The 60,948-nt window shown below is 38.2% G+C and overlaps 2 protein-coding genes across 2 annotated transcripts in view; both read left to right on the forward strand.

Annotated features, from left to right (window-relative positions):
• The window catches only part of LOC138171574 (vomeronasal type-2 receptor 26-like), a 48,662-nt gene extending 37,581 nt beyond the window's left edge, over positions 1–11,081 (forward strand). Inside the window, exons 3-5 of the mRNA XM_069101101.1 lie at positions 6,322–6,549; positions 7,552–7,675; positions 10,153–11,081. Of these exons, the coding sequence (XP_068957202.1) occupies positions 6,322–6,549; positions 7,552–7,675; positions 10,153–11,081 (1,281 nt within the window). The remainder of the gene's footprint in view (positions 1–6,321; positions 6,550–7,551; positions 7,676–10,152) is intronic.
• A 14,889-nt stretch (positions 11,082–25,970) lies between these two features.
• On the forward strand, positions 25,971–53,170 carry LOC138171568 (vomeronasal type-2 receptor 26-like). Its single transcript, XM_069101098.1, has 6 exons — positions 25,971–26,071; positions 29,604–29,895; positions 32,392–33,195; positions 47,223–47,450; positions 48,436–48,559; positions 52,206–53,170. Exons 1-6 carry the CDS (start codon positions 25,971–25,973, stop codon positions 53,168–53,170), a joined length of 2,514 nt encoding a protein of 837 aa, XP_068957199.1.
• The last annotated feature ends 7,778 nt before the right edge of the window (positions 53,171–60,948 follow it).

Here is a 60,948-nt window from a genome sequence, read left to right on the forward strand (position 1 = left end):
AACATGGAACTTAATTTTATTTAATAGTTAAATTTTAATAATATCTCTCCTTTATTTTTGTGATTTCTAATATGCTGTTAAATTTGGGATTTAGAATTTGTCCTCTTTCTAGTTTTTTTCTTCATTTAGATGCACATTTCCATGACATGCTTCCTCCTCTTTTATAGATGAAAGCCTTTAGAGAGGCAAAATTTTCCCTAAGTATTATTTTGCTGCATTCCATGTATTTTTTCTTGTTGTCATATTATTCTCATTATCTTTAATTTTTTCCTTGCTTCTGTGAATTCTCATTCTTTACAATTAAATTATTTTATTTTTTAGAACATTTTAATGAGACACTGACTTTTTGGTGTATCCAACTCAATTTGATCTGAGTCATTTCTTAAAATTTGTTTCGAGTATTGGATTGGGAGAGCTCAGCAGAAATATCAAATTCCTTCTATCATCTTGACTGTTTCTCTTCATCCTTTTAATTGTTCAATATATGCTTTTTCTTTTTCAAAATTGCATGATGGCAGTAAAGGTTTTTTTATGTTCACATTATGAAAAGTAAAATTTTTCCTTCCCTCTCAATTTTATTTTGTGTTTGTCTTTGTTTTTTAATGTGTTACTTATGACTAAACAGTTTGAGGGCTTGGATTTTTATACAACATACAAGTCTTTTAATTTTTATTGGACTGATTAATTCATTGACATTTAAATTTAGAATCTAGATTTATATTTTCCTTCATCTCTCTCTAATTTTTTCAAATGAATATTTTTCTTTTTTTTCCTCCTGTAAAGACAGTATAATTTTCATTCAGTTTTGTTGTTTTTTGTTGAGTTGCTTCAAGACATGTTTGACTCTTCGTAACCAAAATAAGTTTTCTTGGTAAAGATAATGGAGTGGCTTGCCATTTCCTTCTTCTGTTCATTAGACAGATGAGGAAAATGAGGGAAACAAGGTTAAGTGATTTGCCCAGGGACTCACAGCTAGTGAGTGTCCAAGACCAGATTTTAACTTTAGCAAATTAGGATATAAAGTGAATTCGTATAAATCAGCATTCCTACATATTAAAAAAAACAACTCTGCAAGAAGAGATAGTAAAAAGATACTCCATTCAAAATGACTCTAGACAGTATAAAATTCCTGGGATTACACCTACCTAACAAACCCAGGAACTATGTAAACAAAGTTAGAAAAAAATACTTTCTATAGAAATAAAATCAGATTTAAATAATCAGAGAAATAATAATTGCTCCTGGGTAGGCAGTAGCCTAAAAATGACAATTTTAGGAACCGGTTCCAAGATGGAGGTTGGGGTGGCTGAGTGGGGGCTGGAGTCGGAGGAGTTTGAGGATGTGCCTGACGTGAAGCCCCTGGAGCCTACACTCAGTTCAAGGATCTGGAACAGACAACCTTCACTTGTGTCTGCATTACTGAGTTTCTGTCCCTGTATGAGACTGAAAGTCTCATCCAAGGGCTAGCCAAATGCAAGACAGATACCCACAACATAATCTTCAACTAGCTGGTGTTCCCCCAGCCTGAGGAGCCCTGTAAGATGTGTGAGGCTTGGCACAATTTACAATCCAAATACCTCAACCAGAGGGAGGAACTCTCCAAAGACTTGCACCTTGTGGAGATGCTGCCCTATGAAGTTCGAGGGGCTGATGAGGTCGCCACCTTCTCCAGCCTCTTGTTGGAGCCCTACAAATCACCCTGCACTCAATAGGCCAGAAGGGCCACCTGACTCCCCTTGGCCCAGACTCCCCCTGCCATGCATTTCTTGGAACTCTCCTCTGCCCCTAGTGTGCTTTGCACAGGTGTTCCTGATACCCCACAAGGGAAGCCACTGGTTTGGGCAAGTGAAGAAAGGTAGGGGCAGGGAAAGGAAGGAATTTATTTCTTCATACCAGGGGAAGGGAACTGAGCTGAGTAGCATGAGGTGAGGGTGGGGGTGGGTGGAAGAAATACAAATTGAGTAAGACTGTGCACTGTGTGAATCTGTCTCAGGGGTTCCAGGCTGCTATCTGTCCCCTCATGTCCCTGCTGCCTGGCACCCTATCACTGACTGTGGTTGGTCATGTTTCCTCTGTCCCCCAACTGCAGTCCAATAACTTCTCTCCCTGATCATTGGTAAAAATGCTCTCTAATTTTAAAAAATTACAATTTTACATAATCTAATTTATGTATTTAATGACATCTCAGTTAAATTAGCCAAAAAAATTATTGAACTAGAAGAATCATAACAAAAATCATTTGAAATAACAAAAAGTCAAAAATATCAAAGTAAATAAGGGAAGTATTGTAAAGGAAGGAGGGTTAGTAATTCTATATCTTAAAATACATAGTAAGAAAATAATTATAAAAATTATACTAGATAGCCAAGTGGCTAAGAAATAGAAAAGTAGATCAATGGAACAGGGTAAACATACAATAAACAGCAGCAAATTTATGTAAGAATATTGTATTTGATAACAGTAAAAACTTAAGATTTTGTGATAAGAATACACCAGTTGGTAAAAATGGTTGAAAAAACTGGAAAGCAGTATGGAAAAAACTAGGCATATACCAGTATCTTGAACCATTTAACAAGACAAGGTCAGACTGGGTACATGACTTAGAAACAAAGAGAGAGAGTACAAGAAAATTAGAAGAACATGGAGCATATAGCTTATCAGAATTATGGGGAGGTGAACAATTTGTGAATAAACAAGATGTAAAATGGATAATTTTATTACATTGAATTTAATATCTTTAAAAAATAAAATAAATGTAGCCAAAACCAGAAGAAAAGTACAAGATCTGGGGAAAAATTTTATTTTCAGTTTATCAGATAAAGGTCTCATGTCAAAAACATTTAAAGAATTTTGTCAAATCTCAACAAATATAAATTATTTTATGACCCTTTGGAAAAAAAAAAGATTTCGTATTCAACTTCCTTCTCTATCTACTCTAGACCCTCCTACTCTGATTTATGATGCCAATAAATCTTTTGTTCTGGATTCTTCTGCTGTCAAACAGAGAGCAGTGGTACTAGGCACTGCCCTCTAGGTACTTTCTGCCACTGCCTCATAGGACTTTCCCTCATGTATTTTTCCATTTCCCTGTACCTCACCCATACAATAATGCCAGTTTTTGAAGGTGTCGCACTGCTCCATGGTAGGGTGTCTTCACCACCACTAATCTATGCCTTTTCTTTTTCAACGTCTATGTACTCTTGCCTAGAAATTTCCTCTATGTGTCTATGTTCATTCATGGTAAGATAGGTAGGAGGAAAACCAGGAGGAATTAATATCATAAAGACCTAGAGAGAAGAGAGTATCAAGGCAAAGATGTTGCCTGACAGTGTCAAATGCTAAGGCCATCATGCACTACTAAAGTCAGTAAGTACGGGGACAGGAATCTCTTCTTCCAGGACATCAACAAGATTTCCTTTTAGCATTCCTGGTAGCCCTCTAAGAGATCTGGGGCAGGGACCACAACTTCTCAAGGCCATTTCTTTATGAAGACTTCCAGTTGCAAGGAGTCTGTTCCTTACATTGGATCTAGTCTCTCTTTACCTTCCATTCATTGTCCGGAACTATATCCCCTGGAGTCTCTAATGGAAATCAGAGAAGTACTTACAACTTTGTTCCAGCTATTTAATTATTTAGCATCTTGTTTCAGTGAAAGTTTCTTTTAAACTTTGCCCATGATTATATCAGGTCTTTGTTAAGAAAGAGAACTTGCAAAGCCCAAAACTTGTGGACCCCAGAACATGTGCACCCCTGTTACCAATGCAACAGGAAGCAGAGTAGCTAATGACCACATATAAGAAGCCCAAGCTGGGAGAGAGAAGAACTGAGAAGAGATCACATGTGGTGGCAGAACTGAGAAGTGGAACTTCATGGTGACCAGCACTCTGTTAGTCTGTTCTATTTGGGTTGATTTTGTTTGTGATACTTTGTACAGAAGTCCTGAGACCTTATTGGAAACCTGAAAGGAGATTTTCTTGTTATCTGTTTACAGAAGTCCTGGAAGATGGTTTCAGAGGTCCTGGGAATGTATGACAATTTGTGTTGAGTTCTGTCACTTTGTATGTGGGTCTGTGTTGACTTCACAGGCAGATAGTGAATTGATGATGGTGCTGGCAATGTGTATGTATGTTATTGTGGCTCTGTTAAACTTAGTCTTCCCAGAAACAGAAACTAGGAAGGATTGAGGTGGATTGGACTCTGTGAGCTTCAATGTGGAATAGCATGAGGAGCTGGACCAGGAGCTGCATGAGGAGCTGAGAGATGCCTACATTTGAATCTATGTGACAGTTGGGTAGATTCAGTCAGAAACTGGGACCATGGAAGAGGAACCATGGGATCTGGGAGCCAGCCTCAAGTCAAGATGAAAAGATCCCTTCTTGGGTACTTAATGCTGGCTGAGAAGATCATGATTTCCTGTGGCCAAGCGGTGGGAGAACTTTGTACTCCATAGATTAAGACAATGTGACCTAGGGTTGGAGAACATTGAACTGTGTGCTTTGTGTCCCTTAAGGAGGATTGAGGTAAGGACTTACTGAATGGTATCTTTTGTTTAAAACTATGTGGCCACTTTGGTGAAAACTGTGTGGCCACTTTAGTAATAACTTGTTGTATTACAACATTATGAATGTTGTACTTTGGATTCCGTTAATGTTTTGCTTTAATTTACTGCTGAATAAATAGAGATTTTACTGTACTATGTAATCGAACCTTAAAGCTGTTCACAGAATCAGTCCTCTGGAAAGCTGCTCATATATGGATTTACAGAGTCAGACAGCAATCCAATTCTTCTTCCTCTAGAAAGTGCCTAAAATACTTGAAAAAACAGTCATCATGGCTCCTCTAACCCTTTTTTACCTAGAATTAAAAAAAGCAGTTGTATCAAAATCACTCTTGTATTTCAAGGTTTAAATACATCTCACAAGCATAGACATCTCTAACTTGCTTATTCCCGTACTAAATTTTATGACTCAAAAAATTATAATAAAAGAAGGACATCAATGAATACAAAGCACTTAAAATGCATGATAAAATCTCATCCACACAAGAAACAGGAGAATTACTTGCCATCATTTCTCTGATGATCTATGGGAGGTGACTGAGGCTCAGAAAGTTTGAAAAGGTTGCATAGGGTGACAGCGCCAGTTTGTGTCTGAGACAGGGGACAACGACTCAAGGTTTCCTGATTTTATATTTGGAACTTTCTCCCCTACATCACACTGCATCAGACCAAAGACCAAGGAAGGCAGAATGAAATGTTAGTAAATTTCCTTTCCAAAAGTAAACTGATGTTAACAAGTTAAATGAAATGGAACATTATTCAATGGTGGCTACCTTTGGGGAGGGCACAATAAAATAGGAGGCTTAAATTGATGGCGGGGGAGAGACGTAACAACAGTGCAATATTCACAGTGCCCACAATGCCTATGAATATGCTGTTGTAATTGTGAATTACAAAATGTAACAGGCTCTGCAAATGGAGGACCGGACCAAAACATTTATTCAAATAACAGAAAGCTGAATCCCCAAACCAGAAAGTCAAATTCATCATAGTAACCACGAAATTGGTACACATAACCAATGCAGCAAACACCAAGATTCCCAAGTTATATTCACCAAGCCTAACCAAAACTTCCCTCTGTCAGGCCTTCAAAACAAAATCAGCTCCCTCAAGCAAAAATGCCTCTCTCACTCACTCGAAGTGCTCAGCCTCCACACAGCTTGCTCCAAGCAGTTCTGGCTCTCACTTTGTTCTCAGCTTTTATTCTGGTCATTAGCTCTTCCCTGTTCTGCCCCTTCCTGTTGCATCAGCAAGTTCCTTCCACTGTGGGTTTCACAAGTTCTATTTCTTAACAAAGACTTCATATAATCAAGGGCAAGCCTCAACTGAAATAAGACACTAAGTACTTGTTTGCTTGCCATTACAAGGGGCAGGGAAGATCTTTAAATCCACATTATCATTAGAAGACAGAAACCATTAGGCCCTAAGACACCTGCCTGAAATCTTGAACAAAGAACTAAACCTTCTTCAGTAACTTGACACAAATGTAAGTATGGGAGTTTGGAAAAAGCTCATAGAGACTACATTTGCTTTTATTTATATGCACATTACCCCTCCAATTAGAAAATAATGCTATTAAGAGAAGAGACTGGTTTTATATGACTTTGTTTCTCAATTTCTACACATAATGAACAAAATACAAAAGGTACTTAATTAAATCTTGTTGACTATGGATTGAGTTCCTGAACAGCTCACTGATCTTCATTTTTGGAGATTACTGACCTACACACCAGGCAATGATTAAGATTTCCCTTCTCTTATAGCTCCACTCATTTCTAAAGAAAATCCAGTTCAACAACAGTGCAGGAGATCAGGTGTTTATGGAAGAGAATGGAAACCCAGAGGCTCAGTATAAAATCCTCAACTATGTAACCTTCAATATGGATGATGAACTTCTGGTGAAAGTTGGACAATTTAACCCCCAGGCTGAGCATGGTGAAGATTTTACCATTGATGAGGAGGCCATAGTGTGGGGCTGGACATATACTGAGGTCAGAAACAATTTTAATATGAGCTTTATTGTCTGTGTATTTATGGGAGCACATTTTACCCTGCTTAGCTCATTGCATATTCCCTCTTTTTGGACAGATAATCCTCCCGCACACTGATTTCTTTTCCATTTGTAGGAAACTTCAGGATGAAAGAAAAAGTCAAGCAGCCAATCCATTAGATGATTTTAAACTTGGGGCCTTTAACACTTTGGAGATAGAGCTAGAATGGACATTAAAGTTCATTTGGGTCAGCCATGTCATTTCACATAAATAAGAAACTTAGACATATAAATGTAGTGATTGGCCAAAGATCTCTTAGCCTAATGCCAGTGTTTTTGTCAGATATATAGTATTTTGTGAATAATGATCCCCAATATTCATCTTAATTTAATAAAAGCAAAGCTATATTTAATCATCCAAGGACTATTCAATTTTGTAGCCAAGCAATGAGTTTGATATCTAATACCTAAAATTCATTGAATTTCTCAACCCAACAAAGGTTTTCTATACAGGATGTTTAATTTACCCTTTCAATACAATGAATAGTCAAATCATTCACATCTTTGAGGTATCTATGTCATGCAGACAGTTTAATTCTCTTTTAGATGAGTCTCTTCTATTTCCTTCAATAATACGGATCATAACTATGAAAAAGACATAGCTGATATTGACAATTACAAATCACTGTATAAACAAGGACAATGAGATAGCACTGCATTTAAATTCCTCTGCTTAGCAATGACTAACATCCACAAAGTGTAAAATGATTAGGCAGTTTTCCACAGCTAGTGGCAGAAATGGGACTGGCATCTAGGTCTCTGTTCTCCACTCACTGCTCCTTCTAGCTGGTATTCCACTGATGTATGAACAGTTCTCATTTTTCTCCTACAGAATCAGATCTCTTTGCCCTGAATCAAGATCATTCACATTCTGGTAATGATATACTATTCTCTTTCCAGTTTATTTACAGAAGCATCATGCATTTTACTCCCCTGTCACTAGGTTCCCTGTGCCACATGCAGTGAGAGCTGTGGTCCTGGATTTAGGCAAACCCCTCTAGAGGGAAAACCCATCTGCTGTTTCAACTGTTCTCTGTGCCCAGATGGGGAGATCTCTCATCAGATGAGTAAGTGTTTACAGGTAGTTTTCCTCCTATACCCACTGGACAGAATAAAGTGGAATTTTGCTCTAGGGTCACAACCAAACTCATCACTCTCTGAGCAACAGGATATCCAGAATCAAGGTGAGTAAGCAAAAAGGTCTGTCCAAGGACAAATGATTTGAACTTATGATATGTGGTTAAATAGTGGTATTCAAATTTATTTATTGTTCATGAAACCCACAAAATTAAAAAAAAACATGTATCTCTCTTGCCCTTTGTAGAGCATATTTTCACGATCTTTTTAGGGTTTTTGTTGCAATGGGATAGGGTTAGCTAGAGTGAAGAAGAATATGTACTCCAAAACATATTTGTGATAGGTAAAGTTGAGTTTATGTGTATCTTGGAATTGACAATCATTAGAATCTTTATACTTGTGTAAATTTGGGAGAATTATTCCCAGTCAAAATGGGGACCCATAGTATATGCTGACTGTGCTGTCTTCTTTACTCCATGCAAAATTTTAGTTATACTTTGATAAATAATCTAGAGAGGGAAATCTATCATGAAATATGTGGAAGAGCATCTGTTTTCCCTCTATGACCTCTGTCACAGGAGACCTTGCTCTTCTTGTCAGTCAGTGTGGACTGGGTAACTTTGTCATTGATTATACAATTGTAAAGCCAAGCATGAGCGGCTCTCCTCAGGACTGCTGCTATGCATAACTTTACTGTTGTGATCACACAGTATAGTGAATTCACTTTTTATTCAGCAATAAATTAAATAAAAAAAACATTTACAACAACATAACATAACTTATTACTAAGTTGGCCACATAGTCTTAAAGAAAAGATATAATTCTATAAGTCACAATATCTTCAATCTGTACAAAGTACCCATCTAAATTGTTCTTTCATCTTGATTTGAGACTAACTTCCTGTAGCAGCAAGCACCCCAAGCATCCTCAGGGTTTGCTGCCAGCACAGGTTCTTGGATCTGCTTTGATAAAGGAAAGCAACTCAAAATGGGTTAACAGGCTTACTTTAATCAGTCAAATATGTATTGTTTACCTAGTTCAGGGGAAAAAGGTCAGCACCCCGAACTTCAAAGTATACAGGCAGAATTATCAAGACAGAAACAGATCAAGTAGACAGCTTTCCAAACTGTCCAGCCATTACATCCATACCCAGTCAACATCTGGGTTTCCACATCTGGGTTTTTCAAAGCCGGGGGGGCCCTGGACAACGGCTTCCCAGAATATGGATCAAATCACAGAACACTTCTCAAAGTGAGCCCCCAAAACAAAGCTACACATCAGGGCTTATATAGCTTTCTCCTGGCTCAGAGAATGTAACAACCTTATTGACTCATTGGCCAATCAAGAAGTATCTACTGAAAAACAAGCCTCCCACCCCAAGCTTCAGGTGCACTTTAGCCTAGGGGCAGGGAAGATCTTTAAAATTTACATTCTCATTACACCCTTAGGGATGGTGTTTGTATTTTCTGATTACTCCTTAGGTATGATTGACAGTCAAACTTGAGTCAATATGAAAAAAGACTTTAGATGGGTACTTTATATTGATAGAGGAGATTGTGATTTTCTGAATGATATGTTTTGTTTATGACTATGTGGCTCCATTTGTAATAAGTTATTATGTTATATTCTTGTGAATATTGTACTTTACTTTCTTGAATATTTTGTTTTAGTTTGTTACTGAATAAATAGATCAGTATACTGTGTGATTACTTACTTAAAGTTATTCACAGTAGCCAGTTCTTAGGAGAGCTACTCACCATTGGTTTTATACCTAGACATCACCATAAAGACCATAAAACAAGATGAGATATTTCATTATTACCTGTATCCTCTCATAATATAAGACCCTTATATGTAGATATTTCTCATTTCTTTAGGTTTCCAACTCAAGTACCAAGCCAACAGCAGATAATTAATTGTTGATTTATACCTTAGTATCTAGCAAACATATCAGACTATCTCAACCTACAATTCTTGCTACAACATAATGGATTCAGAAAGCTTTGAGAGAATTGAGGAAAGGGCTCCAGTTTCTGTCATTATTTACTATAACAATAGAGCCATAGGAAAAATTTGTGTTCAATCAGAAGATCTGAGTACTGGAAAAATAAAATTAAAATTAAAAAATTATTTTTATAGGAGTGGCTTGGTGGTGCAGTGAATAGAACACTGGCCGTGGAGTCAGGAGGACCTGAGTTTGAATTTGGCATCAGACATTTAACATTTACTAGCCATGTGACCTAGGGCAAGTCACTTAACCCCAATTGCCCTTCTAAAAAAATGATTATAATAGATAGAATGAGCCAGGATTGCCACTAGGTTACTTTTCAATGACTGTCTCTCAAGACTAAAAGTTATTATGTCTTGTGAAGTAAGAAAAAACTACAACCAATTTTCTTATTTTCTTTCAATGTGATGGGGATAAATGTTGAATCTAAAAGCCTAAGAATTTGTTTATCTCTTGCAGATATGAAACATTGTATGAAGTGCCCAGAAGATGAGTATCCCAATAAGGAAAGAAATCAATGCCTCCCCAAACTTATGATTTTCCTGAAGGTTTCAGAACCTTTGGGGATAACTCTGATCTGTGTGGCTCTTTCTTTTTCTCTATTGACATCTCTAATTCTTTGCATATTTTTGAAATATCAAGACACCCCTTTAGTGAAAGCCAACAACCGGGCTCTCAGCTTTACTCTCCTCATCTCCCTCATCTTCTGTTTCCTCTGTTCCTTGCTTTTCATTGGTCGTCCTACTTCAGCCACCTGCCTCCTTAGACAAACAACATTTGGGATTGTGTTTACTGTAGCTGTCTCCTCCATTTTGGCCAAAACCATCACTGTGGTGCTGGCCTTTAGGGCTACAATACCAGGGAGCAGGAGCAGGATATGGGTACAATACAGAGTGTCCAACTCTATTGTCATTATCTGTTCTGGGATTCAGGTGATTCTCTGCAGCATCTGGCTGGGAACGTCTCCTCCTTTTCCTGACATGGACCCACATTCTGAACCTAGTCACATCATCATTAAGTGCAATGAGGGTTCTGACTTTGCCTTCTACTCTGTCCTGGGCTACATGGGATTCCTATCACTGTGCAGTTTTATAGTAGCTTTCCTGGCCAGGAGCCTGCCTGATACCTTTAATGAAGCCAAATTTATCACATTCAGCATGTTGGTGTTTTGCAGTGTCTGGGTCTCTTTCCTCCCAACATACCAGAGCACGAGGGGGAAGGCCATGGTTACTGTGGAAATCTTCTCTATCCTGGCATCCAGTGCTGGGTTACTGAGCTGCATCTTTTTTCCCAAGTTTTACATGATCCTGCTGAAGCCTGACGAAAACACCCAGGAAAGCATAAAAAATAAAGTAAAGTCCAGGGGCAAATTCTTCCCAGAGGTATGATCAGTTTTAATGAAAAGTATACACTTATTGCAGGGCTCCTGAGGCATTGTCCCCCTTTTCCCTGCTTTCTATGATCTCATAATTTCCCACCATAATTTCTTCTATTTGTACCTTCCCACAGATCTGTTTACTGACCCTTCCCAAGACATGGAAAATAAAATTTACCATGAAATCAGCATTGAATGATAACATTGATATTTCTAATCACCTGTGTCCTTTAGAAATATCTTGCCTTTCACTGATGGCCTTCCTAGACTATTAATGAAAGTTTTGGACACCATCCTCCTTTTTCTTTGAACAATTCCTGTGATACTGAACTTCCAGCATCCAAATAGTACCCCCTCATCAATGTTAGATGTCTCCTTCCTCATTCCCATCCATCTCAATACTTCCACCAGTGCCCTACTCAATATTGGATACCTCCTTCCACTGTCTTCTTGGAAATGCCAGTTTTAAGAATGACACACTTTCTTTCATCTTAAACTTTTCAACTTCTCACTTCTCTCATGCTCTAGCACTCACTGAGACCTACTTCTCTACAGATGAAACTCATGCCTTCATCATATTTTCTAAGACTGGTTACACTTTTTGCCATGTCTCCCATCCTTATTATTTAATTCATTTGTTGGAGGGAGGGTTTCATAATATTTTTTGCTCCACATTGTTGATCTATGGTTTTATTTCAAAATCCATCATTAAGCAACCCCTCTGTCTTCCATGTACATATTATCCCAAATCAGTCAGCCTATCTCAGTTTCCTTGGCTATTGTATGACATCATCCCCACCTTGAGCATTTTTCCTTCTTCATCACTGTATCCAGTGCTTTACTCCCAGTGTTTTTTTTCCTGCACCTAAATTCCTGATATTATTCTTCTTGATTCCAAAAGGCTTATTGATATCTCCTCTAATGCCAGAACTTAGCATTTCTGCAATTTACAGAATCAATTGCTCAACTCCATCTCACCAATAAAGGAGAAAATATTTATCCCAGACTTGGTGACACTCACAAGTTTTGCACTCATATTTGTGAATTCTTTCATGCGAATGTAATCTTTTTTCTGTACCAGCAAGTTTAATATTTTACATTTTAATCTTATTTTATTTTCAGTTCAAAATTCACTTTTTCCCTCTATCCCTTATATTATTAATCCCAAAAATATTATACACATTATATCTATGGAGTCATGAAAATAGTTTTTTTTCACTTTATGTTTCAAAAAAAAAGCAAAAAATAGAGAAAAAACATGCTTCAGTGTATATTCTGAGTCCATCTTTTCTCTATTTGCAGGTAGATAACCTTTTTGTTTATAAGTCCTTTTGAATTGTGATGAATTATGGCACTGATCAGAGTTTTCATTTATCTTTATCATTTTTCTCCTGGTTCTTCTTATTTAATATCACATCAGTTAATGTAAGTCTTCCCATGTTTTTCTGAAACCATCCCCTTTATAATTTCTTAGAGTACAAAAGCATTCCTTCAGAGACTTCTGTAGTCAATATGGAGGAATAAGGAAGTAACCTTTTGAAGCTTTCAATGTTCCCTTCACACAACTAGACAACCTGCTCAGAATTGATCTAGGAGCCAGGGGGCAGCCGACCAGTCCACCAGGAAAGATCTGTCTCCTGGAGTTGGAGGGGAGTGAGGTCCAAGAGCAGCATCAGCAGCCAGCTTCATTGCAGGGGACCTGCAGCAGGTATCTAAGCCTAGGGAAATCCATCACTAAGGCCAAGCCCTGATGCAAACCAGCAACCCCTTAGGCAAGTAAGCAGTCTATGCATCACTTCAAGTCCCCACCCCAGCAACCCCACAAGCACCACAAGGCACAAGGTAGGTCTTGACCCCATAGTGGTCTAGTAGTGAAACCCTATGCTGGGACTGGCATAAATAGAAAAACCCCAGTCCTGAGGCCTCCCAGCAGAGAGACCTGGTTTACCTACTGACCTAGCAACACTGCCCCACCCCTGGGGAAGACCAGCAACAAGATCACTCCTCCAGGACAAGACACCAGAAAGACTGTCACCCCAGCAAGCCAGTAGTAAGGTTTTTTGCCTGGAGCAGGCTTGAAGCTACATTCTGCACCCAGGAGACTGAAATGGGGGTATGGGATCCCATACCCCCATACAAACAAGAAAGGAAGACTTCCCTCAAGAGAAAGCAGGCAGCTAAGCCTTGAAGCCCAGTGAAAGACAGCAGTAAGACCCAGAGCCCCAGAAAAAAAAGCTTAGGACAGTGCAGGACCAGAGTGTAATTCTCACAGAAAAACACCAAGTCACAAAAAAGGAAGGTAAAATGAATGGGAAAAATACATAGATGTGAGCATTGGGCATGCACCCTTCTCACCTCCCCCCACACACAAAGAGCTTGATTATAGAATATGTTGAAAGGGATGATCAAGGTATGTGGGATACAGAGAACCTAACCCAAACTGACTACTCAGAGATCTCTCTAAGTGAAGGCAGAAAGTTTTCTTAGAATCTCTTGAGAAGTGGGCAGTTGAGTCTCTGGAAAAATGCCCAGGAGAGGAGGCTAAGGTACAGAAGCAGAAACCTGGTTAAATAACCAAGGGTTACCTGCCCCTCCCAAACATTAAGCCAATTATTGCTAATGAGACTCTAATTTGTTACATAACATACATAGTACATGAGGTCCATTACGCAAGCACAGTAACTACCTCAGAATATTGAACCCCCTTCAGTCTAACCTATATACATCCTTATTTGGGCCTGAGTACCCCAAGGCCACTGTCTGTTTCCTGACTGGTCAAATCCACCTGCTGCTGCCAGCTCCTTCCATTCTACATTATTTCATTTTAGTATTATCTAGGAGTTCTTTGGGGACTGGGGACTTAACTTCTTCCCAAGGCTACTGCCTCAACTCTTCCCAAGGCTACTGTCTGGTATTTTTTATCAGTACTCTTGTTCAGTAATTCTTTCAGTTCCATAGAAACTTAACCCTTTGGTACCTCTCACACTACCATTCCTTTCCCCAAACTAAAAACACTTCTAATTTGGTCTCAACAGTTAATCCAATCAATTATATTAATATTCAATAGCTCTTGCATTACCTTGAAATACACAATGACTTACATATATATTGGGAAATAAAACTGAACTTAGTTACAAAATACAATGAAGTAATAGGAATGTATATATGATATTCAGAATGGGGAAACTTCACTGCAAGTCATTTCACACAAAAGCATAAACTTAGAATAGGACATTTGTGTCAAAATGTGTACATGTGAAGATTCAAAGAAAAATGTAATTTGATCTTAGGCCCAAAAATTATCCTTGCAAGAGTTGTAAAATTATTTTAAAGGCAATTTAGTAAAGTAGAAAGCAACTTGGGAAATGAGAATAATGGAAGAGAATAAAAAAAAGTCAATAGCATTGGGAAAGATGTATAAGTATTTACTTAAGATGATAACTCCCTAAAAATTAGAATTCACCAAATGGAAAAGGATGTTCAAAAGCTCTCTGAAGAAAACCATTCCTTAGAAATTAGAATTGAACAAGTGGAAGCTAATGACTCTATGAGACATCAAAACATGATAAAAAATCAGAAAAGTAAAAAAAGAAAATAGAAGAAAATGTGAAATTTCCCATTTCAAAAACAACTGATCTAGAAAATAGATCCAGGAGAGATAGTATAAGAATAATTAGACTACCTGGGAAACATGTTTCAACAAATTTCCAAAGAAAACTACCATGATATATTAGAACTAAGGGGAAAATAGAAATTGAAATTATTGACCCATCGCTTACTGAAAGAGATCCTAAAATGAAAACTCCTAGCAAAATCACCATCAAATTCCAGAGGTCACAGATAAAGGAAGAAGCATAGTAATGAGCCAAAAGGAAAGAATTCAAAGGTTGTGGAGGTACAGTCAGGATTTGGTGACTTCCACAGTAAAAAAAGTGGAGGAGATGGGATGTCATACACTATTAAGATTACAATCAAGAAACACTTACACAGCAAAATTGAATATAATCTTTCTAGGGGAAAAATGATACTTAACAAAATAAAGATCTTTCAAGTATTCATAACTAAAAGACCAGAATTGAATAAAAAATTTGACATCCAAATATGAAACCCAAGGGAAACATAAAAAAGATAAATGGTGAAGCTAAGATGTCAAAGTAGAAGCAGGAAATGTTGTGAGCTCCTGCCACAACCACCTCTGATATCTGTAAAATATCACTCTAAAAAATTTTAGAGCTACAGAACCCACAAAGTGAAAGAGAGAAACAAGTCTCCTGCTGAAGGCAGCCTGGCAGGCCAATGGAAAGGGTCTATCACACCAGTCTGGGAGCCAAGCACAGTTCTGTATAAGGTACCACCAAGCCTGGGGCAGCCCCAACCAGAATCACATAAACACCAGAGAGAAGGAATAGGTCAGTGGGGACCTCTGTTGGAACCAGGTGACAAAAGAGTGCAGTTTGTCTCCTGCCTCTGGTGTGAGAGGTGGTGGAGGCATGGCAGTTGCTGTCATGTGCCTACCTCCAGAGCTCCTGGCCTACAGATCTTATGTGATCAAGCAACCATTCAGAGGGTAATCATTCTTCCTTTGACCTGCTTGTATCTGGAGTGCTATCTTGGGTGATGGTTCTGGGGTGAGAAAAAAACAGTATGCCAGAGCTTGTGGTGGCTGTAGAGAGGGCACCCTCCTCAGAACTCTGGCAACATTTGCAAAAATCCCAGCGATTTGGGTCAAAACTCTCCACTCTCCACCTGTGGCAAACAGCTCAAAAGTCAAGTAACTGGCTGGAAAATGAGCAAACAGAGGAAGCACAATCAGACCATAGATACTTATTTGGGGGGTACAAAAAGGATCAAAACATGAAACAGAAGAAGTCAATAAAGGCAAAAGTACTGCAACAAAAGCTTCCAAGAAAACTATGAATTGTTACAGGCCATGGAGGAACTAAAGAAAGATTTTGAAAATCAAGTATGAGAATTGGAGGTAAAATTGGGAAGACAAATGAGAATGATAGAAGAAAATCACAAAAAGCAAGTCAACAACCTGCTAAAGGAGATCCCCCCAAAACACTGAATAAAATAACACCTTAAAATTGGCTAACTCAAATGGCAAAAGAGCTCAAAAAAAGACAGTGAGGAAAAGAATGCCTTAAAAAAACTGAATTTCAATAAATAAATAAATAAATAAAATAAGACTAAAATCCTTTTCAAGTATGAAATCATTAGATCTATAAGTTAGTATTCACAGCTGAAATTATTAGTCTGTTAAATGGTTTCATATTATGTATCCTCATTCAGAGCCTGATACATGCTGGGCACTAAATAAAAAAAAATGGAGTGGCCAGGTAGCACAGCAAGTAAGAGCACCGGCTCCAGTGTTGGGATGACGTGGAGATCGAATCCCAGGCTCAGACACTTAGCACCCACCCAGAAACACCTGGCCGTGTAACCTTAAGCAAGTTACTAAACCCCAATTGCTTAGGGGCGGCCAGGTGACTCAGCAAGGAAGAGCACAGGCTCCAGTGTTGGGATGACCTGGATCAAGTCCGGGCTCAGATACTCAGCACCACACCCAGAAATAACTGGCCGTGTAACCTTGAGCAAGTTACTTAAACCCAATTGCTTTAAAAAAAAAAAAACAAACTGAATTTCCCAGATAGAAAAGGAATTTCAATAACTCACTGAAGAGAATAATTCCTTCAAAATTAGATTGGGGCAAATGGAAACTAATGACTTTATGATAAATGAAGATACTATAAAACAGATTCAAACAAATGAAAAAACAGAAGGCAATGTAAGCTGTCTCAGTGGAAAAAACACTGACGTGAAAAATAGGGCCACAAGAGATAATTTAAAAATTATTGGATTACCTGAAAGCTATGATCAAAAAAAGAACCTAGAAATCATCCTTCAAGAAATTCTCAAGGAAAATTGGCCTGATAACTCTAGAACCAGAGGGCAAAATAAGAATTGAAAGAATTAATTGATCACCTCTTGAAAATTATCCCCAAAAGAAAACTCCTAGGAATGTTACAGCCAAAACCCAGAGTTCCCAATTCAAGGAGAAGATATTACAAGCAGTCAGGAAGAAACAATTTGGGTATTGTGGAAATACAATCAGGATAACACAAGATCTAGCAGCTTCTACACTTAGAAAATGAAGGCCTTGCAATATGATATTCTGGAGGTCAAAGGAGCTAGGATTAAAACCAAGAATCACCTACCCTGAAAAACTGAGCATAATGCTTCAGGGGATAATATTGTCATTAAATGAAATAAAGGACTTTCTAGCATTCTTGATGAAAAAAAACAGAGCTAAAAAGAAAATGTTACTTTCAAATACAAGAAGCAAGAGAAGCACGAGAAGGTAAGTAGGAAAAAAGAAATCATAAGGAACTTATTAAAGTTGATCTATTTACATTCCTACATGAAACAATTTTAATTGTACTTATGATCCTTTTTTCAGTATGAGGATAGTTGAAGGCAATATTATATATATATGTATATATATATACACACACATATATATCTTTGTATAGGAGGGTGTATGTGTGTATAAATACATATGTGAGTGTGTGTGTGTATCCACACGCACACTCACATATATATATATATACTTATACATCAACAAAGGGCACAGGATCAGTTGAATAGGAAGGGATGATATCTAAAAAATAAAATTAAGAGGTGAATGAAGGGGAAGGCGATAAGATGGGGAAATGATAGAAGGGAGGGCAGATTGGGGAGAGAGTAGTTAGGAGCACACTTTTGAAAAGAGACAGGGTCAAAGTAGAAAATAGAATAAGTGGGCGTGTTGTAGAATAGAGGGAAATATATTTAGTCTTTCACAATATAACAAATAAGGTAATATTTTGTGTAACTACACATGTACAACGTATATTGAATTGCTTGTCTTCCCAGTGGGCATGGGTGAGGAGGGAAGAAGGGAAAGAATCTGTTAGTCAAAGTTTTAACAAAAAAATGTTAAAAATAATTGTTTTTTTTTTTACATGCAACTAGGAAATAAGATATACAGTCACTGGAGTATAGAAATCCCTCTTTGCGTACTATAAAGTTAGAGAGTGAATGTGGGAGGAGAGAAGAGAGAGCAGATTGGTGGAAGAGTTATTCATTAAGCTCACTATTTTGGGTTGGGGTAGAGGAAAGACAGGGAGAAAATTTGTGACTTAAAATCTTGTGTAAATTAATGTTGAAAACTAAATATAAACAAATATTAAAAAAGATAAAAAAGAAATATGACAGAAAGCATAACAGATTCAATAAGGATAAATTGTTTATGTTTCTATATTGCAAGGTAATAATTGTAACTCTTTACAATTTCATAACTATAAAAGCAATTAGAAGAAATATGTACAGACACAGGGTATGGTTATAAAGTAGCTTAGATGGGATGTTATCTTAAAAAATAGCATAAATGTGTGAGAAATAAAATTGCACTAGAAAAATTAGGGGGAGAATGAATGGGGCTAAATTGTCCCATCTTAAAGAGACACAAAGGAGCTTTTGTGATGGAGGTATGTGTAGTGGCACACAGAGTTTAAACCTTACTCTAATCAAAATGGACTCAAAGAGGGAATAATACACACACACTCAGTTGGATATAGAAATCTATTTTAACCTATAAGGAAGTAAATTGAGATGGGGAACTAATAAAGAGGAGTATACATAGGGGAAGGTGGTGATCTGAAGATAATCACTTGTAAAGAAGGAAGGGGTGGGGAGTAAAAGGGAGGGGTGGGGAAAAAAACAGAGAATAATAGCTTAGAGGGAAATAGTTACCATAACTATAAATGAATGGGATGAATTCACCCCTAAAATGGAAGCTTATAAAAGAATGGATTTGAAACCAGAATCCTAAAATTTGTCATTTATAAGAAAGATATTTGAAGCAGGGAGAGACACATTCAGTAAAGGTAAGGGCCTGGAGAAGAATCTCCTATGCTTCAGTTGAAGAGAAGAAAGCATGGATAGTAATCATGATCTCACAGAAAGCAAAAGTAAAAAAAAAAAAAGATCTAATTTAAAAAGATAAAGAAATCTATATCTTGTTAAGAGGTATTATAAACAATCAAGTCATATCAATATCAAACATGAATGCACCAAATGGCATAGGATCTAATTTTTTTTTTTGATTCATGCATTTGTTTTTAGTTTTCAAGACCTTCCTGAGGCCAAAACCATGTGGCTCCCATAGGACTGTGCTCGGCTCCCAGCACAGTGCAATAGACCCTTCCTGTCAGTCTGATGGGCTGCCCTCAGAGGGAGATTTGTTTCTCTCTGTCACTTTGTATCTCCAAAATTTGTTTAGAGTCATTTTTTTACATGTATTGGAGGTGGTGGGAGCTGAAGCCACATGGAGGTTCTATTTTTACTCTGCCATCTTGGCTCTTCCCCCTAGCATCTTAATTTTTGAAGGAGAAATTGAGTCACAGGAGGAAACATAATATAAGTATCCTATTGGAGGACCTCAACTTTCCACCTTTTAGAACTAGGTTGATCTAACCAAAAAATAAAGAAGAAAGACATTAAGGAGGTGAACAAAATTCTGGAAAAGTTAGATATGAAAGCTTTCTGGAAAAAAATGGATGGAATAGAAAGGATTATGCTTTTTTTCTCAGCAGCACATGGCACCTTCACAAAAATTGACCATGTGTTTAAAGCCAGTAAGAACTTTATAACCAAATGTAGAAAAGCAGAAATAGTAAATACTTCCTTTCCAAATCACAACATGATAAAAATACATTCAATAATGGACAAAGGAATGAGAGATTAAAATTAGTTGGAAATTAAATAATCTAGTCTTAAAAAGACAATTGGGTCAAAGATCAAATCACAGAAATATTCAAGAACTTCAGTGAAAAAAAAAGATAGCTATGAGACAACATGCAAAAAAATTATAGCTTTTAGTCAAAACAGTACTTAAGGCAAAACTTACATCTCTAATTGCTTATATCCATAAAATAAAGGAAAAGCTGATCAATGAATTGGGCATGCAGCAACAATAACAACAACAAAAGTAGAAGCTTGAAATCCCCAATCAAATCAAATTGGAAATCTTGAAAATCAAAGGAGAGATTAATCAGATTGAAAGTAAGAAAACGTTCAATAGTTTTCCTCATAAATAAAATAATTAATAAATAGATAATAATAAATTAAAAGGTAAGTTTTATTAATGAAAACCTATAAAATAGCTAAATGGTTGGTTAATTTGACTACAAAAAAGAAAGAAGGAATCCAAATTACTAATATCAAAAATGAAATGGGTTAATTAATAACCAATGAAGAGTAATTAAGACAACTGTTAGGAGCTATTTTAACCAATTATATGTCAATATATTTGACAAGCTAAATGAAAAGGATGAATATCTACAAATATATAGATGACCCAGAATAATAACAGAAGAAATAAAATACTTAAATAACCCAATAATAGAAAAAGAAATAAATAACCCAATAATAGAAAAAGAAATTGAAGAAGTCACTAATGAACTTCCCAAGAAAAATAATTGCCAATATTAGATGAATTCATAAATGAACTCTGCCAAACCCTTAAAGAATATCTAATCCCGTTATTACATAAACTATTTGGGAAAACAGGCAAGGAAGAAATCTTATCAAATTCCTTTTATGACACAATATGATGTTTGTACCCAAATTAGGAAGATTGAAAACATAGAAAAAATTACAGACCAATTTCCCTAGTGAATATTGATGCAGAAATTTTAAAGAAACACTAGCAAGGATATTGCTGCACTAATACACTATGACCAGGTGCAATTTATGGCAGGTATGCAGGGTTGGTTCAATATAAGAAAACTATCAGCATAATTGGCCGTATCAATAACAAAACCAACAGAAAACATATGATTAACTCAATAGATGCAGGAAAAAATCTTTGACAAAGTACAGTAGCCATTCCTATTAACAAAACTATTTAATATAGGAATAAATGGAGCCTACCTCAAAATAGCAAGTAATATTTATCCAAAACCATCCATAAGCATTATCTGTAAGGGAGAAAAGCTAGAATCCTTCCCCATACAATCAGAGCAGAAGCAAGGATGCCTATTATGAATTCTATAATTCAATATAATACTAGAAATCTTAGCTATAGCAACAAAAAAAGAAAAAAAAGAAATTAAATTATTTTTTTAAATGGGACAGTATGCCAAATAAGTTTGGGAACTTTTGTCTTAGAATCTTCCAATATTTTAAGGGGTAGTGACCAGAATTTGTGTTACTTGATCTTAAATACCAGAATTCGGAACAATGCCTTCAAGGTGCAGAGGTAGATGCCTGTGTGACACAAATATAAAATTCCTAATATTTGGTGCTGTACACAAAGTAAAATGGACTGCTGTGAGAGTGAGTTGGATTGTTGGAATCCTTTTAGTGGGGTTTAAATGGACATTTTTTCAAGATGCCTGTAATGCCAAGCAAAGGTAGCTTCCCAAGGTTCAAAATACCAGCATAGATGCTTTCCATTTTATTCAGTGAAAAATTAAGAATAGAGAAAATCAAAATATAGCATCTGCCAAGTATATATGGCCTCAAATACTTACTAACTGTGTGACCCAGGGCAAGGCACTTAACCCTGTTTACTTCAGTTTCCTCATCTCTAAAATGAGTTGTAAAATGAGGAAATGACAAACCACTCCAATACTTTCCCCAACAAAACCCAGAATGTGGTCACAAAGAGTTGGACATGACTGAAAATGAACAATAACAATAACTTTCTGACTCCAGATCCAACGAACTATCCACTTTACCACTTACCTATTAAAGGGGTGTGTCTGTGTATGTATATGTGAGTGTGTATGAGAATGTGTGTGTGCATGTGTGTGTATGTGTGTGTGTTGAATTTTTCACAAGTCTTAATGATGGTGTAGTGTTCTGAGCTTTCTAGAGTACCAACAAGCAGGAAAGGTATGCCTGCATTTGCAGATATTTTTGGCCTACAAGCTCAGTTTTCGCTCTCCTGGCCCTGGCCCACCAGGATTTCAAGGTCACCTTAGTCATTACAGCCTTGTTCAAGGCTCTCTAATTATTGATTTCCCTTGTCCAGAAACCAAGAACAGTTCCCATTGACTTTAAGTTTTGAACCATAAATTTCCTTGCTTCCACACAGTAATACAGAAGAGGATATAGGTGTGAGAAGGAACCTTTGTGACAGGGGAAATATGCTTATGATTTTCTCCAGATGCATCACTAATGTAATGGATAACATCAGATTTAGAATCATGCAGAGCTGCAGTGGACTCTTTCTTCAGCTGCATAAGGGCTATGAGATCCTAGCCAAAGTTCTGTACTTTCTCTAGCCTGTTTCCTCATTAGTAAAATGTTGATAATAGTAGTACCTATATCACAGGGTGGTTGTGAGAATCAACTTTGAGAATATATGCAAAATGCTTTAGAAAACATAAGGTATTGGGCATCTGAGGGGGGACTGAGTCAAGATGGCAGAGTAGAAACAGGACCTCTGCACAGCTCTGGGGCTCACCATTTCCAATCCCTGTAAAAGGGGATGCTGCACAAACTTCAGAGCTACAGAACCCACAAAATGACACAGAGAATCTAACCTCCCCCTGAGAACAGACTGACAGGCTGGCAGTAATTGGCCAGAACAGTGTTCTGGGAGCCGAGCCCAGCCCCATGTTGAGGTTTTAGCCCTAGGGCTGGCCTGATGGCTGAAGGGATTCCAGATCACCAGCAGCTATGGATATCCAGAATTATCAACACATAGATGCTGAGGACAAAGTGAGAGATCAGTGCAGTGTGGACTTTGGGATCCAGAAGTTGTAATTGCATCAGCTTTTGCCCCTGGGGTGAGAAGCTGCTGAGGGCTGTGGCACAGCTCCTGGCCTGCAGAGTGTAGGGGGACCAAGCGACCAGTCTGAGGGGTAATAACTCTTGCTTTAACCTGCTTGTATCTGGATTGTAGTCTAGGGTGGAGATCCTGGGGCATGTGAACATCTTGCTAGAGCATGTGGAGGCTTCAGAGACGGCACCCAACTAATACCTCTGGCAGCTGAGAAAACCCCAACATTTGGGACAAAGCTCCCCTGTCTGGTGGCAGAGGCCTACTGTGGCAAAAAGCCCAAAAGTCAAGTAATTGAGTGGCAACATGACAAGGCGAACGAAGCAAAGCAAACAGAAGAATCCAACATTAGACTCCTATTTTGGGGACAAAAAGGATCAAAGTATGGAACAGGAGGAAGACAGTGAAGTCAGAACTCCTGCAACAAAAGCTTCAAAGGAAAATACTAGCTGGTTACAGGCCATAGAAGACCTTAAGAAGCAGATAAGAGAAGTGGAGGAAAAATTGGGAAGAGAAATGAGAATGATGCAAGAAAATTATGAAACGAGAGTCAACAGTCTGACTGAGGAAAATAACACTTTAAAATACAGACTAACTCAAATGGCAAAAGAGGCTCAAAAAGGCAATGAGGAGAAGAATGCCTTAAAAAAGGAAGTTGAAAGCACCCACTTTTGAAAATGGATGGGATCAAAGTAGAGAATAGAAGAAGTGGGAGGTGGGATAGGAGGGAGGGAAATATAGTCAGTCTTTTACAATTTATCTACCATGTTAATGCTTTGCATTAGCTACACATGTATAACCTATACACAACTGCTTATCTTCCCAGTAAGGGTGGGTGACAAGGGAGGAAGGGAATGAATCTGGAATTCAAAGTTTTAAAATCAAATGTTTAAATATATATATATATATATGTACCATTATTAATACTATTTTACATGTCATTGGGAAATAAGACATACAGGCACTGGGACATAGTGATCCACAATGCCTACTGGAAGTCAAAGGGGGTATGAGAGAAGATATGGGAAAGAGCAGATTGGAGGAGGGGATATACTGTGGAACTGCTATTTTGGTGCAGTGGGTAGGGAAAATACAGGGAGAAAATGTATTACTCAAAATCTGCTGGAAATGGATGATGTAAATCAGAAGTTAATAAAGCATTTGAAAAATGAAAAAAAAGAAAAAAATAAACCATAAGGCATTATATAAATGCAAGCTAGCAATGTTAGAAGATTAAGCAAATTATTAATAAAATGGCCTTAGGCAAGTTATTTTACTTTAGATTTCTTATCTCTAAAAAGCACACATTGGTTTAACTTGACTTTCAGTTATGATTTTTTTTTTGGTTGTTGCTCTAAATACCATGATCTTAAGACTTTGGAGAGGGCTATGCCTTCCCAGAATATGGCAGTATGGCCAGATATCAAAGTTATGGGAACCAGTGAATCAGGGAATTGAAGATGATGAGCCAGCACTTGTGAGGTCATCTAAGGACAAGATGGATCCTGGCTCTGAAGTCAGTGAACATCACAGCCATGAGTCCTGTGGACTCTCAGCCCACCTGCTCTCTCTGAAAGTTTTTTTTTTATCTTGTTTGTTCATGTCAAACTCTCCCTGATGCAAACTTTCCAGCTCCATGATTCTGCAGCCTCTGAGTGACACAGGGACACACACCCCATCCATGAGGGCTGATGTCCAGTAGTCTCTATTTGTGGGAAGCAAAAGGACCTGATTCATGACTCAGATAATAATCCTAATAGTGTGCTTTAAAATAAGAGCTCTTTGAGATTCAGCTTTTTTGTTAAGCTTGCTCCTGAGTTCTTTGTTATGGGTTACACTTAAAAGCATGTTGTTTGAATTCTGACATCAAAGGCTCTACCCCAAGACTTTAATTATTGAAAGCCAAAATATTTGATTCTTAAGTGGTTGGCTCCTATGCAAATGTCCTCACTGATTGCAGCTTTGGCTTTGGCCTTGAAGCCGGCTCTCAAGAGTATCCTTTGTAATGTGACTTCATATGAGAGGAGTTACCTGACTTTTCCTAAGACTTTATGGAACCCAGAGAACAAAAGCCTTATTGCCATGCTACTTCCATGATATGACAGACTAAGATAATAATAAGAATATTTGAGTCTTTTCTGTCTCATTGATCTATAAAAACCTTGTCCTAAGAATCAATAAATGGAGTTCTATCCTACAAACTCCTTGCCTGGTTAATTCTTTTTTTTTTTTTGCCATTTTGGAGGGTAATTGGGGTTAAGTAACTTGCCCAAAGTTACACAGCTAGTTTGTGTGTGGGGGGTGTGTGTGGGGGGTATGGGTGTGGGTGTGCGTGTTAAGTGTCTAAGGCCAGAACCAAACTCGGGTCCTCCTGACTCTCGTACCATTGCTTTACTCACTATGCTATCTAGCCGTCCCCTGGTTAATTCTTTACCACATCTTCACTCAAACCTGGGGCTGGCACCCAAGTGGCCCTTGATATCTCCTGATAACAAGGACAAAGATTCCAAAACATGTTTTTTCTACTATTGTTTTTGCCTTGGATGCAGGGACACAGCTGGGGATGCTTGAGGCAGGAATGTTCCCCATAACTCCTCATGGACCAGCATGTCTCTGTGGACACTGTCAGTGACTAACCACAAGCTTGCTGAGAGACAGAATACAGTTGAGGGACCAGAGAAGCCTTATAATCACCCCCTTGGTCTTACTGTCCTTGTCCTTGACACGGGCACTACTAATGTCCCTTTGTGTTTCCTCATGTGTGGAGGGAGGACTTGACCTGGCCATCTGACCCAGAATAGGACTTTGCAGCCCCAGGAGTTTTCTCTGCAGAACAAGCTTAGAATGTTTAATTTTGTTCCAGTTCTGGCAGCCCCTTGGCTCCTGCCAGGCTTGGGATGTTATCTAATGTTCAGGGTTATGTGGTCTTTTGTTCAGAGAAAGAATTTTCTGTTGCTTTCTGTCCTGCTCCTGTCACTGGTACTGAAGCTTCCAACCTCTGAGAACAGGACAGAGGACCCACTCTGCTTTCCCCAAATCAGCCCCAGCCTTGTAAGAAATGGGGAGCTCATGATTGGGACTTTTCTCCCCCTCTATTCAGTTGAAGTTAGCAGTGACATAGGAGCAGGATTCTTTGGAAGTAAACCTGACAAGGACTGTCGGGATTATAAGTAAGTATCTTCCAGCATCTCTGACAGGGCTGATGATTACAGGGGACTTTATGGAAAATGCAGGCAAGAAGGTGGGCTCCCGCCTGTTTATTTGAGGCTTTCTTCTACCCTTTCTTCGATGCCTTTTGTTGACCATGGCCATTTTCTATTCATCTGATTTTCTTTTAGCCATAAAGAGTGAAAAGTTTCTCCCTGTCTCCTTCTCTGTCTTCTGTCTCCTCTCAGAGATCTTGAGGCAGTAGAGGTTTCTGGAGCTTTGCCTTGGCTCTACTCCTGTTGGGAACAATTCCAGTAAGCCTAAGAGCTCAGTGTCTAGTAATAAACCCCCAAATATAAATATAAACAATGCATATCTTTACTATGGACACTGAATTCAGACCTACCCCACCCCCATATTCCTTCTAGTGATATCCCCACACAATTTCACTGTGAGGCCCCTGCAAGTCATAGCCCTGACAAGGGGTTTGCAGCAACAATTTTGGGAGATAAAGAATGGGACATGGAATATGACAATCTTGACCTCCTCTCTATGTTTCTGTGTCTGTGCACCTCTATGGTTTTTAAGTTCTTTCCGCATTTTACTTTGCCTTGGTGCCTTTCTTTTCCCTCCTCCATATTTTTCTCTATTGGACTAAAATAAGAAAAAAAATTTGATGTTTTATTGTATTTCTTGAATAATTTGAGATATTCCCAATTCTTTACTATTCTGTGATTGTTCACCACCTAGGCTGAGTGAATGATAGTTGGCAAGAGTCAGGTAAACATATTCTCACCCTAAATGTAGTACTGGGTTAAAAGGCCTTTGTGAAGCAAATTTCTGTTTTGGTTTCTATGTAGCTTTTGTTAGTCTTTTCCTGGAGGACAGTGGTTGTTCAGGTAGAGAAGAGAATTGATTTCTTTTCTACTGTGGCCAGCACAGTTGGTGAGCTAGTGAGCAGCGAAAATAATGAGACAGGGGTGTAATCAATAGTCTGTTTATTACAGGACCATTTCATAAAGAGCCAAAGATAAAAGGTGCTTACAGAGTTTATATGCCTCTCAACAGAAGGTCTATGTAACCCAAAAGAATGTAGACACTCCAAAAGAATGCAGACAATGTACAAGGACTCTTCTTTGATCTTGTTTACTATTTACCCTTGCTTAAGGTTAGTTAGTTATTAGGGTAATATCATAGGACCATATCCGGAGGCATAAACAAAAAAGATTACATGCCCTCTTGCTTATCTGCCCTGTAACCTTTTACATAGTTGTATAGGGCAGGGGAATATTCCTTTAGTGGAGACAAGGGACCCCCAAAATTCTCTACATCCAAACAAGGTTATACATCTTCCAGCTTATCTGCCTTGTAACCTTTCAGGTAATAATATAGGGGAGGGGAACAGTTCATTAGCCAAGCTGAGGTATATATATATACTTTTCTCTATACTTTTCCCTCTTATTCTAATTGTAGCAAGCATGAAGGAATAGAAAAGAGACAAAGAGTTTTAAATTCTCAGAAAACAGGCAGTCAATAGAGGAAAAATCACTTTGGTTATTAATAATAGAGTGAATGAGAAGGCTTGAAGACTCCCCTGTGTTTGCCTGACACATTCTGGAATCCAGGTCTGAATTACCTTCAAGATGAGAGTTGCTGGAAAAATATTTTTGGATTTTAAACATTTTGGAGCATATTGACATGAATATAAGATCTATTTGGTTATGAATTTGGGACTGATTTATTAAATTCTTGATAACAATTTACTCTTTAAAAAAAGTTTTTGGCTTTTCAGTGCCTACCATAAAAGGGCAAAGGTGAAGAGAGAAGAAGATTGGACAGAGTGAACCCTCCAGATCTTGACCCTAATTCACTTAGACAGCACCTGCTAGAAGATTCTGTGCATACAAATTTGGAATGCTTTGTATCTCTTGAATATGTTACTGTGCCCTTCTCCACTGATTTTTTTCTCCTTGATGTCCTCATTTTCACTCATGAAAATCTCCACCATTGTCCCAGGGCTATGGTGTACTTCATGAAATCTTCCTCTATTTGGAAGGTGCCTCCCCATGCTCAGCATCCCTGATTTTCTCTGTACCAGTCACAGGCCAAATATTCCCCACCATATTATCTTCCAGGTTTGTGGGCTTATCATGCTTTCCTTGGCTGTATCTTAGGCATTCTGGAGACAGGAGATGTTTGAATAAGTTATTAGAACATACCATTGTCAGGTATGGTCCTTACACAGAGGCAGGTACATTCAGAATGCCACCCAGGCAAAAAAAGCAATACTCCTTATCTTTCACTTTGATTCCTAGAAAAAAATAAATGCTGTTCTGGATAAGGCCCCTAGACATGCTCATGGTTCCAAGGAAAAGGAGGGGGTTAGTGGTACTGAGGCACCAGGTCCTAATTCATCCCTTTTCCTCTGTTTTCCCTAAGCCAGAAAACTTGGGAAAGAGGTGCAGATAATGAATTGTTAATCACAAATGCATCTAAGAAAAAACCTCTACAAAAACAGGCATGTCTGGAAGGCCCAGCAGCATTGGACAGAGCCAAAAGGAAGCAGGAATGGAGAAATTATAAGAAGGAAGATTCTTTTGTAGTGTATGAGGGAGATGTTCACAAAGGTACAGGGTAGAAAGGGGGGCCGCCTTCAGCCTTCTGGTGTCTTGGATAGAGTTAATTAATTGTTTGAGGAGGGTAAGAAGGGATAGAGTTATATAGGGTTATTATTTGTGACAAGGAGAATCAATCTTTGGGAGCAGAGACCACAGGAATTCATACCTGGATGTGGGTCAAGGTTCAGGACTACTGCTGGCTAAATAAAGCTTAGTGAGGGCAGGGGGAAATTGTGAGAAAATGACATTCAAATACAGATTCCAGAAAACAACATGGCTTTGGGCAGTCATTCCTGGTCTTTGTTTTGAAGGAAGACTGAGGATTTTGTTTATTTTTTTGAACGTCCCAGGTTCTCTTCATTTCTCTCTTATGAGATTTTTTTTTGCTTTTTATAAGGGCAATTGGGGTTAAGTAACTTGCTCAAGGTTACACTGCTAGGTGTGTGGATGTTAAGTGTCTGAGGCCGGAACCGAACTTGGGTCCTCCTGACGCCGGGACCGACACTTAACTCACTGTGCCACCTAGCTGCCTCCAGAAGCTACAATATTCATTATAGGAAATGTTATGGTGGAGATTCTTATGAAAACATGTTTAATTAGATGACTTCTGGGTTGTTTTCTAAATCTCAAACTCTGTGATTCTGAAATGGTAGGTGTTCATTTTAGCCTTGTTATATGAATGAGTGAATGAGTGATTCTGTGAGTGAATGAGTAAGTGACGCTGGCAGTCAGAGCCTTTCTAGGAACTTAAAGCAAATAGTCCTCAATATTCCAGTCATAAGAAGGAAGCAGTATAGGAACACAGGAGGCTGTCATTAAAACACTCAAAATGAGCTACAGTCCTTAGGCTTATTAAGCCTCAGATGGCTGGACATTCTCCTTCCTTAACCTAATTCTTTTTACAGGCTTTAAGTGTTTCTGATTCTCTTCCCCTTAGGTGGCTATATAAAAATTACCAACAAGCCTTGATGCTAATGTTTGTTGTAGAGGAGATCAACAAGAACCCTAACCTATTGCCCAATCTTACCCTGGGATTCCACCTCTACAACACCTACCACAGCGATGAGAAGACCTTGGAGAGCTCCCTGCGCTGGCTGTCTGGGCAGGGCCAGCTCATTCCTAACTACAGCTGCTGGGGGAAGGACAAGGCTGTGGCTATCATTGGAGGAGCCACATCAGCTCTGTCTGTCCAGATGGGGACCCTGCTGGAGCTCTACAAGTATCCACAGGTGAGTGATATTGACCCTGTTACCTTCTGAGGCTTCATCAGATCCTTAAGGACAGCAGAGTGAGGAGGCTCAAGTTAAAAAAGCTACATCTGCCACACAATGGCTCTGTGATCCAGGTCAAGTCCCTTTACCTCTCAGTTCTCTCAGCCACTCTCAGAGACTTTACATGTCAGAGAAGGTCATAACCTGCATTGGTAGAAGTTGTGTCTTACCTGGAGATTTCTATACAAATGGCATCATCAGTATAATTATAAAAACTTACACATGTGAGATAAGGGGACTGCTCTTAAGTGCTGCACTCCCTTTAGTATCAAAGCCATAGTCAGTGTCACCTAACTTCTACCAATGAAGAAATCCTAGGGATTTTGCAGGTTTAATTTCCATTATACAGAGAAAGGCCTTAAGTGTCAGGGGATGAAACACCTTCCCCAAAGTCTCAAATACAATAAATGGGTGAGTTGGGACTATAATCCATATGTTTTTAATACTGATTCATTACTCTAAGCAGCACATCACATTATCTGTGTTTCATACTCATGTGACATGTTGTCTCTGAATATTACTATCAGTTTTCTTTTCCCTGAAATGGAATTTACAAAGTTCAGAGACTAATCTATCTATTGGAAATTAGAAAAAAGTGTTGTGTTCTCTAATGGGTAGTAATCTGATTTGTCAAGCTCAGTAAAGGCCCAGCAATACATGAAGAGCTTGTTGTAGTGCAATGTAGCTTTTAAACTGAATATGAGAAGTACTCTTTGTCCAGTGCACAGAGTCCGTAAGTCGTTGGCTTAATATTTGTTGTTCAAGCATACAGACTCTGAGTATGCATAGGTAAACTGATATTTGAAGCATAATAATCATAGCATTTTTGTTTAGTCCATATTTCTACATTAAGATTATTTCTAAGTGTATTTTTCTAAGATATTTCCTAAATTCAAGGAAAATATCACTGGACTGTCAGACTAAACACAGTATGTAAATATGGCAAAAAAAAGACACTGTGTCTTTTTCCTTATTAACTTATTTTTAATTTTCAACATTCACTTCCATAAGACTTTGAGTTCCAAATTTTCTCCTACCTCTCCCTTCCGCCCACCCCAAGATTAACCAGTTCTGAGGACAACACTTTGTTTTTTCATTCATTTCTTTCATGACTGACTGTTCATGACCTTATTTGGGGTTTTCTTCCTAAACATGCTGAAATGGTTTGCCATTTCCTTCTCCAGCTCATTTTACAGATGTGGAAACTTTGGCAAACAAGATTAAATGACTTGCCAAGGATCACACAGCTCGTTATTGTCTGAGGCCATATTTGGACACAGGTCTTCCTGACTCCCAGCCTGACATTATATGCACAGTGCCACCTTGATGGCTTAGTAAAATATTTAAACACTCCAAATTGACCTTGATATTAATTACAGTCTTTCTTTCATCAACATATACATACGCAAACACAAACATACATGCACTCGCTATTCAATTTATTTTTTTGCATACATATATCTCACCCATTATAAGTAAAGCATTGCAATTTTAGCTCAGAAATCTTCCATAACACTAGAACGAAGACAAGAAGAAGGGAATATATTCTTAGTGTCATTTGGTCTGAAGATGTAAGGTATACATTATAAAGCAGATAAAATAAGAAAAACAGATTTCTTTGTTTAAGAAACAGTTGTCTTTTATATGGCTCAGGGAAATTAATAAATGCAAGATTGAAGGAAAACAAAGTGCATTTGGTAGAATAGTATTCTGAATCCAAAGCCTTTTCTCAACAAGGAAGTATGACATGGGTACTTTTACACACAGTCTCTGTAAATGTCTCTGTGTTTCCTTCCTTTTCCTTTTCTTCATAAGCTCCTGCTGACAGCTATGATAAGTGTGGTTCTATCTAAAAGGAAGACACCTGACATTACATGTGTATTTATCTCTGCTTAACTTCTGGCCTCTTCATGCTCAAAGAAACATTGAGCTTACTGGAAATGTTTAGGTAGTGAAGCAACAGATCATATGATAGGTCTCCGGATAGACAGGTACCTGAAGGAAGAGTGGAGAAAGTCAGCATTGTCTTGGCATTTCCCAGTGTGAGCCTTCTGCTCAGAGATGCCTGTCTGACCATGATGCTCCCTGATTTGTCTCTTCTTTTCTATGACGCTTTCCTGGTTTTGCCTCTCAGAGCTGTGCTGAAAAGTCATCCACTTCAGTTTGTGGAGTTACTGTCACCTTTCCATTCCACTGATAACTTAGACATGATCTCTAGAGGCATGAACCCATTTCCCAGGCTATCAAGAAATGATTTTCTGTTCATCTTTATTTCATTTCAGTCAATGACTTCAAAGATGCCTCTCACTTAATCTAAGGTTTTGATTAACTGAGACATAGTCTCTCCTAATGAAAATATTAAGTCTAAAATTTAATTGATTGATTACATCCCCACATTTACATCTTGACCCTATTCTTAGTTATCAGAATTTTTCATGTTTCTTTCACATCCAGATCACCTTTGGGCCATTTGATCCCATGCTGAGTGACAAGGTGCAGTTTCCTTCTCTTTACCAAATGGCCCCCAGGGACTCTTCCCTACATAAAGGTCTGGTCAGATTGATGACTCACTTTGAATGGACATGGGTAGGTCTGGTGACAGTAGATGATCTGAGAGGTGAGGAATTCCTTCAGGAACTGACATTGGAGATGGCTAATAATGGTGTCTGTGTGTCCTTCACAGAGAAGATCCCTGTCAGTGAGAGAAGACACACAGAATCACACATGACATTCATGTCCAGGATCATGGGATCATCAAGCAGAGTGATTTTTATTCATGGTGACACAGATTCATTAATGATCTTGAGATATTCACAGTTTCCTTTCCTTGCAAATTACAAGGTGTGGGTCACCACTTCTGACTGGGACATTACCATGCGACCCAAATATATTGATGGTTATTATTTTCATGGGGCACTTACATTTTCACACCTAACAAGTGATGTTCCTGGTTTTAAGGCTTTTCTCAAGACAGTGACCCCCACTAAATACTCAGAGGACATTGTCCTGAAAGAATTCTGGCACTCAGCATTCAGATGTAGAGATGAATCTGAAGAGCTGCAGCAAGAGGAATGTTCACCAAATGCCTCCTTGGAGAATTTGCCTTTACTTTACTTTGACATGACAATATCTGACTTCAGTTATACCATCTGTAATGGTATTTATGCTGTAGCTTGGACCCTTCACGAAATGTTTCTGATGGAATTAGAAAAAAAATCCAAGGTAGAGGGAGAAAGTTGGATACCTCATCCATGGCAGGTAATATTCCTTTAAATTTGTTTGTTTCACATTAAGCAGCATGAGTGATTCAAGATAATTATCAAAAGAAAATCATGAGCTTAGTATAAAAGGCACAAAAATAGTGAAGAAATTAACACCTTAAAAAACAGAATTGAGGGGCAGATACGTGGTATAGGGAATAGAGCACCACTCCTGGATTCAGGAGAACCTGAGTTCAAGTGTGACCTCAGACACTTACTAGCTGCATGACCTTGGTAAAGTCACTTAACACTGATTGCCTTACCAAAACGAACAAACAAAAAAACAACTGGCTTAATGGTAAAAGAGATACAAAAATTCACTATACAGAATAATTTCTTGAAAATTAGAATTCAGTGAGTAAGAGAAAACAATTCTTTGAGACACTAAGAAATAAAAGAATATAGTTAAATGAATGAAATAAATAGAAGAAAATGTCAAATATCTCATTGGGAAAACATCTGGCCTAGAAAAGAAATGGTTTTTGTTTTTGCGTTTTGGAAGAGGGAATGAAAGACAGTTGGGGTTAAGTGACTTGCCCAAGGTCACATGACTATTAAGTGTATCAAGGGTCTGAGGCTGGATTTGAACTCAGGTCCTCCTGACTCCAGGACCAGTGTTCTATTCACTGTGCCACCTTGCCACACCCTAAAAATAGATTGTTGAGAGAGAATTTTAGAATTATTGGACTGCCTAAAAGTCATGATAAAGAAAGAATCTTTAATTTTAAATTTGAAGAAATTGCAAGTGATTAGTCTATGGTTATTTTTGATTCAGAAGGTAAAAAAGAAATAGAAAAAATATCCACTGATCACTTTCTAATGAGATCCCACAATGAAACCTCCCAGGAATATTATAGCAAAATCCCAGAGCTCCTATTTCAAGGAGAAAAGATTGCAAGCAGCTAGAAAGAAATAGTTTAAAGATCATGGAGCTGCAATCGAGATCACAAGAGGTTACATATTGAAAAAGCAGAAAGCTTGGAATATGATATTGTGGAAGCTGAGCTAAGATTACAACCAAGAATAATCTATACAGGAAAAAAATGAGTATCATCTCTCAGGGGAAAGTGGACATTTAATGAAATGGAGGAATTTCAAGTATTCCTGATTTAAAAAAAAACAAAACTAGAAGTATATTGAAAATTTGAAATTCAAACATAAGATTCAAGAGAAACAGAAAACTTTAAAAAATGAAAGAACAATCATAAAGGACTCAATAAAGTTAAATTCTTTGCATTCTTATATGGAGGGGGGAATGCAAGGCAATTGGGGCTAAGTGACTTGCCCAAGATGACACAGTGAGTTATGTGTCAAGTGTCTGAGGTGGGATTTGAACTCAGGTCCTCCTGACTTCAGGTCCAGTGCTCTATTCACTGCACCACCTAGTTGCCCCTAGATTTTTATATGAGAAAAAATATACATAACTTCTGAGGACTTTATCTTTACTGAAGCAGTTAGAAGGAGTCTATATAGATAGAAAATGTGAGTGTGAGTTGATTTTTAGGGATCATGTCAAAAAGTGAAGGGGTGAATAAGAAGGATGCACCAATAGAAGGGGCAAGGGAGAGATTTAAGGGGCAGGGGGACAATTAACTCACATAAAAGAGGGATGCAGGTAAAAACTTTTATAGTGTAGAGGGAAAATGTGTGGTAGTTTGTGGATAATACTTGAACCTCACTCTCATTAGAATTCATTCAAAGAGGGAAGACTCTATGTATATATGCATATATGTGTGTTTGTGTATATATCTATCTTGCAATAGGAGAAGAAAGGGACATAAGAAATGGAGGTGGGTAAGATACAATGAAGGAAGATTTAAGGGAGCCAGTGGTCAGAAAGAAAATAGACTTTTGAGAAGGAACAGGTTAAAATAAGGGAAGCATAAATAAAAGAAAGTAGAATGGAGAAAAACTCACAGTAATCATAAAGGTGTATGTGAATGGGATGGCCTCCCTGATAAAACAGAAACAGATAACAGAATGGATTAGAAATCAGAACCCAACAATATGCTTTTTTTTTTAACTAGAGACACAACTGAAACTGAAAGACACACAGAGCTTTAAAATAAGAGATCAGAACAGGATTTATTGTGCTTCATCTGAAGCAAAAATCAGGGCATGATGTCAGACAAAGCAAATGTAGGAATAGATCCAATTAAAAAGAGATAATCAGGGAAACACATTTTTTTTGATAAAATTACCATAGTTAATGAAGTAATATGAAAAAGTTTTACAGCAAGTTTCTCTGATAAAGGCCTCATTTCTCAAAACTATATGGATATGTGTCAAATCTATAAAACAAAAAGAGCCATTCATTAATATATAAATGGTTAAAGGTCAAAGAAAAAATTTTCAGATGAAGAAATTAAAGTTATTTTTAATAATATAAAATGCTTTAAGTTGTTGATTAGAAAAATTCTAATTAATACAACTCTGAGTAAATGCCTCATACCCATCAGAAATGACAAATGCTGGAGGATCTGAAGGAAAATAGATACACTAATGAACTATTGATGGAATTGTGAACTGGTCCAACCATTCAGGAAAACAGACCTATTTGAAGTAAAGTGAAGTGAGAACTGGGCTATCATTGTTAAGAATGACAGTAATGTAATAATGAAGGCCAACTGTGAAAGACTTAGCCACTCTAGTGAAGTTAACAATCCAAGAGAATTCCAATGGATGCAGGATGAAAAATAATATCCTTCTCTAGAAAGAGAACTGAGAATATGTAAGTGTTAATCAAAGTGTGTTTTATCACTATATCCATCTTTTTTTGCTATGTGACTAGTGTGGAAATATGTTTTGCATTATTTCAGAGGTATAATTGATATTACTTTGTTTGACTTCCAAGTGGATACAGGAGGGAGGGATTGGAGGGAGAACAGAAGATGATATTGAATGCAAAATTTAAAAAAAAAAAGTATGTTACCACAAATAAATATTAAAAAATAGATAAAATTTATTTTATTTTTTCCACAAAACCAGTTGCTAATTTTATTTATTAGTTCATTTAAAAACATTTAATTTTATCAATACCTCCTGCATTTTCTGGATTTCTAACATGCTGTTAAATTGGGAAATTTGTAATTTGTAATTTTTCTAGTTTTTTTTTAAGTTGGATACCCAGTTCATGGATCTGCTTTTTCCTTTTATTGCTTATGTAAGCATTTACAGATTTAATATTTTTCCTAAACATTATTTTCTCTGAATTCTGCACATTTTCACATATTGTTGCATTATTCTCATTATCTTTAAGGAAATTTTTAATTGTTACTATAATTTTGTCCCTTAATCCCCTCGTTCTTTAAAATTAGATTATTTTATTAGTTAGATTCTTAAAATGAGACATTATGCCTTTTCTTATATATCCAACTCAAAATTTGTTCTGCTTGACTGACTCTTGCTGCATCATAGAATCCTTAGCTTCAATTTGACTGATTCTAATTTTTAATGAAATATTTTCCTTGGTTAGTTTTTGAAGCTCCTTTTTAGGGAGTTATTTTCTCCAGGTAGATTGTGAACCTCCTGTCCCAGTTCACAAATTTTTACTTTTAAGGATTTGTTTTCTTTGGTGATTTTTTTTTTCCTATTTGGTCACTATAGATTTAAATTTATCTTCTATCTCTCTAATTTGGCTTTTAAAATCTTTCTTGAGCTCCTCCAACAATGTTTCTTAGGCTTGAGACCAGTTCATGTTTCCTTCTATGGTCTCAGGTGTAGATACAGAGTCCTTGGTGTCTCCTGAAAGTGATTCTTCTCATTCACAATAATAGGATTCAATTGTCTTTGGTCTTGCCTTTGGAAGTTGCTTCTGGCCCATTGTGATTGCCTATTTCCTGACCTTTAAAGTGTATTTCTACTTCTGGGGTACTGAGGGCTCTGACCCACACTTCTCAGGCTGGGAGTTAGGTCCCTGGTTGTTGTCTTTGTGCTCTGTAGCCTCTGGGTGTCTAGACTGAGGCCAAGGCCAGGATTCTCAATGTTTCCCCTGTGTTACCCTGAGGCTCACAGAGTACCCTGTGGTTGAGGGGTGATCTGGCCACTTCAGATTTCTGCCTCTATGCCCCTGGGTACAGTTCAGGTGGGCTCAGCAGCTGGTGGCCTGCAGCACTGGTGTCTGCAGATTTCCCTGGTAGTGCTAAGGCCCACCTGGGCTTGTGTTGTTAGTGTTTGCTGGCTCCACCCCCTGGGCTTCCAGAGCTTCTGCTGGTCAGCTGAGGTGGGGCTTGTTGGGACAACTCCCACCATTCACTTCAGACTCCTTGCAGACTCAGTTGCACCTTTCTCAGTGACTTCTAAGCCTGAGGCTATTTCCACTATTTCAGGATTTTACTCTGGGTGATATGTTATCTCTGGGATTTCTGGGTCAGGGAGAGGGAATTGGAGCAGCTAGGGTTTATTCTGCCATCTTGGCTTTGGAAAACTCAAGTAGATGATTTTTAAACTTCCAGGCTTTGGGCTGATAGCCCCAGGAGAAGCTACTGTCTCTGCTATGGGCCCTGCACTTTCTCTTACCCAGTTCTGGCTGATCCTCCATCCTGTGGTGAGATGGCTGCAAATAGCCCTTGGGGTGGCTGAGTTCACTGCCTGGGGCTCCCTCTCACTCTGCTGTATGTAGTATGATCTCTAGTCCATGCTGGTGCAGCCACCATGTGCTCTGTGTTACCTCTGCCCAGACCTACATGGGCAATTTCCTGGGCTGGATTCTGCCACACTCCATGTCCCAATGGATTCTGTCACCCTAAAATTCATTCAGATTCACGTTTTGAAGTTTAGTGACCTGATTCACGGGAACTTAGAAAAGTTACTGCTTCCTTTCCACCATCTTGGCTTCATCCACCTCCTTGATTTCTTGAAAGATGCTTTCCAGGGTCTTTTTTAATTATGGATTTCAGGTAGACCAACAATTCTAAATTATCTCTCCTGGAAATATTGTCCAGGTCAATTGTTTTTCCAATGAGGTATTATTTTTTCTTCTATTTTTTTTTCATTCTTTTGATTTTGTTTGACTGATTCTTGATGTCTCATAGAGTCATTAGCTTCTATTTGCCCTATTTTTAATGACTTATTTTCTTTAATAAGTTTTTGTAACTCCTTTTCCAATTGACCAATTCCAATTTTTTTAATTCTATGGTTTTTGGGTTTTTTTTTTTGCTTTTTGGAGGGTACTTGGGGTTAAGTGACTTGCCCAAGATCACATGCATAGTTTCTTTGTGTTAAGTGTCTGAGGCCAGATTTGAACTCAGCTCTTCCTGACTCCAAGGCCAGTGCTCTATTTACTGCACTACCTAGCTGGACTAATTCAATTGTTCAATTTTTATTCTGTCTCTCTTATTTGACTTTTCAAATCCTTCTTGAGCTCTTCCAAGAATGCTTTTTGGGCTTGAGGCCAGTTCATATTCCCCTCTGGGGATTTAGATGTGGATATATTGACAATCTTTTCTGATCCTGAATTTGTGTTTCGATCTTCCCTGTCACCAAGATATTTCTCTACAATCATTATTTTTCTTCATTGTTTTTTGTTGTGTTGTTTTTTTCTGACTTTTAAAGTACATCTCTGCTTCTGGAGCACAATTGCTACCACCCCAGGCTTCCTGTATTTGGGACTAGGGGCCTGGTCATTGGTTTTGTGTGCTGGATGCTCAGGTGCTGGCAGCTGGAGTTTGAAGTGCTCTGACAGTTTTATCTGGTGCTGAGCTGGAGCTGGTGGTGGATTGTGTGCCTGTTGTTGGTTTTTGTCTTCTCCACCACCCTGGGGCTCTGGACCCTCTGCTGGGTTGCTATTCTGGGCTTGCTGGGACACCTCCAGTCCTGTACTGCTCCCTTTCGGTCACAGCAAGGGGAGCTTTGCTCTTAGTTCCCTTATCTTCCTGAGCTGAGAGACTACTATAGCTCATCTTTCTTTTGACTGCACTGCTCTAGGATTTTTCCAGGGAAATATCTTCTGGACTTTTCAAGGTCAGTAAGGAAGGGTGAGAGTGACTTACTCCACAATCTTGTGTCCTGAAACTCAAAAGAAGTGATTTTCACACCTTTTGGCTCTGGGCTGATAGCTCCAGGAGCAGCCACTGCTGCGGCCAGGCCTGCTGCTGCTGCTGCTGATACAGTCATTCTACAGGCCTGCTTCTGTTTTACTGGGACTAGGGTTGTATTGCTATGCCTGCACTGGGTTGAGTTTCTGTCTCACCCAGTTCCAACAGACCTCTCCCACTGAACATCTAAGTTGTCTCTCACATCTGTGGATGGAAAAGTCTAGAAACCACCATTGCTGTGAATGATTTAGTCCCCTGAGCCCTGCTCTAGCCTTGCTGTGACTGTGTATGGGCTGGCACAACCAGTGAGGAACTGTACTCCTCTCTCAGTGCAGACAGACCCTTCCTGTCTCATTTGAGTCATTCCTTAAAAGGAATTTAGAATATTGGGTTGGGAGGACTCAGCAGGGATATTAAATTCCTTCTACCATTTTGGCTATTTCTTTTCTTCCTTTTTATTTTTTCAACATTTGTTTTTGGCTTTTTAAAAGCTGCATGATGGCAGCACCTGATTTTTAGCTTTCATTTGATGCAAAGTAAAAGTTTCCTCCCAGTTTTATTTTGTGTATGTCTTATATTTTTAGGCTGATTCTTAAAAATAATTTTTAAATTCTAGGGATTTGTTTTATCATTTAATTTGTCATTTTTTCATTTTATTTGAATGTTTAATCCATTTACATTTAAATTTATGAACTAGATTTATATTTTTCTTCATCAGTCCAATTTTTTTCAAGTCAAAGTTTTCCTTTTTTTCTACTGTAAGCTCAGTATTTTTCATTTAGGTTTGTCATTTTTGTTGATTAATTTCAATCATGTATGATTATAAGTGACCCCATTTGTAGGGTTTTTTTTTTGGCAAAGACACTGGAGTGGTTTGTCATTTCCTTGTGTAGTTCATTTTATAGATAAGGAAACTGAGGCAAACAAAGTTAAATGACAGGCCTAGTGTCGGAAAACTAGTAAATTTTTAGGGTGAATTTGAACTCCAAGTCCAGTGCTCTATCCACTGTGTCACCTAGCTGGCATCCATGCAGTTACTTTCTTTTTTTTCATTTTTAAAATGGTTTATTAACTTCTGATTTACATCATTTGTTTCCGCCAGATTTTGAGTTACAAATTTTCTTCCCATTTTTCCCTACCCACCGCCCCAAAATAGCAGTTCCACAGGATATCTCCTCCTCCAAGTTGCTCTCTCCCATATTTTCTCCCATACCCCTTTCAACTTTTCAAGTAGGGCATGGTGGAACTCTATGCCCCCGTGCTTGTATATCTTATTTCCCAATTACATGTAAAATAGGATTGATAATAGTATATATATATATATATTTAAACATTTGATTTTAAAACTGAATTCCAGATTCATTCTCTCCCTCCCTTGTCACGTTACTGGGAAGATAAGCAGTTCAGTATAGATTGTAATTGTGTGGCTAATGCAAAACAATAGCATATTAGATATATTGTAAGGCTGACTATATTTCCCTCCCTCCTATCCCACCTCCCACTTGTTCTATTCTCTACTTTGATCCTGTCCCTTTTCAAAAATGGGTGATTCCAACTTCCCTTCCCCCCCTCAGCCTGCCTTCCCTCTCATCCCCTTCACCCCTACTCTCCTCTAGGGTGAGATACCCTATTTAGTGTGTATTTTATTCCCTCCCCCAGCCAAATTTAATGGGAATAAAGTTGACCCATTCCTTTTTGCCTTCTAATTCTTCCCCTCCATTGTAACCATTTTCCCTTGCCTCTTCTATATGAGATAGTTTACCCCATTTTGTCTCTTCCCATCTCCTCTTATTATATTCCTCTCTCACCTCTTAATTTCACCTTTTAAGTATCATCCCTTCCAGTTAAATTGGTCCTGTGCCCTCTATCTATGTATACTTGTAAACATATATGCACACATTCACATATGTATTCATGTGCCCATATACCCTCATATATAGACACACACACACATACATACATACATATATATAGATATATATACACACACACATATATATGCATATATATATATTCCCTTCAACTATTTTCATACTGAGAAAAGTTTCATCAGTTACAATTATTGTTTTTCCATGTAGGAATGTTAATAGTTCAACTTTGATAAGTTTCTTATGATTTCTTTTCCCTGTTTACCTTCTCATGCTTCTCGTATGTGAATGTCAAATTTTCTATTCAACCGTGGTTTTTTCATCAAGAATGCTTGAAAGTCCTCTATTCCACTGAATAAATATATTTTCCCCTGAAACGTGATACTCATTTTTCTGGGTAGGTGATTCTTGGTTTTAATCCCAGCTCCAGAATATCATATCCCAAGCCCTTCAATCCCTCAGTGTAGAAGCTGCCAGATCCTGGGTTATCCTGATTTTATTTCCACCAAATTCAAATTATTTCTTCCTGACTGCTTGTAATATTCTCTCCTTAATCTAGGAATTCCAGAGCCTGGCTATAACATTCCCAAGAGTTCTCTTTTTGGGGTCTTTTTCAAAAGGTGATCAGTGGACTCTTTCAACCTCTATTTTGCCCTCTGGTTCTAAAACATCAGGACAGTTTTCTTTGAGAACTTCCTTGAGGATGATTTCTAGGTTCTTACTTTGATCATGGCTTTCAGATAGTCTAATAATTTTTAAGTTATCTCTTCTGGATATATTTTCCAGGTCAGTGGTTTTTCCAATGAGATATTTCACATTGCCTTCTATTCTTTCATTTGGTTGGATCTGTTTAATAACATCTTGATTTCTCATAAAGTCATTAGCTTTGATTTGCTCCAATCTAATTCTGAAACAATGGTTCTCCTCAGTGAACTTTTGAGATTCTTTTTCCATCTGGCAAATTCAGCTTTTTAAGGCATTATTCTCCTCATTGCCTTTTTGAGCCTCTTTTGTCATTTCAGTTAGTCTGTTTTTTAAGGTGTTATTTTCCTCAGTCAGGCTATTGACTCTTATTTTGTAATTTTCTTGCATCATTTTCATTCCTCTTCCCAATTTTCCCTCCACTTTTCTTATCTGCTTCTGAAGGTCCTCTATGGCCTGTAACCAGCTTGTATTTTCCTTTGAAGCTTTTGGTGCAGGAGTTCTGACTTCACTGTCTTCCTCCTGTTCCATACTTTCCTCCTTTTTGTCCCCAAAATAGGAGTCTAATGTTGGAATTTTCTGTCTGCTTTGTTTCCTTTGCCTGGTCATGTCGACCCTCAGTCACTTGACCCCTGGGCTCTTTGCCACAGTAGGACTCTGCCACCAGACAGGGGCGCTTTCATCCCAAATCCTGGGGTTTTCTCAGCTGCGGGAGGTATTTGATGGGTGCCCTGCCTGAGGCCTCCACATACTCTGGCAAATTGTACACAAGCCCCAGGACCTCCACCCTAGACTGCAATCCAGATCCAGGCAGATTAAACAAGAGCGAATACCCCTCAGACTGGTTGCTTGGTCCCCCTACACTCTGCAGGCCAGGAGCTGAAGCTGCCATGTGGTGCTGGCTGGCTGTGCTGATGGCTCAGCCTCTCCTTTCCCTGGGGGCAAAAGCCACATACTCCCACTTACTGGGTCCCAAAGTCCAGACTGCACTGACCTCTCACTTTGTCCTTCACATCTATGTGTTGATAATTCTGGAAACAGCCACAGCTGCTGCTGATCTAGAGTGCCTCTGGCCCAGAGCCATGTGATGGCTTATTCCTGCTGGCCTGCCGGGCTGTCCTCAGTGGTAGGTTAGCTTTTCTGTGTCATTTTATGGTTTCTGCAGCTCCAAAGTTTTTTCAGAGTTTTTTTACATTCATTGGAGAAGGTCTAAGCCAGAGCAGCAGGGATGTCCTGCTTCTCCAGTTACTTTCTTTTAATATTTATTTAGGCAACTCTGTTTCCAGTGGCCCTCTTCCTCTCAACCCTAGTGCACCCTTCTTATCTGTTACTCCTTCTCCTTTAGGGTTTTCTTTAGCAATGATTTTTCTTCTGCTTCTGTGTGGTTTTATTTTTCTCCCCTTCTTTTTTCCTCACTATTACTAAAATACATTTAACTTCCAAGTATCCTTTCCTTCAGCTAGCCCTATTCATTAAAGAAAATCTTTTTTTTTTTGCCTTTTGGAGGGCAATTGGGGTTAAGTAACTTGCCCAAGTTTACACGGCTAGTTGTTTTTTTGTGTGTATGTGTTAAGTGTCTGAGGCTGGAACCGAACTCGGGTCCTCCTGACTCCAGGGCCAGTGCTTTTACTCACTGTGCCTCCTAGCCACCCCAAAAAAATCATTTTTAAGAGAAGAAAAAGAAACAGAACTTAAAATAGAGAATGAGGTAATAAAACTCTTTTTTAAGATGATATGATGATATAGTTGGAAAATCCAAAAACTCAACAAAAAAAGTTAGTTGAAACAATTAATAATTTTAGCAAATTAGAAGAATATAAAGTAAATGCATGTAAACCATCAGCATTCTTATGTACCACAAATAAAACTCGGCATGAAGAGATAGAGGTACCACATTTAAAATAATTCTAGACACTATAAAATACCAGGGAGTACATCTGTCTAAACAAAACCAGGAAATATATAAACAAAATTATTTTAAAAAACAAACTTGTATACAATTAAAATATTATTTAAATGATTAGAGTGATAATGATTACTCATGCATAGGCAAGTCAATATAATAAAAATGACAATCTTACCCAAACTAATTTATATATTCAATGCCATGCCAGTTAAATTACAAGATTATTTTATGGAATTAGAAAAATCATAAAATTCATTTGGAAGAAGAAAAAGTCAACAATATCAAAAGAAATAATGAAAGAAAATATAAAGAAAGGAATTTAGCAGTACCAGATCTTAAACTATATTGTAAGGCAGTAATTATTAAAACTATATGGCAGTGGCTAAGAAATAGAAAGATAGTTCAATGGAATAGACATATAATTTATAGCAACAAATAAACTTAATAACCTTATATACTGTTTACTAAGAGAAAGTCAGAATGTATACATATCCTAGTTATAAAAACAAAATATTACAAGAAAATTAGAAGAACATAGGATTTATTCATTATCAGGCTTATGGATAGGTGATCAATTTATGAATGAACAAGAGATAGAGAGCAAAGATAGATGTAAAATCAATTATTTTGATTACATTATATTAAAAAAAAGCTTCTCTACAAAGAAAACAAATGTTAAGATTAGGAGGAAAGCAGAAAACTGTGAAAACAAGTTTTCTAGTCAGTTTAAGAGATAAAGATCTCACATCAAAAATATTTAAAGAAGTTTGCCAGAACTATTAGAATACAAGTCATTTTATTCCCTTTTTCAAAAAAAGATTTCTTTTTATCAGCTCTAGACCCTCTTTCTCTCATTTATGATGCCAATAAATATATTTTTTTTCTGTATTCTTCATACTGTCAAATTTCTAATGTATCTATTCTAGGGTCTGCCTTTTCGGTACTTTCTGTCACTGCCTCACAGGGCTTACTCTCATGTATTGCCCTATTCCAGGGGTAGAGAACCTCCACCCTTCAGGCCACATGTGGTCTTCTAGATCCTTAAAAGTGACTTTTTGGGGCTGCTAGGTGGTGCAGTGAGTAGAGCACCAGCCCTGGAGTCAAGAGGACCTGAGTTCAAATCTGGCCTCAGACACTTAACACAAAAATTAGGTGTGTGACCTTCGGCAAGTCACTTAACCCCAAATGCCTTCCAAAAAGAAAAAAAAAAGAATGAGTTTTTGACTGAATCCAAATTTTATTGAAGAAACCTTTTCAATGAAAGAATTTCTTCCCCACCCCAGTCCTATTGCTTTGTTCCTATTCCCAGAACAATGCCAGTTATTGAAGGTGTCAGAGAAGATACTGCTCCATGGTAGGTATATTCCCTACCAGTAATCTGTACTCTCTCTCTCTCTCTCTCTTTTTTGTTTTTTGGAGGGGAGAAGGCAGGGCAATTGGGGGTAAGTGACTTGCCCATGGTCACATGGCTAGTAAGTGTTAAGTGTCTGAGGCTGGATTTGAAGTCAGGTCCTCCTGACTCCAGGGTTGGTGCTCTATTCACTGTGCCACCTAGCCACCTCTGTACTCTCTCCTTTTGAACTTCTATCTATTCTTGCCTGGAAATTTCTTCTTCGTGTCCATGTTCTTCCATTCTAATAATGTGGCCAAATAAGTAGGAGAAAAACATGAGGGTAGTTTTGTGAAAATCTAAAGAGAAGAAGAGAGTATCAAGAAGAAGATTTTGATTGACAGTGTCAAAGGCTACAGCGAGATCAAGAAAGGAGAGACATCAAGCATCATTGAAACTAAGAAATAGGAGGACAGGAATCTCTTCTTCCACTCAACCAAATTTCCTTTTGGCTTTGTTCCAAGACCCCTAAAGGATCTGGGCCAAGCACAACCACATCTCAAGGCAGCCCATTCCTTGATGAAGACTTCTAGTTGCTAGGAGTATGCTCCTGATGTCCCATCTAATCTCTTTATCTTCATTCATTGTCCCAAACTATGTCCTCTGGAATAAGATAGAAATTCAATTCTTCTTCCTCATGAAAAGTCCTTAAAACTCTTGAAAAGATAGTCATCATGGCTCCTCTAAGTCTTCTCTTTCTAAAATAAATACCACCAGTTCTATCAAAATCACTATTGAATTTGAAGGTTTAAATTGATATCAGAAGATATCTGGACAATCTCTAGCTTGTTTATTCCCTTACCAAATTTTATGACTCAAAAATTATAATGACTAGAATTTGTGTAGCACATCAATGTGTACAAAGCACTTCCAAAGGATTTTTTTTTCATTTCATCCACACAAGAACCATGAGAGTCAGTTGCTATTAATAGTCTGATGCTCTGCAGGAGGCAACAAAGACTGAGAAAAGTTGAAAATGTTACCTAGGGTGACAGAACTAATTTATGTCAGAGACAGGACAACACCTCAGGCTGTCCTGATTTGGTACTCAGCACTCTGTCCTCTACATTACAATACCTCAGACTGAATGCCTAGACTCACAACTGATCCGAGTAGGGCAGAATTCAATGTGACTGATCCCCATCATGTTCTAGAAATGAACTGTGGGATCTAATTGAAAAATCTCTTATTCAAAGAAATTCCCTCAAAAGGATAGTAGTAAAATCAGCTAGAGGAGATTGTATCCAGAGACCTGAGGATGACCAGTGCCTACACAAATGCCCAGAAATAAACAAGTTGAAGGCATTGGACGCCAACAATATTATCTGCCCCTAGATAAGAACAGCAATGGAGCAAACTTTTTTATCTACGTAACTATGGAAAATATAAAAGAATTTTAAAATTTGAATCAACCCAATTAATTTGTAAGGAACCAGTTTTGGCCTCAAAATCTCCAAAAATGTTATAATACTTTATTTGAATTTGTGTTTGGATAAATACAATATAGTCCTTAGTGTTAAGGCACGAAGATGACTTTGGGGATTAATATAATAATAATGTATAACAACATATTACCTTTGATATTATTTATACATGACATACTTATATATTACACATAATTTATATGCAAATATATTATAATAATAACTTTGGAGAGTAATATAATAATAATGACAGTAAGTTAAGTGAAATGTGATGTTAATCACTTATTGTTACTTTTGTGGAGGGCAACATAAAGTGAGGTTTAACTGATGGCAGTACATAGGGAAACCAAAAACTGCTCAGCAAGCTGTATGCAAGCTGGAGTGGAAGACTGAACCTTCTTCAGGAATTTGACATACACATGTAAGTATAGGAGTTTGAACAAAGCATATAGGGACTAAATCTATTTTTATTTATTTGCATCTTCTCTCTCTAATTGGAATATAAGCCCCTTGAAAGTAGCCTGATTTTGTATTCCTTTGCATCTCAGCTATTTGTCCACATAATGAGCAGCACATAGTAGGGATTTAATTAAATCTCGTTGCCCTATGGACTGACTTCCTGAGCACCTCACACACCTTATTCTGGGAGATTACTGACCTCAGGTGCCAGGCAGTGATGGAGATGTCTTTTCTGTTATAGATTCACTCTTTTCTAAAGAAGATCCAGTTTAACAACAGTGGGGGTGATCAGGTGTTTATGGATGAGAACAGAAACCCAGAGGCTCAGTATACAATCCTCAACTATGTAACCTTCAATAAGGATGCAGAAGCTCTGAAGAAAGTTGGGCAATTTAACCCCAAGGCTCAGCCTGGTGAAGATTTTGCCATTAATGAGGAGGCCATAGTGTGGGGCTGGACATTTGCCAAGGTAAGAAACAATTGTAATATCAACATCATTATGTAATCATGGAGATATATTTGACCCTGTTTAACTCACTTTGCATTCCTTTTTAAGGGGTAGATAATCTTTCCAGACAGTGATTTTTTTTTTCCCCTTTGAAGAAAATTTCTGGGTGAAAAAACAAATAAAATGGGCAATCCATCAAATGATTTTAAACTTGGGATCTATGGCACTACTGGAGATAGACATGGAATGGACTTTAAAGCTTGTCTTGTTGAACCATATAATTACACATAAATAGGAAACTGAGACATATAATGGCAGTGATTGTCCCAAAGTCCTATGATCCTAAAGCCAATGTTTTGGTCAAATATCTAGTATTTTTGTGGATTCTGACAGCCAACTGTTCATTTTAGTTCTGTAAAAAATAAAGTTATATTCAATCATCCAAGGACTATTCATTTATGGACATCTAATTTCTGGAACTCACTGGATTTCTGAACTCAACAAATTGTTTATCTATAGGATGTGGAATGTACCTTTTCAATTATAATTAACAAACAAGTCAGTCTCATCTTTGAGTTATATGTCATGCATCCTATATGCAGAAAGACTAAGTATTTTAGATGGGTCACTTCCATTTCCTTCAGTAATTTGGATCATAACTATTATAAAGACATAGCTAATATTGAGAATTAAAATGCTGGATAAATAAGGACTGCAAGATTGCATTGTGTTCAAATTCCTCTGCTTACAAATGACTAAAGTCCTTGAAGTTTAAAAGGTTCAATCACAGCTAGTGGCAGAAATGGGACTAGCATCCAGATCTCTGTTTTCCACCCACTGCTCCTTCTAGCTCATATTCCACTGATGCATGAGCAATTCTCATATTTCTCCTACAGAATAAATTCTCTTTGCCCCAAATTAATATCATTAGCCCTCTGATAATGATATGCAATCCTCTGTCCTGTTTATTTCTAGAGCCATCATGCATTTTACTGCCTTGCACTAGGTTCCCTGTGCCACATGCAGTGAGAGCTGTGGTCCTGGGTTCAGGCAAGCCCCGCTGGAGGGACAGCCCATCTGCTGCTTCAACTGTTCTCTGTGCCCTGAGGGGGAGATCTCCGATCAGATGAGTAAGTGTCTGTAATTTTCCTTCTATACCCACTGGATAGAATAAGCTAGTGTTTTACTCTGGGGTCACAAACAACCTCATCATTGCCTGAGCAACAGAATATCCAGGAACAAGGTGAAAGAGCAAATAGTTCTGACCAAGGACAAGGGCATTGAATTAATGATACATGACTAAACATGGCATCCAACTTTACTGTTATCTTCAAAATGAAGCCTACAATATAAAAAATCTATCTTGTTCTATCTTTTTGTAGAACATACTTTTATGGTCTTTTTAGGGTTTTACATGTAATGGGATAGAGTTAGCTAGAGGGTAGAGGAGTATGTACTCTGCAAAGTATTTATCAGAAGGTGAAGCTGAGTTCATGTATGTTGAGTACAACATTCATTAGACACTTTAGACTAGTGTAGATTTGGGAGAATTATTCCCAGAGGAAATGGAGACCCAAAATATATACTGAATGGTCTGCTGTCTTACCTACTACTCATCACATTTTAAAGTTATAATTTGATAAATCATCCAGAGATGAAAGTCTATCATGAATTCTGAGAAGAGTTCCTGTATTCCCTCAACGACTTCTGTCACAGGAGACCTTGCCCTTCTTTTCAGTGTCAGTGCAGGCTGGGTTACTTGGGTCGTTAGTTATGGAATGCCACTAATGTAATACCTTATTATATTTATGCACGTGTAACTGTCATAATCCAACAGTAAGAACATTTAAGACTGAAAATAATGCAAACAACAAGTGAAAGATAACACATTGGAATTCTTTGTCACTACTTCATGACTTCATGGTACTAAACCCCCTGAGGTAGTTTCAAGATCACAGAATCAGAGATGTTTTGAGTGGGAAGGGTCCTCCACAGTGGATGGGAAATAATCCACCCAGGGATGATTACTAGATAAGTGGGGAATTTTTTCTTAAGTACTTGAGAAAGTTGGAGTAAGGAAACTCAATAATTTTGCTGATATGATTTCAATGGTTGCCATTGAGATTTAGTATATTTTATGGGGCCAGATGTAATAAATGAATTTTTTTACTCTCTTCATGTGGGTTCAGCTCCTTGCATTATTCTTCCCATCTATTGCATCTGTTTTTCTTGACTTAGATTTATCCACAGAGGAGACAGACAGTCCATGGACTAAAAGCAATTGCAATTTTCTTTCCTTTTTCATGAGATAAGTGACTTGTCTAGAGTCACACAGCTAAAAAGTGTTGGAGGCCAACTTTGAACTCACATCTTCCTAATTCTGGGGACAGGACTGTATCTACTTATCATCTAGCTGCCCTTGCTTTTTTTTTCTACATTTTAACTTAACCACAGGAAGGCATAAGTTCTACCCTGATGTTAGTATTTAGGAACATGAGAGGATGATGTTGTCAGAGTACAAAATGGAACAAGGGAAGATACAGGTCATCCAAAAGGGAAGGTTACAGCCATTTGTTGGGCGCAGGGATAGCAGTTCTCTATTCCTCATTATAGAGGTGCTGTTGGGCCTTGAATAAGATGCTTTTAAGAACATGGAAGAGAATGAAAGGACATTGGGGATTCTTTGAAAGATACTCTCTTGACATGCTAATGGGTGGGATGGAAAGCATTCATTCAGGGGTTACTATGTTGCAGACACTGCATTACTTTCTAAAGATATAAAGAAAGGTAAAAACAGTTTCTGTATCCAAGGAGTCCATACTAAGAAAGAAAAAAAATGTTAAAATCACTAGTCAATAGAAAGTCTATGCAGCGCAGATGAAAGTGATCTCAGAGGAAAAGGCAAAAGCAGCTGACTGGACCGGCAAAAGGCTTCCCAGAAGATAGGGATTAGCTTTTGTCTTGAAAAAGGCTAGAGGATTTAAGAGGCAAAGGACAAAATAAAAAGAGAGAGCATTCATGACCTGAGGTACAGCCTCCTATCCAGCATGTTGAGTAGTGGATGAATAGGAAAACTATTTGTATCTGATTTATTTCTTAGAAAAAAGGTTTGTTATACCTGGTAGATGTCAAGCCTATGGCCTGTGGACTGCCTGCTGCCTGCCAAACTCCCTGGTGTGGGCAAAACCAGATAAAATGTTATTGAGGTGTGTTTAATGAAATTGAGAATAGTGCAATCTATAAATACTGTGAACTTGTGATTTTCTAAGTTCTCTATGACTTTTCAAGCACTAAATACTTCAGGCTACACCCAGTTTACATCTCCATTCATAGACTGTCTCTCTTCATCTACAAGAGAATTCACTGGTGGAATCCCTTCTCACTGTCCTATGCATAGATAGACAATACGAAAGGAAATATGCTCAAGCACTGAGAATTAATGAAACAAAGATGGATAAATCATAGCTACTGCTAATCCTCTTGCTAGTCCTAAAGATCACTCCTTAGGCCTGACATAGTCTTTTGTCCTAGGCTTTTTGTGAGCCTTGACTCCTGTCTTCACTGCATCTACTCTTTCCTTTACTTCAAATGCATATTCTGTCATTAACAATTATGCAGGAAATACAAGCATGGTGGAGAAAAAGTCCAAGTCCTCCTGATCCTTTACAGTTTACAAGTTTCCCTGGGCCAAAGCAGGGAGACCCAGTCTATGATGAAAGCTCTGACTTAGCCCTCTCTTGTGAAACTAAGTCACAAGAGACTTATCTGAACAGTCTCTCCTCTGTCCACTACCAAGAGCAAGCCTTTCACACCCCAACTATCCCCTTGGAATTGTAGATGTCTGGCAAGGAGGAGTCCGCTCAATTATCTTCATCCAATTTCCTTTCTCATGTAGAGATGTTTCCATGTATTTTTCACACCAAGTGAAAGGTTGAGGTATATTGACACTTGAAAGAACCAAGGAAAAACTTATTATCCTTTAATTTAGGAAGGCTAGATGATTTGCCTGATCTACTCACTTGGCTCCCACATACACACGAAGTATGGAAATGTATAATTTTTTTTAAAGCAATCGGGGTTGTTTGCTCAAGGTTACACAGCCAGTTATTTCTGTGTGTGGTGCTAAGTATCTGGGCCCAGAATTGATCCCCAGGTCATCCCGACACTGGGGCCGGTGCTCTTAATTACTGTGCTACCTGGCCACCCCGAAATGTATAAATTTGCTGGACATCACCATAAAGTCCATTAAAACAGAGATGGTTTCCCATTTTCTATATCATATTAGAATTGAAGGTCCTTGTGAGAAGGTACTCCTCAGTTATTTCAGTTTGCCATTCAAGCACCCAGTCTACAATAGACAGTTAATTTTTTATTCATACTTTAGTATCTAGCAAACTTATCAGACTATCTCAATCTAGACTTATTATTACAACATAATGAATTCAGAAAGGATTGAGAGGACAGTATGAAAGGGCTCCAGTTTCTGGGTGACTGTATTATAACAATAGAATCAGAGGGAAAGATTGTATTCATTTAGAAAATATGAATACTGGAAATAATAATAATAAATTAACAATAACAATAAATAAGTATAGATAGAATGAGCCTGGATTGAGCACTTGGTTACTTTTCAATGACCATCTCTCAGCACTGACAGAACTATAATATATTGTGAAGAAATAACTACAATGTTGATCAATTTTACTTATTTTCAGTATATGGTGATGAGAATAACTTGTTGAATTTAAATCCTAAGAACTTGTTTGTCCCTGGCAGATATGAAGCATTGTATGAGGTGCCCAGAAGATGAGTATCCCAATAAAGAAAGAAATCAATGCCTCCCCAAGACTATGACTTTCTTGGATGTTTCAGAACCTTTGGGGATGACTCTGGTCTGTGCAGCTCTTTCCTTTTCTCTAATGACATCTATGGTTCTCTGCATTTTTGTGAAGTTTCAAGACACCCCTATAGTGAAAGCCAACAACCGGGCTCTCAGCTACACTCTCCTCATCTCCCTCATCTTCTGTTTCCTCTGTTCCTTGCTGTTCATTGGCCGTCCTACTGCAGTCACCTGCCTCTTTAGACAAACAACATTTGGGATTGTGTTTACTGTAGCCGTGTCCTCCATTTTAGCCAAAACCATCATGGTGGTCCTGGCTTTCAGGGTTACAATACCAGGGAGCAGGAGCAGGAAGTGGGTACAATCCAGAGTGTCTAACTCTGTTGTCATTATCTGTTCAGGGATTCAAATGGTTCTCTGTGGCTTCTGGTTGGGAATATTTCCACCCTTCCCTGACATGGACCCACACTCTGAACCTGGCCACATCATCATTAAGTGCAATGAGGGTTCTGACTTTGCCTTCTACTCTGTCCTGGGCTACATGGGATTCCTATCTCTGTGCAGTTTTACAGTAGCTTTCCTGGCCAGGAGCCTGCCTGACACCTTCAATGAAGCCAAGTTCATCACATTCAGTATGTTGGTGTTCTGCAGTGTCTGGGTCTCCTTTCTCCCAACATACCAGAGCACCAAGGGGAAGGCCATGGTTACTGTTGAAATCTTCTCCATCCTGGCATCCAGTGCTGGGTTACTGAGCTGCATCTTTATCCCCAAATGTTACATGATTCTGCTGAGGCCAGACAAAAACACCCAGGAAAGCATGAAGAATAAAGTAAGCTCCAGGAGAAGGAAACAGTCTCGATCATTTTCTGTTAATTCCTCCCAGAGACATAACCAATTTTAAGGATAAACATACTACTAATAAAAGGTTTTAGATATTTTCGTTCTCTTTTATTTTAACAATCCCTGTTACACATAATGTTCAGCTTCCAAATATTACCTCCCTCATCAATATCAATTTCTTCCTCATTGTGATCTTTCTCAATATTCCCATCAATGTTTTACTCAAGATTTGATACTCTTGTCCACTGTGTTCTTTAGAATTTCTCCTGCATAAATGATGAACTTTCATCTTAAACTAGCTTCTCACTCCTTTCAAGTTCTAACATTCACTAATACTTACTTCTCTCCAGATGAAACTTACTCTTCCTTTTTTTACTTAAATTTTATGTTTATTTTTAGCTTACAACATTCATTTCCACAAGATTTTGAGTTACAAATTTACTTGTGGTCTCTCCCCCCCCCACCAACCAAAAACAGCGATCCCACTGTTTACTCCCTTCCCCAATTTGCTCCCTCCTATATCCTCCCTCATCCCCCTCCCACTTTCCAGCAGGTCAAGATGGATCTCTATGCCCCACTGCCTGTATATCTTATTTCCTAGTTTCAGATAAGAAATAATAATAATAATGATGATGACAATAATACTATATTAAACATTTGATTTTAAAACTTTGAATTCCAAATTCTTTTCCTTCCTCCATCATCACCCACCTTTAATGGAAAGATAAGCAATTCAGTATAGGTTGTACAGGCATAGCTATGCAAAACATTTCCATAGTGGATACCTTGTGAAATACTAACTATATTTCCCTACATCTTATCTTGCCCCTCACTTGATCTATTCTCTACTTTGATCCCATCCCTTTTCAAAAGTGTGTGCTTCTAACTCCCCTCTCCCCCAACTTGCCCTCCCTTTCACCATCCCCCCTCTGATCCCCTTCTCCCCTACTCTCCTGTAGGGTGAGATACCCTATTTAATGTGTGTGTCATTCCCTCCCTAAGTCAAATTCAAGGAGAGTAAGATTGATCATTTCCTTTTGCCTTCCTGTTCTTCCCCTCCATTGTAACAGTTTTCCCTTGCCTCTTCTATATGAGGTAATTTAGCCCATTCTGTTCACCCCATCTCCTCTCATTATATTCCTCTCTCACCTCTCACACATTTTAATTATCATCCCTTCCTATTCATTGGTCCTGTGCCCTCTGTCTATGAATACCTGTACACATATATTCACACACTCACATATGTATGCCCATATTCATTTGCCCATATACACTTCTATATAGACATATGTTTATACATATGTACATACATACACATATATGTATATATATTTATATTCCCTTCAACTATTTTCATATTGAAAAACATTTCATAAGTTACAATTATTGTGTTTCCATGTAGGAATGTAAATAGTTCAACCTTGATAAGTTCCTGATTATTTCTTTCCCTGTTTACCTTCTCATGCTTCTTGCATCTGAATGTCAAATTTTCTATTCAGCTCTGGTTTTTTCATCAAGAATATTTGAAATTCCTCTATTCTGTTGAATAAAAACATTTTCCCCTGAAACATGATACTCAGTTTTGCTGGGTAGGTGATTCTTGGTTTTAATCCCAGCTCCTTTGATCTCTGGAATATCATATTCCAAGCCTTTCAAACCCTCAGTGTAGAAGCTGCCAGATCCTTCGTTATCCTGATTGTGTTTCACAATATTCAAATTGTTTCTTCCTGGCTGCTTGTAATATTTTCTCCTTGCTCTGACTCTGGAACCTGGCTATCATATTCCTTCGGGTTTTCTTTTGGGGATCTTTTTCAGGAGGTGATTGGTTGGTTCTTTCAACCTCTATTTTGCCTTCTGGTCCTAAGAAATTAGGGAAATTTTCCTTGAGAATTTCTGGAAGGATGATTTCTAGGTTCTTCTTTTTTTTGATCATGGCTTTCAAGTAGACCAATAATTTTTTAAGTTATCTCTCCTGGATCTTTTTTTTCATGTCAGTGGTTTTTCAATGAGATATTTCACATTGACTTCCATTTTTTTTCATTTTTTACATCTATTTAATAGTATCTTGATTTCTCATAAAGTCACTAGCTTCCATTTCCTATAATCTAATTCTGAATGAATTAATATCTTCATATCTGGCAGATATGAACCATTGTATGAATTGCCCAGGAGATGAGTATCCCAGTAAAGACTTTCCTGGATGTTTCACAACCTTTGGGATGACTTTGGTCTATGCAATTCTTTCCTTTTCTCTAATGACATCTATGGTTCTCTGCATTTTTGTGAAGTTTCAAGACACCCCTGTAGTGAAAGCCAACAACCAAGCTCTCAGCTAAACTCTCTATAAAAGCTCTTCAATGAGCTTTTGAGATTCATTTTCCATCTGGCAAATGTGTTTTTTTCAGGCATTCTTCTCCTCATTGGCTTTTTGAGTCTCTTTTGTCATTTGAGTTAGTCTATTTTCAAGGTGTTATTTTCCTCAGCCAGGTTGTTGACTCTTATTTCATAATTTTCTTGCATCATTCTCATTTCTCTTTCCAATTTTTCCTCCACTTCTCTTATTTCATTTTCAAAATCCTTCTTAAGCTCTTCTATGTCCTGTAAGCAGCTCATATTTTTCTTTGAAGCTTTTGGTGCAAGAGTTCTGCCTTTTCTGTCTTCTTCCTGTTCCATGCTTTGATCCTTTTTGTCCCCAAAATAGGAGTGTAAAGTCTGATTGCTGTGCTTTCTTTGCTTCCTTTGCTTGCTCATGTTGCCACTCAATTACTTGACTTTTGAGCTCTTTGCCACAGTAGAACTCTGCTACTAGACAGGGGAGCTTTGTCCCAAATCACTGGCGTTTTCTAAGCTACCAGAGATATTAGTTGGGTACCCTCTCTGAAGCCTCAACATGCTCTGGCAAACTGGTCATACACTCCAGGACCTCCACCCTAGACAGTGATCCAGATCCAAGCATGTTAAAGCAATAGCAGTTACCCTTCAGTATGATCATTTGGTCCCCCTACAATCTGCAGGCCAGGAGCTCTAAAGCAGCCACGTGGTGGCATCTCCACAGAGGCAGCACCTCAGCCACTTCGCCCCCAGGGGTGTAGAGCCTAGATTGCACTCCCTAACGCCCTGCTCCCAAAGTCCACTAACCTCTCACTTTGTCTTTGGAATTTAAGGGTTGATAATTCTGGGAACCACCACAGCTTCTGGTGATCCTCTCTCCTCATGTCTCTCCTGATGGGGCTGGTCATGGCCATCCTGAGGCTAAAACCTATGGGTCATGTGGGGTTGGGCTCTGTTCCCAGAGTGCTGTGATGGCCCCTTCCTGCCAGCCTGCAGGGCTGCCTTCAGTGGCAGATTATTTTCTCTCTCTCCCTTTGTGGGTTCTTGTAATGGGAATACAAATTTGGAAGATCTTCCCTGCCCCTAGGCTAAAGTGCACCTGGAGCCTGGGGTGGGAGGCTTGTTTTTCAGTTGAACTTTTTGATTGGCCAGTGGGTCCAGAAGGTTGTTACATTCTCTGAGCCAGGAGAATGCTATATAAGCCCTGATGTGTAGCTTTGTTTTGGGGGGCTCACTTTGAGAAGTGTTCTGTGATTTGATCTGTATTCTGGGAAGCCGTTGTCCAGGGCCCCCCCGGCTTTGAAAAACCCAGATGTGGAAACCCAGATGTTGACTGGGTATGGATGTAATGGTTGGACAGTTTGAAATCTGTCTACTAGACCTGTTTCTGTCTTGATAATTCTGTCTGTGTACTTTGAAGTTCGGGGTGCTGACCTTTTCCCCTGAACAAGGTAAACGATATATGTCTGACTGATTAAAGTAAGCTTGTTAACCCATTTTGAGTTGCTTTCCTTTAACAAAACAGATTCAAGAACCTGTATGGGCAGCAAACCCTGAGGACGTGCTTGGGGTGCTTGCCGCTACAGTTCTGTAATGCTAAAGATTGTTTTAAGTCATTTTTTACATGTATTGGAGGAAGTGGAATTGGGAGCAGCATGGAAGTCCTGTTTCTTCTCTGTCCCTGAAAACTGCTCTTTCATTATATTTTCCAGTGCACTCTACACCTAATTCATTTGTTGTAGTGGGGGCTTCAGAAGCTTTTTTGCTCCACATTACTGGTTTTCTGTCAACATCCATGATTCATAAATCTCTCTTTTTCATGTTCATATTATACAAAATCTCTATTTCTCTATTATATGACATTATCCCCACCTTGAATATTTTCCCTTCTTCATAACTACTTGACTCAATTTTTTTTTATTTTTCTACACCTCAATTCCTGATATTATTCAATTTTTTTTCAAAATGCCTGTTGATGTGTCCTCTATTACACTAACTTACCAGTTCCTCACTTTCCATAGTCTATTCCTCAACTCCACCTCACCTATAAAAAATAGGCAGTAATTACCCCCTGTCTTGCTAGCACCCATAAAGTTTACACTTATGTTCATGACCTACAATTCCTTCATATGAATGTAATCTTTTTGTACCAGTAAGTTTAATTTTATATGTTTAAATCTTATTTTTATTTTCAGTTCAAAATTCATTCTTCCCTCCATCCTGTTTCCATGTACTGAGAAAGTAAATAGCTTTCTGGTATCTGAATAAATGTTTTACCCCTGGCTTCTGTATGGAGAGTCTGCAATATTTTGTGATTCAGAACTTCACCAGCATGTTCATAATCACTGTTGGTGCTCTAAATATCATGTTGACACTACATTTTGCAGTGAGGGTTGTATTGCAAGGCATCAAATCTCTATTTTAAAATGGAGGCAAAAGGACTTTAGAGGAAGAAATGAATATCCCAGGATTGGAGGATTTTCCTTATTCTTCCCTAGGAAGTGAATGAGGTAAAAGCACTAGACCCTGTGAAAAATAGTAACTAAGGCTACAGAAGGGATAATCCAAAGATTTAGAAAGGTGTTTGCAAGGAATACCAATAAAACCAGGGAAAGAACTGACAGGAGTATGTAGATGAGTCTGGGTTTTGCTAACAGCTTACCATATTATATGTAAAAGTAGAGATAAACTGCTAGAAAAAGCTCAGATGGAAAGGGAGTTAGCTGATTGGCATGGGAATCTTTCTGTTCATTTAGCTAGAAAAAAGTGAAAAACTAGAAAAATGAAGATGCATGCAGGCTGAGTCTAGTTGCACTGATGATGACTCGCAGAAGAATGTGTGGGAAGAAAATGAAACAAGATGAGGCTACTCAGGCAGAAGTTTGTCCTACTAAGAAGAAAGTAGGAGAACCAGGAAGGAAATACAGTCTTTAGGGAGATATTTGAGGGTTTTGCTCAGCAGGTGATTACTAATATATTGAATCGATTCACCTAAAGAAAGGAAGAATAGTTAGTGTCTTGTATGGTGAGATTCAGTGAAGAAGGGGCTGGTGGAATACTGGTAGATAGTGTGAATTGCTTGAAATTTATAGGTATTAGTCAGAGTTCTTTTGTTCAGCAAGCTTTTAGAGACTTTCATGTGGCAGGAGGTAACAATACAACAACTCTGTTAGCTTTAGCTGCTGAGGGATGCAATAAAATGTATCCCACTGACTCTATGTGGCTTACTGGAGATAGACACTGGTACTTCCTTAGAGACTGAATAAACAAGTTAAAGGAGGAGGTAATGAAGATTGCAATAATGATTGGCTATGCCAAGGTTTATCATAATACCCCCTTAGCAGTTTATCGTGAAAATATCACAGTGAAGATGACTTCACTTGCTTATAAGCACCTAATTCTTACTATTAATTGGGGAGATAAAGTATTCTCTTTTGGAGGTGCTGGATAAGATTTCACAGATAAATGACTTAGGAGAATGGGAAAAAGATAAATTTCCTCTAGAGAGAGAAGAGTAAATAGCCAGTGAAAGTAAGAATAGATTGACAAGAAAATAATTATTTACTGCTCTATTGAGAGTAGGGGTAGATTTTGGAAGAATAAATGGCATTCCAAATAATGAACTATACAAAATGTACCAAGAAAAGGAGCTTAATATTAGATTGAGCAGGGAAATAAGAAATGTCCCTACAGATCTTCCTGAAACATTGTATTCAGATTTGCCACATCTGCAGCAAGAATAGAAAATTGGCCAGGCCCCAGCTCAGATTAAAGAAAGCATATATCTGGCCAGAATGATGACCCCAAAACTGCAAATTAGAAAACAGTAAAGAACAATGAATAAGGTTATGATAGAGGGTTCATGGACCCCAGAAGCTTGGCTGACCCTGTATCTGCCCTGCTTCTGGTTATTGTCTCCCTGTTTCTTTTCTTTTTGGCTTTTTTTTTGTTAAACTTGTTTGCTAGATTTGTTTCCTGCAGGCTTAATACCTTCCACCTGCAGTTGTTTGGTTGCTTAAGCTTAATGTCAACCTTATCCATGACTGTGACGGTCCCCTGGACCTGGTGTTGACCAAGTTCAGGATGCCAGTGAAAGAACCGACCTCTCAAATGGGACTTCTTGAGGTAGAGACGGTTCTACATCCATTTTCATCAGGAATTATCTATGGAAGAAGAGACCATCAACCCTTACCCCATGATTTGGGGCCCCATTCATTTGAGGGGGGAATGATGGGGTGCTTATGCTCAAGACCTACTCTAAGATCTTGCTTTATTTGCTTATTTTGTGTTATCCCTGTTATATTGTTATAAAGTTCTGTTGACACCAGTTACCCCTAAACTCCCTTTGACCTATTTAAGGGAAATGAAAAGTCTTGGGGCCAAATGTAATGGTAATGTAAATGGGAAGATCTTTCACACTCATTAAAAAACCCATGTGACCTGCTTAAATCACATGCAGCCTGTGGTGGGAGGGCCTTGCTGAATGGATGGAGCAGGAAAGGTGGAGTAGAACCCAGAAGAAATTGATCAATGCTGTGAATATTGCCTTGATGATACAAGTGGGTATATGTAAATCCACATATATGTGTATGCAAGTAAATGCAGGTATATGTAGGTACAGGTGAATAAGTATGAGTACACATGCATGTATAAATATGTACACCAGTGTATGCATGTGTTTATGACATGGCCAATGTGCTAATTTTGATTATCCATGTGTGTAGTGAGTTTTTTTTTCTCAATGAGGGAAGAGTTAGGAAGTGGTAAAGAAGAGAATTCAAAATTGAACATAAAATAAAATTGGATTTTGCAAAGTACTATATGTTCCTGTGTCATTGAAACTCTGCTATCATGAGCCCCTATAAAGCCAATGAGATATTCACAGTGCCCACAGTGGCTATGAATATGCTGGTGTACTTCTGAATCACAATATGTACCAGACTCTCCACATGGAGGACAGAACCAAAACATATTCAAATACCAGAAAGCCAATCCAAATACCAGAAAGCCAAATCCATCGGAGCCACCAATAAGTTGGTACACATAACCAATGCAGTGAACATCAATATCTGCAAGTCTTCCCTCCTGTCAGGTCTTCAAAACAAAACAGGATCCCTTAAGCAAAAATGCCCCTCTCTTATTCAAGCTAGCTGCTCTTCCCCCACTCTGAGTTTTCCCATCTCTGCTTCTGCTCTCCTTTGATCCTTCCTGCTCCACCCTTTCTGTTCCACCCTTTCAACAATCCCCTCCCACTGGGAACTCCATGTGATTACATTTGACCAATTAAGGGCAAGGAAGGTCTTCAAATTCCTTTGGGTCTATTAAGTGGCAAGGAAGATCTTCAAATTCCCATTACCATTACATTCAACCCCAAGATCTCTCATGTCCCTTAAATAGGTCAATGGGAATTTAGGGGTAAGTGGTGTCAACAGAACTTTACAGCAATATAACAGGGATAAAACACAAGAAACAGAAAACATCTTAGGGTGGGGCTTGAGCACAAGTACC

The sequence above is a fragment of the Petaurus breviceps genome, unplaced genomic scaffold (genome assembly GCF_028583685.1).
Source record: "Petaurus breviceps papuanus isolate PSGF00001 unplaced genomic scaffold, PetGlider_PUasm1.0 447, whole genome shotgun sequence".
NCBI classification, from domain to species: domain Eukaryota; kingdom Metazoa; phylum Chordata; class Mammalia; order Diprotodontia; family Petauridae; genus Petaurus; species Petaurus breviceps.

Excerpts from the sequence above, each read along its gene's own strand:
- LOC138171568 (XM_069101098.1), top strand. The coding sequence starts at position 25,971 with ATGATTGGGACTTTTCTCCCCCTCTATTCAGTTGAAGTTAGCAGTGAC. Across the intron at positions 33,196-47,222 it reads GGATACCTCATCCATGGCAG|ATTCACTCTTTTCTAAAGAA; the intron begins GTAATATTCCTT and ends TTTCTGTTATAG. Across the intron at positions 48,560-52,205 it reads GGAGATCTCCGATCAGATGA|ATATGAAGCATTGTATGAGG; the intron begins GTAAGTGTCTGT and ends TGTCCCTGGCAG.